This window comes from Nelumbo nucifera, chromosome 5, assembly GCF_055504915.1.
Source record: "Nelumbo nucifera cultivar China Antique chromosome 5, China Antique-T2T, whole genome shotgun sequence".
Classification (NCBI taxonomy): domain Eukaryota; kingdom Viridiplantae; phylum Streptophyta; class Magnoliopsida; order Proteales; family Nelumbonaceae; genus Nelumbo; species Nelumbo nucifera.
Window position 1 is genome coordinate 18,941,230 of NC_142653.1, and position 63,316 is coordinate 19,004,545.

Consider the following 63,316-nt stretch of genomic DNA (forward strand, 5'->3'; position numbering starts at 1 on the left):
AATTTGGATACTAAAGCGGCACTCGACTTAAAGTAGAGGATATCTATCCGAAATTTTCCTTTGGGCTCAATTTGGAAGGAATACAAATACAAATATATACAATATAAATACATACAAAATATAAAATTTTACACTCTACATATTTAGATTTGTATTCTTTCCAAACTGAGCCTAAATCTAACACGGGAGTCAATTTTGTTTTGAAAAGGGAAGGTTTTAGTATTTACGGGAAAACTCCCTTGCCCTAGAAAACAATCCTAGTTTTTAGCTTTCAAAGTAAAAGAAAAATCCTAATTTTTCGCGCACCGGGAAGAATTAAAGAAATCAGAAAGTTACGTATTACTGTATTAGTCTATTACTATTAGGAGTCTACATATATATAATAGGTTACTTATTCCTGTGTTATAATCACGTGGTGAGTGTGACACATATTCCGTTTGGATTCGATTTTCGAAGTCCAAATAAATTTAGAAAATATTATTTTGGAAGGGTTTTCTGTCGACTAGTTGCTAGTCAGCGCCCAAACCGCGATTGGTTAATTGATAACGAACGCTGTCGCTCAGTCTAATGCCTCCCGGGGGAAGGGGAAGAGGAAGAGGAGGGGGAAGGTGGGGTTACTTCTCCCCCAAATTACAGCTAACTCCTTATTATGTTCGCTGTCAAAGTTCGAATTTTATCATCGAGCTTCGCTCCAGTCGTCGCCCTCTTCTTAGTAAGTCTAATGTGGACGCTTTGCTTGCTCATTGTACTGTAACTCCCGACCGCTCCGAGGTTTTCCCCACGGATCTTGTTGCTGCCAAGTTGTATTTCCTGCAATGGAGCGATGCGTTAGAAGCGATGGTATTCTTCTGGGAGCGGCGCCTCGACGGTGCTCATCTTCTAGATCCTGTCCTCATATCCAATGTCATCGTCGCTTCTGATAAGGACGAGCAGAGGGACCGTATCAAATCCCTCTTTGTCGCTCGCGTTCACAGTCTTATGGAAGGGGAGGCCGTCCGGCGTTGTCAGAATAAGCTGCAGGTTACGTTGGATAACATTGCTGGACTCTCCAAAAGACTCCGGAAACAGCAAAAGCTCGCTACCTTCAATATGCTTGATGCGGAAAGGAAAGGCCTTCTTGCAGAGAGAGACCTTATCTCCAAGAGAATAAGAGAATTTAAATCTGCTATGCAATGCATTCTCGCTCACCTCGAAGGGAAGCGGTCCGGCGAATGTTGTGATGATGGAGTCGAGATATTTAAGTTCCATGGCGATTTTGACTGGAGTCGTATTCATCATTTGATGATACGGGAGCTCCGGAGGTTGGAAGATGGTTTGCCAGTGTATGCCTCGCGCCAGGAAATTCTTCGGGAAATACATTCCCATCAGGTAATCCTGATTCCTCACATCCATTCCTTTTGTTTAGTAGCTTCCTCATGGGATATAGAAGAATGATATATACTAGGATATGCTTGTGAAAATGCATACCCATAAGAAGTATAGTTCCATGGTCCATTCTTTCTTTCTTACCCAGAAGACTGAATTGTGGAAATCATGTCTTCTCTATCTGGTAGCGAAAGACGCTAATCCTCGCAAGCTCCTACCATTTGTTGTCACTCTGATCTCATCATCTCCTTGAAATCATTGTGCACAAGAACCCAACCTATAACGATGAACTTATGTTCTTGCCAATTCTTAGCAATGGCATATAGGATTTTCAATTACTCTTTTGCTGCACCTGCTTCGAGATGCACCAAAAGTCTACTAGAGGGGTAATCCTCCATAAAATAGCTCCTTTTATTATAAGGTAATCGAAGGCCATGACTGAAGGAGTTCAATTGATGTGCCTTATTATTCTGTAATCCACTTGGAAGATAGAGACAAAGAAGCGCTACATCTTTGTAGACATTTTGCAACTTGCATTATTCAAATAAGTGATCTGCGTTGTACCTAGCTTCCTCATATATTATACTTTTACTGCAAGTTGCAAGTTTGAAATTCCTGTCCCTGAGTTGATCTTAAGTATCTTGCCATCGGTTGCTGGCCAAGAAAAAACTTGCACTATAGGGGGAACTGGATTACTCTGACTCTTCATCAGAGCTGATGCAACTAGCCCTTCTCTTGCCAACACCCGTTCTCCTGCCAAAACTTCTTCTGTGGAGTTTGCTTATTTGTCACCCTTATCACCACCAACTGGAAAGCAAATAGATTCTCAACAATAGCATCTCTGATCAAGCAAGCTTTGTTCTTCACCTTTTTCCTTTTATATACTCTCTTGAATTTGCTACTTGGGCCTGCACTTATGAACCCATTTTTCAGCCTAGAGAAAACTTTGGTAATGTGAATTAGATGCCCTATGTTTGTGCTCTTCGTCTTCTTTGAAATTACTGATGTTTTCGGAAAGGATTTATGTTGTTTCAATAACCCAAGTTTTCTTGTTCCCTTCGTTTTCCTACCAAGATCTCTTCCTAATTTCCCCACTATGACTTTTGAGAAAACTACCTCTTCTTCCTTAAACTTATTACCAGCTTGAGAAACTACAATGGCTCCCTCAAAAGTTCTGGAGCTCTGCTCTGAGATCAAAGAAGAAACATCCGATAGAGAAGTAGCACCACTCTCTCGCGAGCACATTTCATCCGTAACAACTCGACGTTTTGGTGCTAAATCTTCCTCAACAATAGACAAAGGGGAACTAGGCTCTACCTCTCCACCGCAACCAGGCTGTGAATTCTCTTGCTCCACTCCTTCCAAACCTGTGAAAAAACTCTGAATTTTTTCTTTCCCACAGTTAATACCCACAAAAACCAGACTGGCAGAGGGAGCCAAACTCTCCATCGCTTTGGTCTCTCGAAGAGATCCATCTTTCAAAGGAGGACAATCTTGTCCAAGATCCATGCTGATCACACTATTTTCTTTGTTAAATTTTGTTACCACCCATTCCCAAAGCTTACTAGCCTTCCTATTTTTTGAATCGTTTTTTTCAATTTCCTCCTAGAGATTGAGGTTCTGCAGCCAAATGAATTCCTGGAACTCAACTGCAGAGTCCTCTTGTCCTTCTTGAAATGATGCATCTCCACTTTCTTTCCAATGGGCCCCTCATGATGAGAAGACGATAGACCATATAATGGGTCTATTGAAACATCAAGGCTTAAGCTGGTCACGTGCTTTTTAAAAAAGATATCTGGCCCAATCTCCAACAACTTCGGCCCAAACCTTACCAGCCTAGGATTTCTTTTATCTAAATGGGTCCTGGTTTTGGGCCCACCCCTTCTTACAACTCGAGCTTAAGCCGATTCTGCCCAACCCACTTGGGGAATAGTGGCTTAAATTGCTCGAATCTTGACCAAGTGTTGCCTTTTTGAACTCCTTTTCAACTCTTGCACCATTTTTAAAAACCCAATCAACTGTTCCCTCTTGACCTTTCAAGTTCCTGTTCCTCGAACCTAACGGAGGAGACATTAATGCTGTTTTCCTCCTATTGGTTGAAGCTACAGCAGGGGAACTGCCACATGCCAGCCCTTCCTCACGCGAGGAGGTTAGTATTTCTTCTTCCTGCTCCACTTCTTCTGAAAGCTTCAGATTTTGTTTAACACTTTAACCACTTTTGGGAATAGGGTTCCATCATTCATGATGTGCAGTTATTGTTGGCCATATAACACCATGTTCTCCATCTCTTCGTCTTCCCCCCCTGCGAGCATCCTTCCACAGAGTGGCTTCAATGGAGGCCGCTATCCATATGCTGTACGAAGTACTACCGGCCAGCAACTCAACATTTCTTGGAATGTCATCTAGTTTTACAGTGTTCAGCAGCACCGCAGCAAAGCGTAAATCCAAACTGAAAACTCCACCTAAGTGGCCATTGCAAGCTAAGGTGATTGACTCAAATAACTCCTGCTTCCAGAGATGAAATGGAAAACTGGAAACTCTAATGCTGCAATTTCAATCTAATCCTCCACCAGATGAAGTAATGTTTTTCTTTTCACAAAAGGGAGTTAAAATGACCATACCAGCACGCCTTTGATCTTCAATTCATTAATTAAGATATCAACTAACTTCTTCCAATCTGAAACAGCTTCTGTTATTTCAACCACTAGTTTGGTAGTCCAAATCTCCTTCCCAACATTCACTGTTATTTTGCAGTTACCATTAGGGTTCATAACCAAAAATCCATCCTGAGTCTGATCCTGAACTGTGTCACTGAAAACATCTCCCAACTTCTTTCTACAGCACCTTGGCTGTTGTGAATCATCAACCCGTAAGTTCAGAAACTCCCGTACTGTATCGTGAATCAACTCCCAGCCTTGAGCATTCTTACATCTTGGAAAACAGACCATCTGCATCCTTCCCAGGTCATAAAATTCTTGTAAAGTTATGAAGTGTCCTTTTGCGTTTCGTGTTTCCACAATATATTTTCTTTGTTCTTCCACCAACATACTTTTCAGATCTTTCTCCCTACTGGAAGAAACTCTTCTAGAAATTAGAAAACTTCCAAACCATTTCAAAGACTTGGTACCAACTAGCAACACCAACAGTAGCATTGCTTCTTTGATCTTCAAAGCCAATCTCCCATTGTATCTTAGCTCTTTAAACAGAAAATATTTTGCTTCAACCTTCACTGATTTTCTCCAAACACCCATCTGTTAGTGATGCACCAACCATGGCCTCCCCTTTGGACAGATCATTCACATGGATCCCAAGGTTGGTTAATTCTTTGGCAGATTATATATGGTAAAAGGACTAAATTGTGGGATTCAAGTTCTGCATTCCGTCTGTTTTGGGATGAAGGTTTTGTATTTGTATGTTATTTTGTGTTATGAGGCTTTTCCTATTATTTTCTTTTGATTTAGGTGCCATATTTGATTTCATATCTTTGGGATCTTTCCCCTTGTAGAGCCCACTTTTATTATGCCTGTAGTTTTTATTTCTATATTTTATCTTTAATATGGTATATGTTAATGGAGAAATATAAGTGTCAAAATCAATAGAAATTAGAACAAATTATGTTTTCTAGCCAAGCCCATATAGTTTGGATAAGGCTTGGATGATGATGATGAACAAATTATGTTTTCTATAATTTTGTTTTGATTCTATTTCAATTGTTTGAGACCTTCTTTTGAATTGAATTATGAGTTCTATATTTTCTTGCATTTACTCTTGTGTGTGAAAGCATGTAGTTTCTTGTGATTCTCCAAGAATCATATTCAGTTTCAATGCCTAAGGCAACATCTGTGGGTGAACTCAACAACCAAGACCAGTGACTAGGGCCACTGTATGGTTTAATGTATGTTGCAGAAAATGTATTGTGATTAAGCGCTAGTTTCATATGGAATGGTTTCTTTTTCATTAGTGGCATTCTTATTGGCTTTAATTGCTTGGATGGTTAGGTTGTATCCCATAACTGAAAGTGTAACAGTATGCCAATTTGGTTGTATCCCATTCTCCACACTGAATATGGTTACAAATATTAGTACTGTATTCAAATATTCTCTTTTTCTTTTTGATGACTAACTTCAAATTTTATTAAACGCAGGTAGTGAAACATTACCAGCCTCCCTTAGAGAGGCACAACATGCTACCTCTCTATATTAAAACAAAAGACAAATTACATTTGAGCCCAAAACAAATGAGTCGCATTCACCTTGCTCATTGTGTTGATCAAATATCTTGAAGCTCTACTCTTAATTTCCGAATTTTGATGTAGCATATTCAAGTGTAATTTTGAATTGCAGTACCTAACCAAGATTGAAACAGCTTTGCTGCCTATATCAATTTCTTTCCTTTTTATTTTCCCCCCTTTGTACTAACTCCCGTTACCACAGGTTATGGTATTGATTGGAGAAACTGGTTCTGGAAAGAGTACACAACTGGTTCAATTTCTTGCTGATTCAGGAATAGGTGCTGACAGGTCTATTATATGCACTCAACCACGCAAGATTGCTGCCATCTCTTTGGCACATAGGGTTTGGGAAGAGAGTAATGGGTGCTATGCAGATAATTCAGTTATTTGTTATCCAAATTACTCTTCCGTGCAGGGGTTTAATTCTAAGGTAATATTTATGACAGACCACTGTTTGTTACAGCACTACATGAATGATGAGAATTTGGCTAAGATTTCATGCATCATTATAGATGAGGCTCATGAAAGAAGTTTAAACACTGACCTCCTATTGGCCTTGGTTAAAAAGTTACTGGAACGGAGATTTGATTTAAGACTTATTATAATGTCTGCAACAGCTGACGCAAGCAAGCTTTCAGATTACTTCTTTGGTTGCAGAATGCTTCATGTGGTTGGGAGAAAATTTCCTGTTGAGCTCAAGCATGTTCCAGTTGCCCGTACAGAAACTTCTGCCATTTTGAAGCCCAATTCTGGTAATTATGCTTCATATGTTGCTGATACTGTGAAGATGGCTCTGGAGATCCATGCTAGAGAGGAGAAAGGGGCAATACTGGCCTTTTTGACTTCTCAAATGGAAGTAGAATGGGCTTGTGAAAATTTTCAAGCTCCCAATGCAGTTGCATTGGCTTTGCATGGAAAACTTTCTTATGAAGAGCAAGGCCGTGTTTTCCAGAACCATGCTGGGAAGAGAAAAGTTATTTTTGCAACAAATCTGGCAGAAACATCATTGACAATTCCTGGGGTTAAGTATGTAATTGATTCCGGCATGATTAAAGAGAGCAGATTTGAACCTACAACTGGTATGAATGTACTTAGAGTTTGCAGGGTTAGCCGGAGTTCTGCTGATCAACGAGCTGGCCGGGCTGGTCGAACAGAACCAGGCAAGTGTTACAGGTTATACTCTGAAAGTGATTTTGAGTCATTTTCTTCCCATCAAGAGCCAGAGATTCGTAGAGTTCACCTTGGGGTTGCAGTGCTGAGGATTCTTGCCTTGGGCATTAAGAATGTACAAGAATTTGATTTTGTTGACGCACCTAGTCCTAAGGCTATTGACATGGCCATTCAGAATCTTATTCAGTTGGGTGCTATCACATTAAAAAATGATGTTTTTGAATTTACAGACTGTGGTTGGAAATTGGTAAAGTTGGGTATTGAACCTCGGCTTGGTAAAATTATCCTTGATTGCAGTTACCATGGGTTGCATAAAGAGGGTGTTGTTCTTGCTGCAGTGATGGCCAACTCCAGTAGCATATTCTGCAGAGTTGGTGGTGATGAAGATAAATTAAGATCGGACTGTCATAAGGTGCAATTCTGCCATCCTGGGGGAGACCTCTTCACACTGCTCTCTGTTTACAAGGAGTGGGAAGAAGTCCCCGAGGAAAATAGAAATAAATGGTGCTGGAACAACAGCATAAATGCAAAATCCATGCGCAGATGTAAAGAGACAGTTCAGGAGTTAGAAAATTGCCTTCAAAATGAATTATACATTATTATCCCAAGTTACTGGCTTTGGAACCCCCATGTGCCCACTCAGCATGATAAAAAACTGAAGATGGTTATACTCTCAGCCCTTGCTGATAATGTGGCCATGTATTCTGGATACGATCGACTTGGTTATGAAGTGGCTTTAACTGGACGGCATGTCCCACTACATCCTTCCTGTTCATTGCTTGTATATGGTCAGAAGCCCAGTTGGGTTGTCTTTGGTGAAATCCTGTCAGTATCGAATCGATATTTGGTCTGTGTAACTGCACTTGATGATGAATGCATTTCTATGTCTTCTAGTCTGTTTGATATTTCACAGATGAAGAGCCGTAAGCTGCAGATGAGGTTGATGACCGGATTTGGCAGCATTTTGTTAAGAAGGTTCTGTGGGAAATTAAACACTAATGTGCTTCGTCTTGTCTCTCGTATTCAAACATACTGCAAGGATGAGCGGATTGGCATTGAAGTCAATGTTGATAAGAGAGAGATTCGACTATTTGCCACTTTAGGGGACATGGAAATTGCCACTGGCCTTGTTAATGATGCCTTGGAGTTAGAAAAAAAATGGTTAAGAGATGAGTGTATGGAAAAATGCTTGTACCGTGGTGGATCCGGTATTTCTCCCTCTTTTGCACTATTTGGATGTGGTGCTATGATTAGGCATCTGGAACTGGAAAAGCGATGTTTAACTGTGGACGTATATCATTCAGATGCAAGTGCAATTAATGATAAGGAACTTCTTATGTTTCTTGAGGATCATGTATCTGGAATTTCTGGTTATCATAAATATGCAGGTATTGTTCTCCTCTTTCTCTGTCTCTCTTAATAGGGCTGCCTAGAACTGCTAGGGCTGTTTGTAATGTTACATTTCCTTCAAGATTCTAATAAATTCCTTTTCAGTTACTCATGAAAAAAAAATATGCAGGTATTGGACAAGAAGGTGAGGGCACAGAAAAATGGGGCAGAATAACATTTCTAACTCCTGAAGATGCTGAAAAAGCTGTTGCAGAGCTTAGTGGTGTTGAATACTGTGGATCATTGCTGAAGATATCTCCTTCGAGGACAAGCTTTGCTGTTGATCACAGAATGTTTTCATTTCCGGCTGTACGAGCAAAAATTTTTTGGCCACGAAGGTATAGCAGGGGTTTTGCAGTTGTTAGGTGTGCAAAGCAGGATGTTGATTTTATTGTTGATGATTGCTCTGACTTGCTTATTGGAGGAAGATATGTCCATTGTGAAATTAGCAACAAATACATGGATTGTGTTGTTATATCTGGACTTGATAAAGAGGTTTCTGAATCAGAAATTTTCGATGTTCTGAGAACTGCAACACATGGGAGAATTCTGGATGTTTTTTTGTTGAGAGGCGATGCTGTGGAAAGCTTGTCATATACTGCTTGTGAAGAGGCACTTCTCAGAGAGATTGCTCCATTCATGCCTAGCAATATCCCCCTTAGTAGTTCTTGCCAGGTCCAAGTATTCCCTCCTGAGCCAAAAGATTGTTTAATGAAGGCTGTCATAACTTTTGATGGAAGATTACATTTGGAGGCAGCAAAGGCTTTGCAGCACATCCAAGGGAAAGCACTCAATGGTTGTTTTTCATGGCAGAAGATACAGTCCCAGCAGATGTTTCACAGTTCTGTCTCCTGCCCTGCTACTGTTTATTTTGTTATCAAGAGACAGCTGGATTCTTTATTGAGCAGTTTCAAGCATCGAAAAGGTAATTCCTATGGCTAGTTTAAGATGAAAAGTTCATTTCCTTTTAATTTTTCCCTTGCTATCCTCCACATCCCCTTCCCTGTGTGTGCATCCTAGGAATATAATCTTCTGGTGGTTCTATTTCCTGTACCCACTATTTATGGTCTCCATGGTTGCATAATGTCTTTTATACCTTTCTTACATTAGTTGCTTTTAGTTTCTGGAATGAAGGGTAACATATTTAAATGATTTATATACAAATAGCCAGTTTTCTTTCTTATACTTACAATGGTTGGGGATTTTTTTTAATTTGATTATGTTCCTGTATAAATAATTATCAGCCATTTGTTAAGAATGGCTTGGGCACTGGCTGAAACATTTTTTTCTTTATGCTACAGTAACTTTTCAAATATCTTTCTCATTGCACTTGTGTTCTTTTTTAGTGTGGCTGACTACATTCATATAGTACTTATACCAAGCAGATTATAGATGAACCATCATAAAAAATAGAGAACAGTTTATAGGATGGAAGAAGTAATTGAGTTTGGCTAATTGATATATAATTAATCTTAGTTCAACCTTTGCATTGGTTTTAAAAATATTGATTCCATAACCAAGACTATGTTAGGGAGGAGAGAGCTCTGGCATCTAGGGGAAGCCAGAACCTTTCACATCAGCAAGGAGATGGAAGAAATTTGTGAAAAGTGAAACGTAGGCAAAAATCTTCATTTTGGAAGAGGTGTGGATGAGAAGGGTTGCAGCACTGAAGATGGTAGAACTACGAAAAACTTCACTTATTCTCGTTGGAATAGCAGTAAGCTGGTTTCTGAAGGTTTTATAAGGAGCAAAGTTTCAGATTTCAAATAAGGTTGGAAAAGCTCACATTTGGAGGACAGGAGGAAATACTTAGCAGAGAGGAAAGAGAATATGAAAGGTTGCTTTATTGGAGTTTATGAGCACTACGGGGAAGGCCTTGAGCAGTACACCTGCTTCCCAGAGGACAAACGAGTAACAGGTTGGACAGCAGTTGGGAAGGCAATACATGATTACACACAGTTCTCAGAGATCAGGCTGGTGGCTTTGGCGGAAGCAACTGAAGTGAAGTCCTCGAGGAATAAAAGGACAGAGAGGGTATCAAAGACCTCAAAGTATGAAGAGAAGGTGGGCGAGCAGGCTGATCCCAGAAGGGAGTTACATCTGTCTTTGAACCTGCAACAACCAAAACTGTGGATTAATGCCTCTGAAGAGTACTGGAAAGAAGGGCTGGTGTTATCTACAAAAGGAAGAGTTAAAGATTGGAAAGCCTTGGGTGAAGAAATAAGAGGGGTGTTGAAGATAACTGATCAGTTGGAACTAATCCCTTTCGATGCCAGCAAGCCCCTGTTCTTTCCTCCAGTGACTATCGCAGTTTGCAGCGATTTCAGTGGAAACTAAACAGGGCCTGGCATTGGTTCAATGATGGTCTCCTTCTTGCAATGAAAAAGAGGTCAATCTGTCCACCCCTATAACTATTCAGATTCTGGGTTTGCCTTTTCACCTTTGGTAAGAGAATGTTTTCTCCATGATAGAAAAAAGTTAGTGGTGGAGAGTTGGAGAGCTTTGAAACCTCAGACTTGAAGGCAGCACATTTGAAGCTGGTTGCCGAAGCCAGAACAGATCCCAAGGTCGGTGGAAATCTTCTCTGATGGAGTAGTATACAGAGTCTGGATCACCTCCTCCGCTGAAGCTCAGTGGTGGCTGGAAGGTAGCTGCCTTGAGGAAGAAGGTGATGATGTGGATCGAGGTTAATGGTTGAGCAGAAGAGAGTCAGACCTTTCCTAAGAATGGAACAGCAATCGACTGGAAGCTTGAAAGTCGCAGGTCACGCTACCCGGACGGTCGAACCGTTGACCCGGAAACTGATGGCCAGAACGGTTCCGTTTCCGGATCGTTTTTTTAAAACGTTGGTGTAGATCATTCATAAATGTATATGAGTTACATGGAATCAAAAAGTGTGGTGTGGACTGGTCCACACCACGCCTACAGAACGCCACTGTAGGTGTGGACTGGTCCAGTCCACAGGGTGTAGTGTGGACCAGTCCACACCCACCAATTTCTCATCCACACTACAGAACACCCCCTGAATCCTACGGCTCCCTTCAAATCCTTTGCTCAGGTGGTTGCGTGTGATGCAAGGAAAACACCTGTACGATGTGTAGGGCTCTTAAGACAGGTAGATGGTGATCAATTATCTGTAAACTGAGTGGGCCATTCAGTGGAGCCAGCTAGCTTAAGGTCTGAAGTGGCCTGACTTTTCTCAAAGGACAAATCGAAAAACTATGGGCCTCAGTCACGTGAACTTTTAAATGAGCATGTGATCCCTCTTAAAAAATCTTGGACTATAGACCAAAAAACTGGTCTATGTTCTTCCTCCACGAACCAGAACAAAACTGTTGCAGGGGTCTGTCGCTCGAAGGGTCGAACAAGCTCTCTTCAATGGTAACCCTGCCTCCCATCAGGCAAAGTGGCGACAAACCACCCAAATCCTAGATACTCCAGGGCTAAGTCGGTTGATTCAGAAGGCACAGATGAGGGATGGGTTGACTACAACGCCTCAGACATTGAAGAAATTGACTCAGATGAAGAGTCTTGTATTGGAAGTATAGATGGGAAGCAGGGTCTAAGGGCTGAGGACTTGGAGGACCTAAACACAGAAATCTTATTTGATGAAGAAAACAAAAACATACCCCGTCAAGCTACCCTCGTTTACAAGAAGCTCAGGCTGCATAAAGAAGTGGGGACACTGGTTCCTAGGATAGAAACGGGAGAAAACTGAAAACTTGGATGAAGAAGTCTCCAGATCCACTAATTCACAAGAACAGGTTGAAAGTAAGAAGGGAGACAGAGTTCATCAGTTCTTAGATAGATCTGCCCCAAAAGCGGATGAACACCCTGTCTCTGAGAGTGGTCAAAGGTTGATTTCTCCAATGACAGTTCCCTTCAAGACAAATGAAACAGGGCTGGAGGGCCTTAACCATATAACTTTGCAGGATAATGCTTTTAAGACCAATGACCTGGCTCCCCCGAACCAACCCCCTCCTTTACCAGGTATGTTTGTCAATTCGTTTTTGGTTACTGATTCCTCTACTTTGCCTGTAGCAGGTGCTTCAGCGTCTGCTTCTCCCATTGTTCCAAGAACTTTAGATTGGGAGGTGAAAGGGGGTTAGAATAAATAGTGAAGAGGATGAGGTGGAGTGAGGGGAGAGAATTTGGGACCTCATTAGAGCTCTGTTTGAGGAGTTAAAAAATAAGGAATTGGAGAGCTCTAAAACATATTCAGGAGTGTTGGTTCAGCAGGAAAAGGAAACCGGAGGAGGTAGCATTCATCCAAATGAGAAGGATAAAAAAGGGAAGGGTAGAGCAGAATTTGAAGATTCAGTAGCTGTCTTTGTTGAAAGGTTAGGGTGTAAAGTCAGAAACCCCAATGATCTGAAAGTTTATAACAAGTCAGAAGTAAAGGTGCGTAAAAGGAAATTGTCTGAAGTGGAGAGGTTAAGACTAGACCTTGAAGGAAAGAGGGAGTTTAGTGGGAAAGGGGAGAGAAAAAGAGGGGGAAGGTAGAAACCTCTAAACAAAGGGGACAAAGACTTTGTGATAATGAGGATTATAAGCTGGAACGTAAGAGGTTTGGGGAGTGCCAGGAAAAGAGCAATAATAAAGGAGGTATTCAAAAGGGAGAAATCGGATATAGTGCTTCTGCAAGAGTCCAAGCTAACAGATTTTGACATTAGGTGGGCTAGAAGCCTTTGGAAAGCAAGGGGAATTAGTTGGGCTTATGCACCTTTTTGGGGTTCCTTAGGAGGCATAGTTACATTATGGAATAGCAAGGTGTTGGAAGGAGTTAGAAGAGTTGGTCGGCAAGTTCTTAGTATCTATCAAATTTCATCAGGTGGGGGATAGCTTCAAATGGGTGTTGACTAATATTTATGGCCTCAATGATACAGGGAGAGAAATGAAATGTGGGATGAACTTAGTGACATCGGAGGACTTTGGGAAGGGCTTTGGTGCATTGGAGGTGACTTTGATGTTGTTAGATTCACGAAGGAGACAAATAATCATAGGCAGAGAATCATGACTAGCATGAGGAAGTTTAATCAATTTATGATTCTTTTGAGCTTAAGGATTTACCCCTTCTCCGTAACAGTTTCACTTGGTCAAACCTTCATATTAACCTTATTTTCTCAAGGCTTGACATATTTCTTTTTTCTCTAGAATGAGAGGACCATTGGGGTAACCTAGTCTCTAAGGCTTTACCTAGAGTCACTTCAGATAACTGGCCAATTTCGTTAAGCAAGGAGGAGATGGCTGGTGCAGGACTGGCCCCTTTTAGATTTGAAAATATGTGGCCTTGCCACCCTGGGTTTATCCAAAAAGTGAAGGATTGGTGGTTTGAATTTAGACCCAGAACTAGGTGGAAAGGAATGAAGTTCCATAGGAAGTTACAACTCTTGAAGGAAAAAATTAAGACTTGGAATATGGAGCATTTTGGGAGACTAGAAGAAAGGAAGCATGAGGTGTTTGATCAGATTGAAGACCTAGACTTGAAGGAATCGCAAGGTTTGTTGGAGGAGAGAGATAAAGAGTTAAGATGGATTCTAAAGAAGCAATTGGAAGAATCCTATACATCGAGGAAGTTAGTTGGAGACAAAAGTCAAGGCACAAATGGATCAAAGAAGGGGATATGAATACAAAGTTTTTTCATGCAATGGCTAATGGGAGAAGGAGGAATTTTGTGACCAAATTGGAGATAGATGGAGAGGTTCTTACCCAACAGGGAGATATTTCCGTGGCCTTTGCGAATCATTTCAGATCCATATACAGGAAACCCCTTTGTGAAAGAGTATGGGTGAAAGAGTTTGGATTGGCCCTGCTTATCGGAAGATCTTAAGTTAAGGCCAGAGAGGAATTTTGACTTGGGGGAAATTAAGGAGGCAATATTCTCTATGGATAGATCCAATTCTCTAGGGCTAGATGGTTTCACTATGGCCTTCTACCAGGATTATTGGGATATTCTTAAAGAGAATTTGCTAGAGGTCTTTGTTGAGTTTCATGAGAGGGGTGTGATAAACCCAGGGTTAAATGCCACTTTCTTAGCTTTGGTCCCTAAAAAGTCTGGAGCCGCTCACCTGAAGGACTTTAGACCTATCAACTTGGTTAATAACCTCTATAAAATAATTGCTAAGGTCTTGTCCCATTGACTTAAAGAAGCTCCCCTATATCATCTCTCGAAATAAAGGAACTTTTGTTCAAAACAAGCAGATCAATGATCAGATATTGATTGCAAATGAATATGTAGAGGAATTAAAGAGATTAGGAAAAAAGGGTATCATTTGCAAACTGGATTTGGAGAAAGCCTATGATTTGGTTGATTGGTCTTTCCTATTAGAGGTGTTGAAACATTTCAGATTTGGGGAAAAATGGTATAAGTGGGTTTTGGGTTGACTCCAAATTGTCATTATTCAGTGATAGTTAATGGAGCTGTGATGGACTTCTTCCCTGCAAAACGTGGAATTAGGCAGGGAGACTCTCTATCCCCTTTTCTGTTTACTCTTTATTGCAGATTTTTTAAGTCAGTTGATTTTAAGGGCAAGCTCAAGACATTTAGTGAAAGAATGGAGAGTAGGAAGGAATAGGGTGCTGGTCTCCCATTTGCAATTTGCATATGATACCCTACTGTTTTGTGATGGGGAGGATTAGAAACCTGAAGATGACAATACAGCTCTTTGAGAGAATGTCAAACCTAAAGATGAATTTTGAAAATAGCTGCATAGCGGGTGTAAATATGGAAGCAGGGGAATTGCCAGAGTGTGCTTCAATCTTGGGGTGTAGTGTAATGCAATGGCCTCTCAACTACTTAGGTTTACCCCTAGGAGCCAACCCAAAGGATTCAAGCTTTTGGAACCCATTGTGGAAAGGTTTACTAAGAGACTTGCTTGCTGGAAAAAAGATACTTATCACTAGGGGGAAGGATTACATTGATTAAGTCGACCTTAGCAAACCTTCCAGATTACTTTATGTCAGTCTTCAAGATCCTAAAAGGTGTTGGTCAAAGTGGAAAAATTGATGAGAGATTTTTTTATGGGAGCCAGGGGAAGAAGAACAGGACCATTAGGTCAAGTGGGAAGTAGTTAAAAGAAGTAAAGCCTTAGGGAGATCAGGGCTAGGGAATGTACCGAGAAGGAACCTAGCTTTGTTGGGTAAGTGGTTGTGGAGGATGCCTTTAGAGAGGGGCAAATTGTGGTGTAAAGTAATTATTAGCATTCATGGGCTCTTGGACAATGGGTGGGATGTTGGAGTATCGGTTAGGGCAACTCGAGCATCTCCCTAGATAGCTATCAATGCAGTGCTGCCTTCTTATGTCCCCTTTGTCAGGTATGACCTTTGTTCTGGAGATCATATAAAATTCTGGCAACACGTTTGGGTTGGAAACTCCCTCTAAAAGATTAATTCCCTCGCTATTTGCTTTATCTGCTAAACATAATCTTCCTATCTCCAACTTTTTGGCTCCTTCAAACTCTAATAATGGCTTCAGTTGGGATTTGGGTTTTAGAAGGGGAGTAAGGGATTCTGACATGCCTAATTTGCTTAACCTATTTCACACCATGGAAGAAGTCTTCTTGGACCCTATTAATCCAGATGGTCGTATTTGGACCTGTTCTTCTTCGGGCCTGTTTTCTTGTGCCTCATTCATCAAAACTCTTTCTGAACCCTCCACTACCTCTTTCAGCTCTTTCCCTGCAAAAGAGATATGGTGCAAGCCTGTCCCACCCAAAATTGCAGCTTTTTGTTGGGAAGTTGTTCATAAGAGGATCAATTCCTATGACTTTCTCCAACGAAAGAGACCAAACTGGTGTTTACGTCCCAATTGGTGTGTTCTGTGTAAGACTAATGGTGAAACATGCTACCACTTACTGATTTCTTGTTCTTTTGTTGCATATTTGTGGGAATGGTTTCTTTCTTATTTGGGTGCAGGTGGAATCCACCGGCTGATGTTCCTAGCCTCTTTGCCCCTACAACCTTTGAATGGCCAAAGAAGAGGGGAAGAATCGAGTGAGATGGCTGAAGGAGGGAGATAATAACTCAAAGTTCTTTCATAGTTACGCTTCAGGGAGAAGAACGAAGAATTACATCTCAAAATTGAGGGTGGGGTAGAGAGAGGTAGAAGACAAGGGGGAAATTTCAGAAGTCATCGTGCAGTATTTCAAAGGGCTCTACTCAAAGGATGGTACTAGCAGAATTCTTCTGAATAGATGGGAGGGCCCAAGATTGTCTAAAGACAAAAGGGTGTGGCTAGAAAGAACTTTTGAAGAAAGAGATTAAAGAAGCAATATTTAAGATGAACGGTGATAGAGCTCCTGGACCAGATGGGTTCCCTATTCTTTTCTACCAACTATGCTGGGACACAATCAAGTCTGATCTAGTGGAGGTGTTTGCAGATTTCTACCTATCAGCCATTGTGAACAAAGGAAACAACTCAACTTTCATCACCCTAGTGCCAAATAAAGAGGGATCCTTAGAAGTTAAGGATTTCAGACCTATTAGTTTGGTGGGAAGCTTATACAAAATAGTAGCGAAAGTGTTGGCGACAAGGCTAAAGGTGGTGCTGAATGATCTAATTTCAAGCAACCAATTCGCTTTTGTGCAAGGAAGACAGATTATTGACAACATTCTAGTGGCCAATGAATTTGTAGAAGAAAGAAGACAAAGTGGCAAGCTAGGGGTGGTAATCAAGTTGGACCTTGAAAAGGCCTATGACAAAGTGGATTGAGATTGTTTGTTAGAGATTCTAAGTCTGAGAGGTTTCGGTAGAAGGTGGATGAGATGGATAAAAGGGTGCATAAGCTCTGCTTGGTTTTCAGTCCTGATTAATGGTGAACCTATTGGATACTTTAATGCAAACAGGGGCTTGAGACAAGGGTGCCCTCTCTCCCCACTACTCTTCACTTTGGTGGCGGATGTTCTTAGTTACTTGATACAAGAAGCGAGGGAGTTAAATTTGCTGAAAGGATTTGAGATAGGTAGGGAGACAGTCCCAGTTTCTCACTTGATGTTTGCAGATGACATCATACTTTTCTTGGAGGCGGATTGGGAGAAGATTTCCAACTTAAAAAGAGTGTTAAATAGTTTTGAGATGGTGACTGGACTCGGAATTAATTACTCTAAAAGCAGCATTGTGGGCCTAAATGTTGGTGACCCACTCTTGGATAGGTTTAGGGAGCTGTTGGGGTGTAAGTTGGAGAGTCTCCCCATTGCCTATTTAGGAATGCCTCTTGGTGGGAACCCGAGAAGTCAAAGTTTTTGGGACCTGGTAGTGGAAAAATGTGAAAAGATTGGCCATGTGGAAGAAAAGCTTTCTTTCAAAAGGTGGAAGACTTACACTAATTAAGGCTTCCCTTGCCAACCTACTTTTTGTCGATTTTTCGAATCCCAGGCAGAGTAAAAAGCAAGATTGAAAAACTACAACGGGATTTCCTATGGGAAGGGGGTGGTGAAAACAAGTGGCATCTAGTAGGCTAGAATCAGGTTTGCAAGCCAAAGGAAGTTGGTGGTTTGGGACTAGGTCATATCAAAGAAAGGAATTTGGTCATTCTTGGAAAATGGCTTTGGAGGTATCCCTTGGAGATGGAAGCGTTGTGGACAATCAAGAGCAAGTACGAGAGACATGCCAACGGTTGGGATAGCAAGGTCCACTTGAACCGGATCAAAGCTTCTAACCCTTGGAAAGGTATTACTTCTATCTATGACCTCTTTTTTGATTCTGTTAGATATCAGGTGGGGAACGGAAATAGAATCAAATTTTGGACCGACTTGTGGTGGGGAGAGGACACCCTTGCTAACTCCTATCCTAGAATCTTTAAGCTGTCCCAAGCAAAAGAAGCCACGGTAGCCTCTAGTCTCAACCCCTCACCCTTGGGAGTAACTTGGAACCTAAACCTCGGAAGGCCTTTAAGAGAAATAGAAATTGCTGATACAACTAGTTTGCTAAACTCTCTTAATGAGGTTTACATCTCTCTTGCTATCCCTGACCAGAGAATCTGGAAACTTAATCCTGCTAGCAAGTTCTCCACTAACTCCTTTTTCAAGGCTCTAGTGTCAGAAGATCAGAGGCCTCCTTTTCCGGCTAAGAAGTCTGGAGATCACACATCCCCCATAGAGTCTCTTTCTTTGTGTGGGAAGTTTGTTTAAAGAAAATAAACACCTGCAAATTGCTTCAGAAAAAGTTTAAAGGCAGATTATGCATCTCCCCTCATGTCTGTCCTCTTTGTCTTGGCAACGGGGAGACAACTGATCACATCCTTCTCCACTGCCCGATCACTAGAAAGATTTGGTACTTCTTCCTAAACCTAGTTGGTTATAGCTGGGTGTTCCCGGAGAGGGTGGTGGACATCTTGTGGCAATGGCAAGGCAGAGGGCTAGGAAAAGAGGAAGATTTTACTGGAATACAGTGACCCATGCAGTCTTGTGGGGCATTTGGGAAGAAAGGAACAATAGAACTTTTGAAAATGAAGCTAGAAATGTTGAAGATCTATCATCCTACATCACACATCTCTGTAACCTTTGGGTAATCAACTCTTAAGTGTTCAAAGGTCTCTCCCTAAATGACCTTCAGAGAATCCTTCCAGAAATTCTACACTCCTCTCCAAGACCTGAGTGGACTATGAGATAGGCTCGTAGAGAAGAAGGAGAAATGACTCTAAACTTTGATGGTAGCGCCCAAGGATCCACAGGTCAAACAGGAATTAGAGGTGTAATACGAGGGGAAAGGGGGAATATTTGCTGGGCTTACAGTGGTCCGATTGGGAGGGCTGATGCCACAAAGGCAGAGGTATTGGCTGCACTCACAGGGGTTCGCCTTGCCAAACGGCTAGGTTTATCCTTCTTAACCATTAAAGGGGATTCTGCAAATACTATAGCTTGGTTACAGGAGAAGGGAGGGCCCTGGAGACTAGCCTACTTCTTAGCTGAAGCCAGGGATATGTTAGGCTCTATGAATGTGAAGTTGGTCTGGATTCCTACAGAGCAAAATTCTGTTGCTGATATCCTAGCAAAATCAGGGGTCTCTAGAGATTTCTTGTTTAGTGACAGTTGTTTGCCTTTGTAATCCTGCCAAGCCATTCTTGGCTTCAGTACATCCTCTCATGTACTTCTGATTTTTCTTCTTCAATAAAAGTTACCTTTGCTCAAAAAAAAATCATGTGGAGATGTGGAAGGGTAGCTATATTGTGGACAGTTTGGGAGGAAAGAAACTCAAGAATTTTCTCAGGGAAGGAAAGAAGTAGGGAGGCTTTGATTGAATCTGTCACAATTAGAACTATACATTGGCTAAAATTATTGGAACTATTCTCTTCTATCACAACAGATGATCTACATAGGAACTGGAAGGAAGTTGCGGAATCTGCCCTCAGAAAGAACCCCACCAGTCCATTGTGGTCTCCACTGGATGCAACATTCGTCAAACTTAACTTTGATGGTAACAGTATAGGGAATCCTGGTTTGTCAGGAATTGGTGGGGTGTTCAGAGATGAGGAGGGGAAGATTAGAGCCTTGTTCTCAGGTCCAGCTGGCATGGGGGATTTTCTCAGGGCAGAGGTTATGGCTATGATAGAGGAAGTACAAAGGGCAAGACTGCTGAATATCAGAAAACAAATTATTGAAGGAGATTCAAAGCTGGTAGTGGGATGGTTAATGAGTAAAGAAATGAAGCTGTGGCACTACAACAGGGAAAAGAAAAAAGTTTAATTTGTTGACCAAAGAAATAGAAGTAAGAATACAATGGGTCAAGATAAATGCAAATTACTTCGCTGATGTATTGTCAAAGCAAGGGGTGGGAAGAGAAAATATGTTCTGGGCACAACTGTAATTTTGGGGGGAAATAAGAGAGTTTATCTCCCAATCCTTGTATTTTTCTGTACACATATTTCTTAATTCTAATGAATTTGCAGTTATTGATCAATATATATATGTATCACTGCCTCAATGGATTCAGACAAAGTTTGGCAAGCTTGGGTGTTCAGGTTATATGGATTCCTAGGGAGGTGAATACCATAATAGATTTTGCATACTGGCAGCTCCATCCCCTCATAGGTTTTTGTTGCCAGGGGAAGCTGCTTGCTATTGTGCACCATTTTGCATCCTCTCATATACCTCTTGCCTTTTCTTTCTGTTACCTTCTTTTAGGAAAAAGGTTAGTTGCCATACATTCTTGATAATTATGCCTGTTTTGACTAGAAAAGCAACCAAGAAAATGTGTTATCTTAGTACCTGTTGGCATTTTGTGAGAATGTAGCATGTAATATAGTAGGATTATGTGGTGCAGTTGGAATTTCAATGAGTGAACTGATTATGTCATAAATTTTAAAGGGATAAGCTGATTAAGGAGTTTAAGATTTCCAATGGACTAGTTGTGTTGGCTTAGGAATTCTGAAGGGGCATTATTGCATTTTTAGGGTTTCAATGTTTATACGGAAACAGATAACCCTTTTAACTCTATAAAGTATGAACTGGTCAGATAACAAAGTAGCTGTTACTCTTTCTAGATCTTTTTATTTTTTATTTTTTATATTTTTGGTGTGTGTGTGTGGGGGGCGGGGGATCTCTTGTATGGAGTTTGTTTCTGTTTCTTTTGAGAGTATAATTTATTTCTATTTATTGTCCGATCTGGCTTTTTTTAGTGTCTACTGCAGTCCTGGTATTGACGATTGCACAAGGGCAGGAATTCTAGACAGTTTCATTATGCGTTACTGATAAAAAAACATATTTAAAAGGGTTATTGTAGAAGAGGTTGAAGGACAGATTCTGGTAGATTTATCCTACTTGTAACATTTATCGCGTGGAGTCTTAGTTTGTCTGTTTTATTATATGAAGGTTGGCAGTTAATAAAGCTTGAAACTGACTTCATTTATTAATATTGGTTAGAACTCTTGGCATGATGCTGGCCACACCTTAATACTGTTCATGCAGCACCCAATCATACGAAAAGTTCTAATGTTTATTATTTGTATGTGCTTCTTAGCAAAATTTCTGCCATTTTACTGCATATCATAGTTTCCATGATATCTTCTTTTCTGATATTGCTTTGCTGGATCAAAATGATTATCTGTTTAGTGCCAGGCTAAATTTTGAAAATACAATTTGTTTAAAAACAGGCAATGAGTTTTGAAGCTTTTCGACTTCAGATGGAAACTTAACTTGGTGGCCCATGAAAATAAAAAGGGGATAACTCCATAATGTTCTCTTTATGAAACCTTAACTTGTTGGCGTCATGATTTGGAAGTTCTATCTTCTATGTTGACCATTAGCCTTAAAACCCTGAGTCGCATGCTGCAGACTAGATAGTTTTATTCTGATGTAATTATTATCTGAAAGAGCTTACTTGACTTTACGGACAGGTGCGACCTGTAATCTGGAAAAGAATGAAAACGGCTCCTATAGGGTGAAAATATCTGCCAATGCTACAAAGACTGTGGCTGAGTTGAGGAAGCCTCTGGAGCAGCTGATGAAAGGGAAGACCATAAATGATGCTACCCTCTCTCCAAGTATATTGCAGCTTCTTTTATCCCGTGATGGGATCATGCTCATCAAGTCACTGCAGCGAGAAACAGAGACACACATTCTGTATGATAGGCAGAACATGAATGTCAAAATATTTGGTTCAGAGGACAAAATTGCTGTTGCTGAGCAGAGATTGGTGCAATCCCTTTTGACTCTGCATGAAAACAAACAACTTGAAATCCACCTCCGAAGTGGAGACCTGCCACATGATCTGATGAAAGAAGTGGTTAGGAAATTTGGGCCAGACCTGCATGGACTCAAGGAGAAGGTGCCGGGGGTTGAGCTGACACTGAACACTCGTCGTCATGTCATCTCTGTCAAGGGAAAGAAAGATTTGAAGCAGAAAGTTGAAGAGATAATTTACGAGACTGCCCTACCTCTTAGAAGTGGTGGGCTGGGTCAGCAGCTCAGTGGAGAGGACACCTGTTCCATTTGCTTGTGTGAGGTGGAAGATTGCTTCCAGCTGGAAGCCTGTGCACATAGGTTCTGCAGGTTGTGCTTGGTGGATCAGTGTGAATCGGCCATCAAAAGCCATGATGGGTTCCCACTACTCTGTACTTACGAGGGGTGTAAAGCCCCTATCTTGATTGCAGACTTGAGGCATCTTCTGTCAAGTGAGAAGCTGGAAGAGCTATTCAGAGCTTCATTAGGAGCGTTTGTGGCGTCAAGTGGTGGAACTTACAGGTTTTGTCCATCTCCCGACTGTCCTGCAGTATATAAAGTTGCGGAACCTGGGACTTCTGGTGGGTTATTTTCCTGTGGAGCATGCCATGTAGAAACATGCACCAGATGTCACTTGGAATACCATCCCTATGTTTCATGCGAGATGTACAAGATGTTCAAAGAGGATCCAGATTTGTCACTGAAGGAGTGGGCCAAGGGGAAGGAGCAGGTAAAGCAGTGCCCCATCTGCGGGTACACGATAGAGAAGGTGGATGGGTGCAACCACATTGCATGCAGGTGTGGGGTTCACATCTGCTGGGTCTGTTTGGAGAGCTTCAACAGCAGCGATGACTGTTATGGACACTTGAGGTCTGTACACCTGGCTATATTTGATGTCTTAGATATGTAAATATATTTTTAGTCTGTGTATAAACCACATATCGACTACATCTAGTTAAATGTATATCAGTTGATAGTATACATGCATACTGGCAATTTCCTCAATTGGCTTTGCTAATCGTTTTCTATCATATCACTAACATCTTCGGACCATCTCAAAGTATGAGCATACATAAATAGCTTGCAACTATCTTCATTCTAATTCTCTCCTTGGTTAGCAACAAAAGTCGTTAGAGCTAACCTTGGGGAGAAAAGAAGAAATTTAAAGGAAAGCTAGTCCCAAACCTGAACTTTCAACAAGCTCAGGTTATCTTTTGTCTTCCCGAATGATCTTGCTGCAAAATAATCATGATGATTCATGACCCAGATTTTATATTGCCGATCAAATTATGCATCTTCAGAACCGAGCTTTTTGATTGATCTTTTTATTTTTGAAATCTCTGAAATGTAATGGAATAAGATACGTGAAGGTGACAGTTCTCTCGGTTCCATAAAAAAGACAAAACAGCTTACGAGGGTTGAGGGGGAGCATCTTTGCATGAGGTCGAGGTAGGGTCTCTGAGAAAGAAAGATGCCCCATCACCACCTCTTTTTAGGGCCTCGGATCTGTTCCTCCTTTTAGGGCCTCGGATCCGTTCATCATAGAGCGCATCTCACCCCGACCTCACAGCACGTTTTAACTGTGCATCTAAAACATCTGCCCATTAGTAAAAATTTACAATTACGGAGATGATTCAGATGCACGGCTGAAACTTGTTGTGAGGTTGGTGTGAGGAATAGATCCGATCTCCCATTATATGGGCTCGGAACGAAAGAAAACCTTCTTTCCCAGGTGCTCCCACGGAAATTTCTGGGCTGGAGCAGAAATAATCGACAAAGACGTTTGGTACTTTAAGTTGAAATAAGTATACATTATCTGTTTAGAGGTTGTCATGCACAAACCTGGACAAGATTTTGGTTCCGTTGACTGGATGGTTAAACCATTGATCCATTCATCAGGTTACTGTTTTTTCTAATAAAGTTTTTGAATTTTTTTTTTGTTATTACAATGCTACAGATTTACCCATCGACCTGGAATGTTAAACTGGTGATTCGTTCACTTGGAAGGAAAAGCAGTTCAAGCTTTGGTTTGGGGGTTTTAAAACATTCTCTTTGACGGTGTCCACCTTTATGGACAAAGAAAAAGAAAGAAAAAAAGAAAAGAGAAGTATTGTGAGTCATTATAATAAAACTCCAAATTAAGGGTTGAAATGTTGATATCTTAGTCTACCCAGAGGGTCAACCATCTATGAACAGCTCTCAAGAGGTATTGTCCAGTATGATTTGTTTTGCCTTCTATAACAAGAACAACCGCCATGCCATGTTAAGGCCACATCATCTCATGATTTTGTTTTCGGAAACAAAAACAATTGCTATCTCAGGAGGTGTTCAGAGAGCTATCATGTACTTTGGGGGTAGTGATACTTAGATCTCTAAACTTTCATTTGAGACAGTACTTTTAGATTCCAGCATTTTGCTTCCCACTATAAAAATTTAACACTCTGTTAGCTTTGAGCTTTTATGAGTTCGTTTTGCTCTCTTTTTCTTTGCATCTCCAAAGCCTAAGTTTTAAACTTTTCCTATCTTTTTTCCTCTCTCTCTCTCTCTCTATTTTTAAAAATTCAGGACTTACATTTTAGAGATGCAATAAGGAAAAGGCAAAATTGACGAAGATGGATGCAAACAATGGTTAAAATGGTGAGATTTTTTTAGGGCAGGTTAGGCATGGGAGAGGAGAAGAAGTTCAAGCTGGCGGGGAAATGGAGACTGGATTTGTCCATTGAAGCAAAATCTATCCTCTTTGAGCAGGGAAGGACAAAGGGGAAGGCTCTATTGAAAATCAGAGAAGGGAGCAGGGCATCGATTCTTCTAACAGAGGAGGCCTGTGTGTGGTTGAAAGGCTTTGTAGATGGAGCTGTAAATTCCTTTCGAGAAAAAGGTTGGAGAAACTCGTTGACCTGTGAGAACAAGAAGTTCGAAGCTGTGCTAAAAATGAATGGAAAAGGGTGGTTCATTATGGTCACCGAACTCTTTGGTTTTAACAAAAAGCAAGTGATGTGTATTCCAAAAGGTCTGAAGCGAAGAGGGTGGGCTTCTTTCGCTTCTAATCTTCCGCCCAAAGCTTCACCCTGAAGTTTTGGTGTCCAGCTCGTCTGTCATCCGACGAGTAGCAGTGGAAGAAGGGAGAGGGAGTTGGGAGAAGATGGTGGTTTTAGTGGCAGAAAGGGTGATAGAAGATTGGACGAAAGTTTTAGAAGTTTTAACAAAGAGGTTGGGATCAGAGGAAGATATTTTGTTGCTACCTTTTGCTGAAAAGAAAGCCCTACTAGATATTGGAAGTAAGACTTTGTTCTTCAATTCTTTCCTTGTAGAAGGAAGCCTGATTAAGGTCCAGAATTGGGCTCCAGATTGCAACGAAGTTGAACCCAGAGCCGGCAGCTTTTGGATTAAACTTCTTGGTCTTCCCTTCAACCTTTGGAATGACCTTATTCTGGGGAAAATTGCTAGAGCAATGGGTGGAGTTCTGTTGGAGGCTAACTTAAGCAACTTGAGAGCGGTGGAACTTAAGGTTGCTGGGATCAATCCGGACAACTTGCCGCGGATCTTCGAAGTCCTCTCAGAAGAAGCTTGGCACAAGGTCTGGCTAGTTTCAAAAGTTGAAGCTTTGCTTTGGGGAAGACGACCAGAGGTTGAAGATTCTGACAAGCTCGCAGGGGGTGTACACGTGGCCTTCAGGGGCTGGCGGGTAAGTCTGTTGAGTGTGGGCGTTTTACAGAGGAAGGGGAATAGTGGCAGGGGTGTTCCAAGACTCAAAGCCTTCCTATTTTGGCTTCTTTTTCAAAATTTTTTGAAGAAGGGTTGTGTAAAGAGGGTGGCTCGTCCTATGCTGACGTGGCTAAGTTGGGAAAGAGCGGTTCGCGCGCTAAATCTCTTCCCGAACTGGCTCTAAGAATGGTCGAGCTGGTCGGGCCAGTGGGTGAACTTCCTTGCGGATTTAAAAGCCCACATGACAACTTAAGTCATCACGTGGGGCGGGGCAGGCGTCTAAGTCTCGCCCTCTCGACTGTGGAGGGGCGAATTCTACGAACAAGGCTAGAGAGCGCCGGCCTCTGTGCTGGGTCCGACGAGCAGCCGACGATGAGAAAAATCACAACCTTTCTGATCGCCCGAACCCACGCTATTCGAGAGGCAGACCAGAAGAGAAAGAAGATGCTGATCAAGGCTGGTTGAGCTGCGGTTCAGATTCTGATCATGTTGATAGTTCAGACGACTGTGGGAGTTCAAGCAGTGCGGCAGTTGAAGCTCTACTTAAAGATCAGAACAACGATTCTTTTAGCTTGGACTGTTTGTTCTTAGGGGATTCGGTGGGAGAAGGAAAGGTGGAGGGGGAGGAGCGGGTGTTTGATTTTAACCCATTACTGGCTGAGCCCCCCCTCAATTCTAGTGCTTTGCAAGAGGCCGAAAAGGAGGTTGCTCGGGTCTTCTCAGAGCAGAACAAGGGTACTTCACAGAGAGGTACATACTTGGGTACATAAAGGGGTCTTTGTGTTGATACGGCGACAGGGATTTCCCTCCCCCATCTCTGGGAGACAGAGTGCTATGTTTTCCCAAAAAAGAAAGTGACTACCTCAGGTAAATCCCTCAACTCTGTCAATTCAGTTTTGGATATTGATGAGCGCTCTGTATCTCTTGTACCAGATTCTCTTCCCAACCAAGAGTCGGAAGCCCCTAGTCTGAAAGCCACATTGAGTCTACAAGGGGGGGGGGGGAGTGGGTGAGGAATCATGCAGAGAGACAATAATTAGGGAAATCTTAGAAAGCCTCTTGGGCGAAGTGGAAAGGAAGAATTTGCAGAGAGGGAGCTTGGAGGGGACAGACATGGTTGTGGTCGGAGGTAAAGTGAGAAGGAACAAGAAGCTTCCTAGGAGTGAGGAGAGTGCTTCTTTAGGGAAAGAGGAAACTTTTGGGGAAGAGTCTATTGCAGAGTTTGTGAAAAAGTTGGGGTGCAAGCTAAAGAACCCGAATGACCTAAAAGCCTACATGCAAAATAAAGAGGATAGCAAGATGAAGTTCAGAAGGCTGAGTGAAGTGGAGAGATTAAAAAAATATATTGAGGGGGACAAGAAGTTCAAAGTGAAAGGGATTAGAAGAAAATGGTCTAAATAGTTCTTGGAGGACTTAGGGTTAAAGCCTTTAGTTTTCAATGAGAATCCTAAGTTGGAATGTGAGGGGGTTGGGCAGCTTTAGGAAGAGAGCAACAATCAAAGAGGTAATTAAGAAGTTCAATCCGGACGTGGTTATGCTTCAGGAGTCCAAAAGAATGGATTTTGATTGCAGCTGGGCAAGGAATGTGTGGAGTTCTAGAGGTATTAAATGGGTGGCTGCTCTTTCGTGGGGTTCCTCGGGAAGAATTGTGACCTTATGGAAAGAAGAGATTCTCTTAGGTGTGGAGGAGCTAATTGTTGATCACTCTGTCTCCCTGAAGTTCAAACAGGTGGCCGATGGGTATGAGTGGGTTCTAACAAATGTGTATGGCCCCAATGACTATAGGCAAAGGGAGAAATTATGGGAAGAATTGAGTGACATTAGAGACCTTTGGGATGGACCCTGGTGTGTGGGAGGGGACTTTAATGTAGTGAGATTTGTGGAGGAAACCAACAACCCCAGACAGAGAGTGACAACAAGTATGAGGAAGTTCAACCAATTTGTGGACTCTTTTAATCTCAAAGAACTTCCCTTCCTAAATAATAACTTCACTTGGTCCAACCTTCAATCTCAGTCAATTTGCTCTAAGTTGGACAGATTTTTGTTCTCAATTGATTGGGAGGATCATTGGGGCAACATTTCTTCTAGGGCTCTCCCTAGACTCACTTCAGACCACTGGCCAATAGTTTTGGTCAAGGAGGAATTAAGAGGAGCAGGGCCTACCCCTTTCAAGTTTGAAAATATGTGGTTGTCTCATCCGGGTTTCACTGAGAAAATCAGAGAGTGGTGGAAGCAAGCGAATCCGGTAGTTGATTGGGAGGGAATAAGGTTTCACAAGAAACTCCAATACCTAAAATCTCAATTAAAGGAGTAGAATAGGCTGAAATTTGGAAGATTAGAAGATACAAAGCAAGTTCTGGTGGAGCAAATTGAGGATTTGGACTTGAAGGAAGAGAGAGACCCATTTGGAGAGGAAGAAAGGAAGTTGAGATGGGGTTTAAGGAGGAAGTTGGAGGACATCCTGATCAAGGAGAAAATCAGTTGGAGGCAAAAATCTAGGTGTAAGTGGCTAAGGGAGGGAGACAGAAACACAAGGTTTTTCCATTCAGTGGCAAATGGAAGGAGAAAGAAGAATTACATCTCTAACTTGGAAGTTGATGGAGCAGTCTTGTCTCACCCGGCTGAAATTGCAGAGGCCCTAGTAAATCACTTCAAATCTATTTTTAGAAGGCCTATGAATGAGAGAGTGTGGTTGGAGGGTTTGGAGTGGCCAACTCTTAGTGCAGAGAAGAGAGAGTGGCTAGAAAAAAGATTCGATATGAAAGCTTGGAGAGCTTTAGAAAGTCAAAGAAGAAGGGAGTGGTCTGCAAATTGGATATGGAGAAGGCTTTCGACTTGGTTGATTGGTCATTCTTGATGGAGGTGTTGAGGAGTTTTGGTTTTGGTGATACGTGGTGCAAGTGGATCTGGGGCTATGTTAGGACTTGCCATTATTCTATCCTCTTTCCCCTTTTCTTTTCACCCTTATTGTTGATGTGTTTGGGCGATTGATCCATAGAGCAGACTCGAGGAATCTGATAAGAGGGTGGAGAGTAGGAAGGGAGGAGGTTCCCTTAACTCTTCTTCAGTTTGCAGATGATACTATCTTTTTCTGTGAAGGAGGGAACCTCAGTTGGATCCGGAATCTAAAGTTGACAATACAATTTTTTGAGCAGATTTCTAACCTCAAGGTAAACTTCGACAAGATTTGTGTGACGGGAGTGAATGTGAACGAAAGAGACCTAAGGGAATCTGCAGATGAGCTAGGTTGTGCTATTACGGATTGGCCCCTGACTTACTTGGGCCTCCCTTTAGGAGATAATCCTAAGAGTGTTAGCTTTTGGGCTCCGGTAGTGGAGAGGTTTGAGAAGAGGCTAGCGGCTTGGAAGAGGAATTATCTTTCTTTAGGTGAAAGAGTCTCTCTCATTAAATCTACCCTAACTAACATTCCTGTTTACTTTCTGTCAGTGCTTAAGATCCCCTGAAAGGTTTCAAACATTTTGGAAAAATTAATAAGGAACTTTCTCTGGGAGCCTGGAGAGGAGAAGAGAGATCATAGGGTGAGTTGGGAGGTGGTCTCTAGGTGTAAAACAATAGGAGGTCTAGGGATTGGTAATTTCAAGAAAAGGAACATGGCTCTTCTGGGGAAGTGGTTGTGGAGGTTTTCTTTGGAAATGGATAAATTGTGGACTAAGATTGTGGCTAGCATTCATGGGTTGGAAGACAATGGCTGGGATCCTCGAACCTTGGCAAGGGCTTCAGTAGCTTCTCCTTGGAAATCCATCCACGATCTGCTTCCAGTTTTCTTCCCTTGGATCAGGTATGGTCTAAACTCTGGAAACCGAATAAATTTTTGGAAACATCTTTGGGTCGGGGATTCTCCTTTGAAAGACAAGTTTCCTTCCTTGTATGCTCTTTCGGACTTGAAAAATGAACCCATTTCTTCTTTCTTAGTCCCTTCAACTTCCACTTCGGGCTTTGGTTGGAACTTTGGCCTGTGTAGGGCAATTAGGATACGAACTTGGATAGCCTGGTAGCTCTGCTAGCCTCCCTTGAGGGTGTCTTCCTAAACCCTGCTAAGAAAGACACCAGATTTTGGACCCTTTCTAGCTCTGGTACCTTTTCTTGTGCTTCTTTCTTTGAAACTTTAACTCATCCTCCTACCCTCCTGGGGTTGTCCTTTCCAGTTAAGGAAATTTGGAGTAGACCTATTCCTCCTCGGGTGGGGTTTTTTTGTTGGGAAATTTTCCTGGAAAGAATCAACACTTTAGACTTACTCCAAAGAAAGAGACCCAACTATTGTTTACTTCCTAATAGATGTGCTCTTTGTAAAGCTGATGGGGAATCTGGCTACCACCTCATGGTCTCTTGTAAGGTTGCTAAATCTGTTTGGGAGTGAGTTTTCTCCCGTTTTGGGTGTTCTTGGTATCCTCCGGAGACTGTCCAAGGTTTGTTTTCCCCATCTCTTTTCAGTTGGCCTAAGAAGCGAGGGAAGACTATGTGGAGGTGTATTAGGGCAGCAGTTTGCTTGTTAGACTGAATCTTTATAAGAGCGGTCCACTGGCTAAAATCTTTGGAGTTGTTTTCAGATTGTCCTATGGATGACTTGCTAAGAAACTGGAAATAGATTGCTTCCACTGCAAGATTCAAGAGGACTCTTTGTCCGTTTTGGTCCCCTCCCTCCTCAGGCTTTATAAAGCTAAATTTTGATGGCAGCAGTGTAAGGAATCCAGGGCCCTCTGGGATTGGAGGAGTCTTCAGGAATGAGGAAGGGATTGTTACTGCTTTATTCTCTGGCCCTATTGGAGAAGGTGACTCTCTTAGGACTGAGATCCTTGCAGCGCTTGAAGGAATTCGAAGAGCAAAAGATCTAAATATTAGCCGTTTGATTCTGGAAGGTGACTCGAAGGTGGTGGTTAATTGGTTGAAGACAGAGGACAGTGGTTTGTGGAACTTTAACAATGAGAAAAAATAGTTCTTATGGCTGGGTAGGGACATAGAGATTCAGTACAGCTGGGTGAAGAGGAGTGCCAACTCATTTGCGGATGGGTTGGCCAAGCAAGGAGTGACTAGGGAGGCTGTTTTCTGGGCTAGTTTTTAATTTTCTTTGCTTTCCCTGAGTTTTCTGTTTTTTGGGGAGCTAAGTTATTTTATCTCCCTCTGTTCCTTTCCCTCTATTCTCTTAATTTAATGAAATTGATGTTATTGATCAAAAAAAAAAGGAAAAGGCAAAATGGTCTTACAAAAGTTCAAAACTAACATAATACTAATACATGGAAGAGTGTTGGAATATTTGAAACCAAGGTTCAAAGTATTGATACATATCAGCCCGTATCGGCCGATACGTATCGTTTCGGGAGCTCCCCGATACGCCCCTACAGAGGGTGTATCGGGGTTCTGACCGGTTCAAGGGTGGAGGAGCCTTAAACTGCCCCCCCTGAATCGGTTTTGAAAAAAAAAAACACTACAGATATTGCCCGATCGGGCATATCGATATTTAGAACCTTGTCACAAAATAGCCATTTGCCACAAATGAAAGTTTGGAGAACTAAGGCTCCGTTTGTGGGAAGATTTGGGTGGGATGGGATGGGATGGGAAAATGTAAAAAGGGTGAGAAGTTTACGAAGGAATCCACTATTCATCCTCATCCTCCTCTCGATCGAACAGAGCGGCGACTAGGAAGAGAAGCGACGGATCTGAACCTATCTTTGGCCTTCCTCTCCCACTCTCTCTCCCTGATCTTCTTCTTCTCTCTTCTCCTTCTTCCCCTCTTCCCCCATTTTCTCTCTTGCTCCGTTTCGTCACTACTGTTGCAAGTTGCAGCGGTGGTAGATTTGCGCGTCCCCTCTCTAATCTCTCTCTCTCTCTCTCTCTCTCTCTTTCTCTCTTCTTCTTCTTCTTCTTCTTCTTCTTCTTCTTCGTTTTTCATCTCCACTACTCTGTCACCACCGAACCAGAAATGACGAGAGCGGCGACGACATACCAGTGGATTCTTTCGTAAGTTTCCATTCAGCATCGATTTCTTCTATCTGAATGGGGAAGTTGCTTTGGATTTTTGCCGTTGCGAGGGATTTTTTCCGTTGTGGCAATTCCCCTATGCTGGCGGTGGCATGGTGCCGAACACCTGCGCTGGTGCCATTGAATAGGACTGTGTTGCTGGGTTTCTCTGTTAATGCGCGTGGGACCTTCGGCATGGTCGTTTTACAGGAGAAGGGAGATGGAAACTTGAGTTTTCTCGAGTTTTCTTACTAGAGTCGCACTGTTTTGGTGCGACCTTGAATCCGCGATTTTGGGATCTCACATCCCACTTTTTTCTCATCCCATCCCCTCTTTTCCTCAAAACAAATATGAGGAATATTCCCTTTTCTCATCTCCATCCCACAAACCAAATGGAGCCTAAGTATCAATACCCAAAATACCGGGATAGTAAAAAAAATCACATGTGTGCATGAAGGCGTATGTATATATATCATCATGAAACCAAACTTTTGGGTTGGGCTGGGTTATTAGGCCATCGGACTGGGCGAGTGGTGCAAAATATATTTTGGGCTTGGGCAAGAGCAACATAAACCCACATATGTTTTTCATTTTTTTAAGGAAAATTCCCGATCAGTACCCTGTACTTTGGCTCGAGTGACAATTTGGTCCCTGAACTTTTAAATGCAACAATCCAATACCCGAACTTTCAAAATGTGACAATCTAGTACCCAAACTTTTAAAATGTGATAATCTAGTACCTGCCATTAACCTGTCCGTTAATCTACCGTCAAGTGTCATTTGAAAAGTAAAAAATGCCCTTTAAATGCCATCTAATTCTCTTTACCAACCATCCAAATGTTGACAAAAAACTGAACAGTCCCACATCCTAGCCTCTTCTACTCAAAAAAGTTGGTGACTGTTTAGAAGAATCTAAAATTTGGGACTGTTCATTTTATTGTCAATGTTTGGATGGTTGATAAAGAGAATTAGATGGCATTCTTAGGACATTTTTGACTTTTCAAATGTCACTTAACGGTTGATTAACGACAGGTACTAGATTGTCACATTTTGAAAATTCGGGTACTGGATTGTTGCATTTTAAAGTTAGGAGTCTAAATTGTCACTCGAGCCAAAGTATAGGGTACTGATCGGGAATTTTCCCATTTTTTTTAGCATAGATCAAGCTTAGCGGTGCAAATCTCCATCGAGTAAAAGATGCTGCAATGCCTGAAAGTAGCAATTTAAGTTGGAGAATTTGGTGTGAATTATCGTCTCTGGACTAGGGCTTGACCCAGCACAGTCTAAGCCCCATGTGCAGCCTAGCCTCTGCGGCCAATAATAACGCAAACGGTTCCAGGCACTCCAATCGCATTTAAAGCCATTTACTGTACTTAGCAAATGCAACATTTTGAGTTAAGTGAACTTACCACCTTCACATTATCATGGAATTGATTTAATTTCATTGCAAACTAATTCATTCCTACACTCTCTCTCTATACAATATACAACTGTTAATAGAAGGTGAAGGGGTTGATTATGCAGTTAATTGATCCCTGGTAGATTGTTAAGATGATGTGAACATATATATTGAGCATCTGTGTATGCTTTCTTTGCAGTTATTTTGCAGGACAGACACAGACATCCATACAGATGTGAGGTCTGTCCTCTACTGAATCGAGCTACCACCACTTTTCAGGAATTTCGAAATATTCTAAAACAGTTATCCTTTTCTTCACCACTCCAAAGGAGATGAGACTGCATGGAATATATTCATGACTTCCATTCAGCTATCTATCTATGGGCTGAGAGTGCAGTTGATCCAATTAAGCACAAGAATGGATCCAGAAGTCATAGTAAGGAGAGGAATATGTTTGACCATATGCACCAGGCTATGGCCCATGAACCAAGATGATCACCAACACAGAATGAAGAAGAAAATTATAATTCTTTCGTATTTTTTGTTTCAAGTGAGCCAGCACAGCTTAATTATATGAGATTCTTATGTCATTCCACGTAAAGTTGAATGGAATCTTGATTCTCAATCTTGTGGCGATTGAAATTTATTTGATCTTCACACAAAGTGGAACATTGCAGGTTCTGCACTATCTTCTTTTCTCCATAGTGGAACTCGGAATTAGCTTCTTACCAGATTTATTCTAAATCAACTTATGAATATTCCCCATAAAGAGGGAGTGCACAAAGCCATATAAAAACCTTTATCACTCCTCTTCTCCGCACTAAGTAGTCCCAAAGATCATCAGCGACACATCACATTTCGTCCAAGCAACTGCCCTTACAATCAATCTCTAAAATGGTAATTTAGTTTTGTTTCTTTTTTTATACTCCGTAACTGATGTATTTGCATTGTTTATAGTTTAACGAAGATGTACAATATTGAACCATTGTTTACATCAGAGTGATGAAGGAAGCAAGAACTACGTATCAGTAGGTCCTTGGGGAGGCCAAGATGGAGCTAGGTGGGATGATGGGGTTTATTCTACTGTTAGACAATTAATCGTAAACCATGGAGCCGGAATCGATTCCATTCAGATCGAATATGACAAGAAAGGGTGTTCGGTGTGGTCTGACAAGCATGGCGGAACTGGAGGCTATAAAACTGATAAGGTTAGTCCATAACTAAACAGGGTTCTGTAACCTCTACGAATAGTCGAATAGGTTTCTGCTTCAGACCTTCCAGCTTTCTTATTCCTAAAATTTGCCCGTTATTTCTTGCGTTTTGAAACAGTGTGAGTACTTGAATTCTGGTAAGATTTAAAGAACGAGTTGTGACTTACTCCAAGAATGGAGATGAGAGTAACTACAATCTTCTGGTTGAGTTTTATCACACTGATACAAACTACTATACTGATTGTAAGTGCTTTTATGGGAGATTGTCCTATTTACATTTGAGAGTCAGAATACTACCAGATTAGGATTTTATGTGTTGAGAATCCATTCTCTACATGGTATTTTTGGTCTACCCACTTTAGATTGAACAAGGTTTTGTTGGGTTTGAGTTGAATTTAGTGGTTTTTTGGCCGATGCTGTTTATTTAACCTTACTGATCTTTTCTCAACCATCCATCTGTTGTAGATCAAGCTTGATTTTCCAAATGAATTCCTCATCTCAATTAGTGGCTACTACGGTCGCATGGATCAATGGAACTCTGTCATTGTTCGCTCCCTTACATTCAAGAGCAATAGAAAAATATATGGTCCATTTGGTATTGAAGAGGGAAACCATTTCTCATTCCCAGTGACAGGCGGCAAGATCATCGGATTTCACGGGCAGTCCGGTTGGTATCTTGACTCAATTGGAGTATATATGAAGCCTCTCAAGCAAAAGATTCCATCTGAAAACTTTCTAGTCCAGAGTTATGGCGAAATGGTGGTTTCTGTAAAAGCAAGTGCCACCAATAATAAGAAGGTTCTGCCAACCTCAATCTTGAACCAACAATTATACTCAGGTTTTTAGCTATTCAACAATGCAAATTTAGTTTCATGACATTAATTTATGTTGCAGGTTTCTTTTCCAGATCAAGCTGAGATCAATGGAACCCCAAACACCAGACGAGTCGTGTCATATGGACCCTGGGGTGGCAATGGTGGGACGATTTTCGATGATGGGGTGAATACAGGAGTCCGAGAAATTCATTTAACACGTAATGGAGGTGTTACTTCCATTAAAGTTTGTTATGATCGGAATGGGCAAGCTGTATGGGGCAATAAGAACGGGGGAAGTGGAGGGATTAGACTGGACAAGGTGATTCAACAACTGGGATTTGCTTGAATTAATTTTCATTTCTCAGTTCTCATTCAGTAATTCAAACATGCTTGCAGTTGCAGCATGCATCACAGAAGTTTTTGCTGCATTTGTTGTGCAGATTGTTTTGGACTATCCATCCGAAATCTTGACACATATCACAGGCTATTATGGATCTACAATCTTCAGGGGGCCTACAGTGGTCAAATCCCTCACATTTCACACTAACAAAAGGACATATGGACCATTTGGAGATGAACAAGGGATCTCCTTCTCCTCTGGCTCTAAGGAAGGGATGATTGTGGGATTCCACGGGAGGAAGGGATGGTTCGTTGACAGTATTGGAGTTCATGTTCTGGAAGGGAAGTTGTTGCCACTATCTCCTAATGAGGCATTCAACATGATGGGTGACATGAGAATTGCAGAGGTTGGTAATCTTCATGAGTTTGATAATCTGATCCTCCTTCTCATCCCCTACACTACACCCAAAACCAGCACCATCAGATTATTTGATCTGAAACTTGTTTCTGTGAGCATTTCAGAAGCTTAGTAGACTGTCTAGAAACTATATAGCTGTATATATATATTTATATATCAAATTGAAATTGCAGGTAATGTATGGAATGGTAAAAGAACCAGCTCCAATTGGACCTGGGCCATGGGGAGGGGATGGAGGTAGGCCATGGGATGATGGAGTATTTTCAGGGGTTAAGCAGATTTATTTGATAAGGGGAGAAGCAATTTGCTCGATACAGATCGAATATGATCGAAATGGCCAATCTGTTTGGTCTACAAGGCATGGAGGTGGGGGTGGAGACAGCACCTATAAGGTAGTAATTAATTAATTGCTTTACTTTCTCTCTTTTCTTTAATTTCTTTCACAAGTCACAAGTATCAAATGGAAACCAATAATGGTGACATTTTTTCTTAACATGAAAATGATGTTCAGATCAAGTTTGAGTATCCAGTTGAAGTCCTTACTGGTATCAGTGGTTATTATGGATCCATCCTTGGTGATGAGACAACAAAAGCTATCGGATCTCTGACATTTTATACCAACAGGGGGAGGTATGGTCCCTATGGGAAGGAGGTGGGCACCTTCTTCAGTTCAATGACAGAGGGGAAGGTGGTTGGCTTCCATGGTAGGAGTGGCTGTTATTTGGATGCAATTGGAGTGCACATGGAGCATGGTCCGGGTTCGGGTGAGAGAGGATTCGTCAAGGCAGTACTCAACAAGTTATTTGGTTGATCAATCTCACATTCACATCCAACAAACATAATACAAAGAAACCATTATTCCTTAAAAGGTTGTTACCCTTTTAATTTGTTGTTACCCTTTTCCTTAATGACCCAAGACTGGAATATATGGTGCAGTATCCTTTGTTTGTATGAACTATTGCAGCTTATCAATACATATTTGAGCTTGCCGGGTTGTGGGATTTGTGAATCCCTACCGGACTTGTGCTGATGATGTTATGTTAATTAGATTGGACCAATCCAGACTTATTGGTCTAAATAATTTAATTATTTATTTTTGATATTTTCCTAAGGGCTACACATCAGGGGTAGCCCATCCACCAACGCAGGTGTAGGTGGGATTCGATCCCAAGTCTCCGTTATGACCAGCAAGAGACCTTACCAATCTGCTGGTTGACATGTTCCTTGCAAAGAATTTATTGGATTGGAATGGGCCTAGTCCATCCATAATGGATTTATATGGGATTGAGTTGGATTGAACCAATATCTGGTCCATTGATAGAAGACAAGAATACAAGTGTCAATAAACCAGGTATGAGTTGGAACTAATCTAAATTAAAACCATTTTGAACAGATTGGCGGTTTAGACGTTGAATTGGACTGGTCCAAAATGATTAACTCCTAAGTATTCATTAGATTGGACTGAACCTGGTCCATCTATAATGGATTCATATTGGACTGGACCAGATTGGACCAAATCCGGTCCAATTAACACCCCTAGCCAATGGCCATCTGGTCTCTGCCCCAACTTGGGCTGGCTTAGCCATTAATTACAAGCAGTCTATCAAAGACATATAGCTAGAATGCTTCCGTCAACCATGCTAAAATGGTATTTTAGGCAAATGAAAATGCAACCTATCTATGTTTTGGTTGGAATGGAATATGAAAAATGGGATGGAAAAAGAAAAGCAAACCCGCTTGGGCTACGTTTGTTTGCGGTGTAAACACATATTTACATAGTTGGCTAGATCAGGCTCCGGTTCACTGAATAATAATGCAAAATGGAACCGATGCCTTGTTGGGATTTACTCTGTTTGGCACTCACAGCGTAAACACATGGAGATGAGAAAACACCATTAACCATAGGGGCAGAGCCAGGGGGGACCCAGGAGAGCCATGGCCCCCCTATGGTTCAGAAATCCCTACTTGTGATTGTAAATTTCCCTCCTCCCCCCACTCCCCACCCACACCAATAGTTGGCCCCCCCTATGGCCATCCATATTTATTTATCCCCCCAAACCCATTTTAGGTTTTGGCCCCCCATGAAAAATTTCTCGCTTCTCCCCTGATTAATCAGCTCGCAACAAAGTAAAAATAGGTGATAAAACACCATTATCAGCTCACAACAAATCAACTAAGAGAACACCATTACCAGCTCGCAACAAAGAGAAAATGGTGAGAAACGAAACTGAGAGAACACGGTTAACCAGAAAACACCGTTTTGGAGCTGGAACTAGTTTTAGAGTTTTACAACCCATACAGGTATGTGCCATTAGGCTAAATCCAACCCATATATTGAATTTATTAAAATACCCCTGATTTTTATTATTGATAGTTTGTGTTTTTTATATGTTCCAATCAAATAATTGGAAATTCTAATGTTTGTTCGTTCTATTTTGCTTATTTATTGTTTATATATAATATGAAATAACAAGAAATTAGATACAGGTATTGAACCCGACCCACCCCACCCTCAAATGTGGGGAGAGCAAGGTTAGGGAGGGTTTGAATTCTAAATCCAACACATTGTACATTCCCCTAGAATTTACAAAACACTTCCTAAAGTCCCGAACCTGTCCTATTGCTATCCCTAACTGAAATCCACCTCCACGTTTCATCAACCTTTTTGGGAATTAATTACTTTTTCGTCCATTGAATTTGTATATAAGCTTTTGCTTCATGGTACAGTTTCTATATCATAGATCTTGCTTAAAAATCAGACCATTACGGTGCAAAAATAAATATTTGTGATATACCCGTTTGGCAAGTTTTTCCACGTCATCTTCCATCTGTTTAGAAGTCCCGAAGACCACTTTTCAGTCTATTCCCGTTTATTTTGCGGAAGATCTAGCCGCCGAAAGCTAGAGCACCAAAAAGAGAAGCCCATTTTAGGTTGATTTCGGGAAGCTCCAAATGGAGCTTTTCGCATCTTTTTCACTTTATTCTCATACGGAAAGACATTGAAAGATGCACACTAACCAAACTAGCTTTGAACTGCTCAGATCTTCAACCAAAAGCTTAATGCATCTTTTGACTGTCAAAGCTACTACAAAATCTTCCCAAAAAAACTTACCAAAATGCCCCTAAATTTTAGAAAAATCTATATTATTAGGAAGACATAAAACTTTGACCAATCAACCCCCTCCAATTCACCTAATTATTTACCACTTTTGTGACAATTTTGATTGGTCACAAGTTTTTTCGGTATCATTGTCAAACCCTAAATTTAGATATCAACCAATCACATTTAAAACGTCACATGGCCATTTATATCTTTTTATTGGTTTACATTTTAGAAAGCGTACTCAACAATCATGCAAAAGATCTTTAATAATGTTAAACGGTGTCGATTGGAACACCTAATTACTTTATTAGTGGTTTACAAACCATTATTTGCTTCACACTCATAAAACTTTCCTAAAATTTATTCCAAGTTGTTTCCCTATTGGGACCCAAGAGCAGAAAGTTTAGATGGGTTCTGATGCTAAGGCCATTGTGGCCCATTGGGCATCGAGACTCGGACCAAGACATTATGAAACAGGGCGCTGTGAAGCCTAAACTATAGACTAGTTTGTGGGTTGCGATTCTATGCTGTCTTTACAAAATAAAATCTAACAATGAGCTGATAAGAATCGGAATTTCTTTGGAGAGGAAGGATTAGCTGAATGCAATAGCTATTCAGCGGGCTGTAGAATCAACGATAATGTTCTATACCAGTAATAAAATATATAAAACTCTGCACCTTTTAAGGTGGAACCCATAAATTTATTATTAGCATAAACCATTACCATTGATTCTACATAACCGTCACATTTAGCTAATCCAAATTGCTCCTTGGAAGCTACCGTACCAGATTTTTGCTAAAATAAGTAATCAGGGTTCAGATTTCAGTGCAAAATGAGGAAATACAGCGATTAGTAAAAGGTGGCGTAATTAACCATGAGGAATTCTGAATTCCTGCATATAATAAGAAATAAATAAAAAGGAGGAATTAGAATTACTGTTTCTTTTTCTTTACCGCTATATTTGGTTTGAAGGAAAGAGTAGAAAAAGAAAAGGAAATACAGGAAAACCCATATAAGATTTGTAAAAATTTTCCTTCCTTTTTCATTCCTTTTCCTACTTTTTCCTTCAAACCGAACATAACCTACGTGTATATATTAACCAAGGGGATTACGATTACTGTTCAGCAAGGAACAATGCAACGGGATTCCTATAGCCAAAGCTGATGTTTATGATGGCGATTGTGACAGCAGGACAATGACAATGGAATTCTTTGAAGTTTGAACAACCAAATTTTTTTTTTTTTTTTGCTGCATGATGGATCTGATTCTCTCTCTTTTTGGTGATGGTGGACCAAAGAATAATCCTCCTCCACTTCAACAAATAATTATCAAGATGTAGTCATTTCACCTTGGGCTGGCTATCTTTGCCATCCGTCAATGTTTCATTTCTTTGCATTGAAATGAATTCATCCACTGCTACTGTTTTTCTCCTCTTTTGGTTTGATAGAAAATAAAAGAGAAACAGAACAAAATCCCTTATGTTATGTTTGGTTGCAGATTAATTTTATTTGCATTAGTATAAATGCATGACAGTGTAAATGAAAAGAATGCAAATTCTGGTTTAATTTTGTCTTTGATTTTATATATTATTTTAATTCATCTGTACTTCAACCAAATCCAAACAGAATAAAATAAATTTTGAAATAAAAATAAATCATAATTTGTATAAAATCATTTGCACTACCATGATTTTGCATCAGTGCAAATAACTTAAAATATTTCCTTCACATGGATTCGGCCTTGAGGGTCAGAGTGTATACGACGGGAAGTCAAGTGATGGCAGCCCACGGATGGATAATAGGCTCCATCCAGGTCGAGTACTGTGACAATTCATGGTATTATATTATAGGAGCCCACTGTATTCAGTGATAAATAGTGGAACTAGTGGTACCATATTCGGGTACCAGGCCCATTAATCTAGGTGTTATGGGCTAGGCCTGGCCGAGAAAACTAATAATGGACCATGCTCCACCCGACAGAATTTGTGGCCCATTAGGACATAACAAACACATGTAAGCCCATTTGGAGTCCATATCTCTCTCTTGATATACTTTTGTTTGAATGATTCGATCTTCTGTTTTGCTTTGTTTTGATAGAACGTAGATTCTATCTGAGTGCACCAAAGTAAGTAACTATACTAGTAGTAGTATACATTGGACGTGGAACAAGATGTGAGATGACTAGCTCGATGGATCAACTTTCATGTTGCAGAAAAGCTGTCATGCACCACAATTCACAAATCCAAAAGCAAAATCAGAAAAGTAGGACGACCCACACATTCCACCAGGATTTCTTAACATTCTATATATTAATTGGGACCTGTCCTCACTCCTCAGTCATCCATGCATCCACATTCTGTATATGCACCCTCTAACGGTAAACATACATACCGCAATGTCTACCATCCTCTCCTCTCGAATCTTGATAACAAAACTAGACATGTCAATTTCAGTACTACTGCAGAAACCAACTATCGGGTCCGGATGTAATAGGCATGTTAGGTAATTATAATGAATGAACACGTAATAGCTGTATGACACATGTCCTAATTAATGTGTTTTTCATCCAAATGTTTTTATTCCATTAGATAGAAATTATCCATTATTTTATTATCTTTCGGCATATACTTGGTATCCAATTTTTCCAGTTGCGTGCAATCTGTAAATCCATTGTGCTTTATATAAAGCCGATTCCCCATTTGGCATCTCTTGGAAAAAATAATGCATGCAGGAAATCTCTCTCTCTCTTGCTTTGTTCATTGTCATTAATTTTGAACTTGTTATAATTTAATTACTATTAGAAAGAAATATTACTCTAACTGATCCAAGTTAATATTATCAATTAAGAAAATAACATGGGTTATGGGTAGTCTCAGTCTGCCATTTCATCGATCCCTCCATGCAGAAGAAAAGCCAGTATATATAGTATAACTGTATAAGCTTCAAAGCCCACAACATCAACACAGTCATTGTTAATGGGTGGAATTTTTCTTGTAATAATAAAAGAAACCCACCAACTTTGTGCTGGTTGTACTGTTTCTTGTTCATGTATAACGGATCCGATTCTCTCTTCTTTTTTTTTCTTGGTAGTGGAAACTCGAATAAGCTTCCTTCACTAGACACTTCCAAAGCACGAACGCAGTTTAAAATAATCTCCGCAGTGTGACTGTGACACATAATTCCTTCATAAGAATCCCTCACACGATCCATCCCCCAAATCGTTGCCATTTCTTGCAGAGAAGAGACTCCATCAGTATTACTGCTTAATAGCGCAAAAATGGTAATTAAATTGTTGATTGTTGTTCTTTCCTTTGGTCTTCAATGAATTGAACAAGAGAATATTCAGAGAGAAACCCATGACCCATCCATCTGGGTTAACTTTCTAATTTGTAGATTGTTTCTTTTCATGTTTAATATATATAAGAATTTTGGTACTATATATGTGGTAACAGAGGAGCGATGTATATGGAAAGAGCCCCATCTCAGTTGGGCCTTGGGGAGGCCAAGGAGGATTGCAGTGGGACGATGGAGTTTATTCAAGTGTAAGGCAATTGATTATCACCCACGGAACGGGAATCGACTCCATCCAGATTGAGTATGACAAGAAAGGGAGCTCTGTGTGGTCGGAGAAGCATGGTGGCAGTGGTGGCATCAAAACCGATAGGGTTAGTGTTGGTTTGGTGCCACTAAATTACTTTATTTTTCTCTGTGAATTTTGACTACTTGATGATGAATTCAACATATATGGCATGTTGGCATGGCATTGAGAAAACATGGATTCAATTAGGATGCATTTAGAAAACAGTACTCTATATATTATTAACCATTAAAAAGCCCATATCTCTATTATACTGTCTGTAAACTCAAGAATTATAATTAGGGGTGTCAATGGACCGGTTTTGGATTGGACCCCATCCAGTCTAAAATGAATTTGGTGGATTGAACGGACTGGTAATACATATTGGATTGGATCTGTCCCATTCATAATAAATTTATATTGGATTGGATTGGATTAAACTAATATCTGGTTCATTGATATAAGATAAGAATATAGGTGTTAATGAACCGGGTTTAGGTCGAAACCAATCTAAATCAAAATGAATTTAAATAGATTGGACAGTCCAGACATTGAATTGGACAGTTCCAAAATGATCCAAAATATTCACTGAATTGGATTGGATCCGGTCCATTTATAATAGACTCATATTGGACTGAACCGGATTGGACCAAATCCAGTCCAATTGACACCCCTACTTATAACGTGTCAGACCTGGTTCATTCATATATCTGAATCTGATAATTAATATGTTTCTAAAAATTATGTCTCTAGTGAGGGAGAATATTATATATATATATATATCTGCATTGTCACCGTGCTGGCTTATTGGTAAGCTTCTCAGCTGGTTCTATCCCTGCTCAAACACAACCTGGGACCTAACTGGGGGCCCAAGTGGTGATCTGAGAACTCCGACAAGTCCAAGAGTAGTCACGGCCCATGGCCTATTTATTTTGTGGTCATTGGCATTGAGTTAAAGACCATGGCCAATCTGGTGGAGTTACTTGTGGTAACAATTCGATTAAGCCGGCCTGAACCCACCGGGGTTGGACCAAGAAGGCTTGTGCGCTAGACTCTCTCGTTAACAGTTTAACACCCCACTCCGGTTTTGATAGTTCAGGTTCAGGAGAACTGAGCATTTCTCCTGTGTGTGTGTAGTAACACAGATGATTACAATACGTGATTAGAGTCCCTCGTAGAGTGAAAAATCAGAAAAGTCTTTGCATTGTCAAATAATTAATTTCCTTTATATTAGTACTTTTATATTATACAAAACTAAGGCTCTACTTCGGTATAGTGCAAATTTTGCACGCTCTGAACATATTTGTATTTGCACTCTTTCCAATCTGATCCTAAACTGCAAAACTACATTTTTTTTATCTTCTACAGTTATCTAAAGATTTCAAATAACAAGATTCTTAATTAGATGCCATTTTCAATCAAAATAACACATGGAAACGAATATAAAAACATCTTAATTCTTACTAATAAAAATATCGAGTAACCCAAAATGGGGTTTGTGCTAGATTTAACTTAATTAAGACTCAATTAGCATGACTTATTAAATTAATGCAAAGAGTTTAATTTATTGCACTATCCCATGTTAGCCTGGAGAATTAAAATCAATAAGTCATACTGCTTGGTGATTTGTCTTAAAAACCGTCTTCTCTCACTCTTTGGCCCTAAAGTAGAGACATTTACTTATTAGAAATTCACTTATATACTACCTAAAAAAAATTCTCTTATTTCAGGTCAAGCTTGATTTCCCAGATGAGTTTCTGACATCAATCCATGGGCACTACGGTAGTATACAAGAACGGGGACCCACCTTTGTTCGATCTCTTACGTTCGAAAGCAACAGAAAAACATATGGACCATTTGGAACTGAACAAGGTGCCCAATTCTCGTTTCCGATGACCGGCGGCAAGATTGTTGGATTCCATGGCAAGTCGGGATGGTATCTTGATTCCATTGGAGTATACTTGAAGTCTCTCCAGAAACCGAATTCATCTAAAGCTCTGGTAACTTCGCAAAACTTGGTCACTGATCATAAAGTTGGTTACACTGTAGTCCAAGGAAATATAGGCAAAGACTACGACATAGTTCTTGCTGTAAGGCAAAGGGACGACAGCATCAGCAAGCTATCAAACAACTTCTCAACTCAAACTACTATCTATCGAGAGGTTAACGGAGGACTGGATCAATCAAAAGAAAAGGTGAGATAACCCTACATATAGCAATTATCAACTCATCATCGCTTTAATTTTACAGTTTATTAATTATTTGCTTGAATTATATTATTATATATTATTGATATGCAATATCCTAGCAGCTAATTAATAGAGCTTCCTTTCAGCTAGTTGAGAGAAGATCAGCCACAATCACAGAGGGACCTGTTACATATGGACCTTGGGGTGGTAATGGCGGGATTATATTCGACGATGGAATGTATACAGGCGTCAGACAAATTAACTTATCACGTAATGCAGCTATAACTTCAATCAAAGTTCTCTATGATCAAAATGGGCAAGCCATATGGGGAAGCAAGAATGGTGGAAGTGGAGTAGGGATTAGATCAGATAAGGTGCTGTGTTGCTCCAGCTGATCTTGAAATATTAAATCTGATCATCAATTTCCTTTTTTTATTTATTTTTTTTATACGACAACAGTTCTAATTAATTAGAGAATTTAACCACCATAAATGCTATTAATGCAGATAATCTTTGATTATCCATATGAAATCCTGACGCACATTACTGGATACTATGGGGCTGTGATGTTCATGGGACCTACTGTGATCAAGTCATTGACATTCCACACAACAAAAGGAAAGTATGGACCCTTTGGAGATGAACAAGGAACTTTCTTCTCAACCAACTTGAAGGAAGGGATGGTTGTAGGATTTCATGGGAGGAAAGGGTGGTTCATAGACGCTCTCGGAGTTCATGTACTAGAAGGGAAACTCTCACTGCCTCAACCACCTACTTCTACCATCTCCTTCAGCAGAACTAATGTGCCAATTTCTGAGTTTGATAATCCTCAGTGGTCTAATAAACTGGTATTAACCAATAAGCAAGTGCCAAGAGAAGAGGTATATATATATATATATATAGATTCACGATCATAATTATATATATCATGCATGGTTATATACATTCATATCCATGTATCTATCTAAATTTGTGAAATTAACCCTAATTTAGGTTGCATATGGGGTGATAAAAGAACCAGCTCCATGTGGACCGGGTCCATGGGGTGGGGATGGAGGTAAGCCATGGGATGATGGAGTGTTTTCAGGTATTAAGCAGATCTTTTTGACAAGAGGGGAAGCGATTTGCTCCATACAAATTGAGTATGATCGGAATGGACAATCTGTTTGGTCTGTCAGACATGGAGGCAGTGGAGGAGAAGCTACTAATAGGGTAAATTATTGTTTTTAAGTGCTAAAATTAATTTTCATGTTCCCTAGCTGCAGCTTAATTAATATCTGTTGGCCGAGTTTTCCTCTGATGTTGGTTCTTCTTCTTCTTATTTTTTCCTGTAAAATTTAGATCAAATTCGAGTATCCACATGAAGTTCTCACTTGCGTCAGTGGCTTCTATGGCTCCACTAGCACAGACCAGAGGCTGAAAGTTATCAGGTCTCTCACATTTTATACCAGCAGAGGGAAGTATGGTCCTTATGGGGAAGAGATTGGAACATTTTTCACTTCGACGACAACCGAAGGGAAGGTAGTGGGATTCCATGGTAGGAGTAGCATATATTTGGACGCCATTGGAGTCCACATGCAGCACTGGTTAGGGGAAAGAAGATCTGCCAAGCCAACGCTTTTCAAAATCTTTAGTTGATGGATGCATGCTTTGTCCCACCAAATTAAATAACAATGCTAAACTATGTTTGTGAAGAATCTATATCCTAAGTAGTGCAGTCAATACTAGCTAATACATATTATGGTGAAGACTTGTGGGGAGGAATTCTAAGTAGTGTTTGTTTATGAATAATAATAATCCTGCAGCCTGCTGATATGATGCCTCAGCAGTTGCAACACTTGAGATTTTCATTGCCAAATCTGTACTTTAATTGGGAGTCAATTTTATATAGTTTGGAGGGAGAACAATATTCTTGGTTAATTATCCTTTGAATCAAACATGAGAATTTGATCCAAATAAAATGGATTCAACCCAGATCCCTATATTTCTTATATAATGAAATGATCTTTTACAAGTTGAAAGGAGACTAGAAGAGCTAGGGGCATGCAGACTGAAAAGGACTAGGATAGAAGAAGAAGAAAAAGAAAGGATTTAACACCCATAAATAGACAATGGACATGCCACTGAACAGAATGGAATATTGGCCAAACAGGATTTAATTTACATATATAAATAAAATTAAAGGTTGCAAGGCCTCACACACAATATATAGATGAATATGTCCCATATGCCGTCCCTACTCCTCATTCTAATGTAAGGCAGCCCATGCATGAGGCTCCCACTGATGTGGGGTCTGGGAAGGGACACCATGTACCCAAATTTATCCCGGCAGATACATCAAAATAGACTGTTTCCCAGATATAAACCCAGGTCACAAATGGACCAATCCAACTGTTAAGCTAAGATCCACCCTCAGCCCTAAGGCTGCGTTTGGAAATGATGCAAATAAGTGTGAATGTAAATATGTAGTATAAAACGGTTCATATAAATTATAAAATTGGATTAATTTTATGCTGACAAAATTACCTTCTTACCAAACAGACTTTTAGCTGTAATGAATGCAAACATGAATTCCAATAAAACATACTTAAATGTATTATTGCCATTTGTCAATAAATAAATGTAATATTGTCAAACACAGGCAAAAATGAACTAGAATATAAATTTACCCTGAACCGAGATTTATACTCCATTTGCATCTTTTTCAAACCCAGTCCAAATTCTAATGTTGAGTTTCAAAAGATGGTCGCTATAATAGTATAGGATTAGAACCCTCCTCGCTGGTTCAATAAGAGTCAGGTGAAGTTATTATTATGTCATTAATGAAGGCTTCACGCCAAATGAGAGAGTTCAGAGGCTTGTCAAGGACTTAAAAACAGTCTCCCCTCTTGCCCTGGGCCCCTGGCATATGGCATTCCATGAGTAATGACCCAGCTGACTCGTTTGTGTAAAGGTATTGACCAACCACATTAAAAGTGTGGGCCTAAAGCCCGACCCAACCCATCAATCGGACTACTAAAAAGAAATTCTTTTCAAATATAATAGAATAGTCAGGATGGTCCTAAAAGGCCCAGGCCCAGGCCCTACGGGTGCAAGTGATTGGGCCTCTGTTGAGCTTTCGCTAGGGAAATTGTCTAAAACTCATCATGAGTTTCAGCATTTCTCTTCAATTTACCAGAATTTTTCAAAACGTCTACAACTCACCATGTCATTGACTTGACGTTAAACAGACTAATGGGAGTTAATGTATTACCATTTTCCTCTTTATAGAAAAATATTTTTTTTGTGCATAAATTTGTAGAACCTTTGATGGGGATTTACATTCTAGATTCAAAAGAATATACTGCAAATGTTTCAAAACATCAAAAATCTTTGAAATTTCTAATTATCTTCTTTCAAATCTTCGGACTAGTAGATCTTCAAATAGTAGATTTGTGTGGCAGCAACCTTCAAACAAGAGAGAGAGAGAGAGAGAGAATTTAGGTCTAATCCTAACCACCTAACTCGCCGTTCAAGGGCAATTTGGTCATAAAAATTATTATTTATGCTGACATGGTCATTTCTGTTAAGAAACATTAACGGTGCACTAACGAATGGTGAGTTTTAGAAAATAAAACTCATTGACATGGGGTTCCCTGGACGTTTCGAAAGTTGTGGTGAATTTAATAGAAATACTGAAAACTCTTGATGAGTTATAGACAATTTCCCTTTGCTAAACTTTGGTTGGGCGGGTACCAGACTCTGCAGCCCCACTGAAAGGATTTTGCCATTGAGAAAAGCTTGTGCCACCTCAGTATTTCTAGCATGTCAAAAGAAAGAAAGAAAACCCCAAATAGATGAGATTAGATTGAACCCAATTCCCATATATCTTATAGCATCAGCTACTAAGACAATAAGCTGTCAAACCACAACTTTAGTGTTGAATGCAGAATTAAGCAGATGAACTTCATGTGCCTCTTGTGTACAACATATACTGGTGCATTTTTCCAGCAAATGCCACAAAGTGAAGCTTTATTCGATCCTCCACCAGTATCAAGCTCAACCCACCTCCTCCTCTTTTCGTCAATTAAGAAGCAAATGAGAAGAGTGAAACTCAAAAGAAATATGTGGTCGATAGTAAACTGGCCAACCATGCAAAAAAGGTTCTTAGTTATCTCATGTACATAAAGCACATTTCCAAGAATCAAAGCATGAGATTTAGATTGATTACGAGAAAACTTAGAAACTGTTCATCTCATATTCAAACCTGCTGCACCGCCAATGGGTTCTACTCTATTAATTTCTTTATTCTTTAATAAGTGTAATCTTATGTTGGCCAAGTGAACTCTAGGTTTGAAATTTTCTTAAAACCTGCTTTGGAGAAAAAAAAAAGAAGAGATCATATCTAAGCATGTCACGACAGAGGTGTAAAATGGCTCATACTGTGTGCATCAAAGAGAGGTTGCCATGGAATTTGTCTGAATTTGTTTGATCTTGAAATGTGTACTACGTACTTGTGCTAAGAGTGCTAGCTCCTAGTTCAAATTAACCGATGATGACTTAAGCTTTTGTCAGTTCTACATGTAAAGATATTAGCCAACTAAGTAGTAGTTGATCTCGAACTTTCCAGGTTGTGAAGACTGGGTTCACATGGCTGAACTGAAGAAGCATTATCCACAGAGACAGGTACTTGGTGTACAGGGAAAAATGATCCTTAATGTTAATTGTAAAGAATGATTTGATTCTCTGTCAAGATAGATATCAAGTGTTCCTTCCGTAGGAGGTACTTGTTTTATGTACAATTGATGGGAATCAGCTGAGAGAAATATTTCAATCCAACAAATAATCCATTTGTCTTGAAGGAATTTTATGTTGAAGGCCAGGGTTTAAATCATTTTCCCTATCAACTATATGGTTAAAGTTGGGTAATACATATACTTGTGTAAGAGCATATATACTTGTGGATATGCATGTGTAATGCAAGTAATATTAATCATATATAATATATGGTATTTGAATTTAACTTTTATGACCTAAAATTTGTATTAAAGGATTTCAATTCATTTGTCCGGTTGAAATATATATATATATATATATATATCGGGAACCGGTCAGGTGCGGTTGATTTAGTTAGTAAACTATTGACTCGGACGGTCGAATCATTCAAACCATTCAACGGTTTGGCCGATTTTTATTTTTTTTGTTAAAACGGGCCGTCTGTTCAGTTTGAACTGTCGAATTGTTCGACTTGGGAACCGGATCCCTGATCGGTTCATTGTCCTGGTCGGTTTTAAAAACCTTGTATATATATATATATATAAGAACTTTCAATATTATGTATATAAGTATTAACTATATATATGATATATGATATTTGGATTTAATTTTTATGACCTTCACAAAAGTCAAGGCAAATATCCCCATAAGCTAACAAATTAAATGGTTTCACATGCATCCATGTGACACCTCAGCACTGAGTAAACATATTGCCTCAGCAAAGCGGCTAACAACACCTCATCTAGGGTTGACTTATAGTACCCCGACTTAGCCGACCTACGGGACCCCAACGCTTAGAGCGACCTCTACCAAATGCCGACTGAGCTAACCGAGGTATAGGTAGTGACCTACAAGACGTGCTCGCCGACCAACTCTTTACCTAGACTAGATTCTCTGTGATAATAATGCTTGACTGTTAAGCTCGTCTTCTACCCACATCTTCTACATCAGTGTTGATCAAATGAATCTTAGCCCTTAGCACGAACCATGTAACCAACAGATCAAGATATTATCTTTGAGCATAGCGGGAGTGGCTCTCCAAGAATCTCGGGCTCGTTACAAGGAGCCTCTAGCCCCACGCACATATATAAAGGCATCGCTCCCCTAAAGGAAGGTACACACGATTAAGCTCTCGCATACTCTCATCCTCTAAGCACTCTAATTCTCTAGAAACTACTCACTGACTTAAGCATCGAAATACTCACGAAAAACCCGGACATTCTGATATTATTTTCTCACAAGTCTTTGTAGAGAACTGCACAGCTCGCCCATATTCAGCTTGGCACCCAAATATCTCCTAGCTCGGCCTCCGAAAGTCTTTTCAACAGGAAATTCTCCATCTTGTCATCCGAGTCACTTGCCAAGTGGGAACAAACTACCAAATTGCACATCATCTATAATATATAAAGAATTTCAAATTATTTTAACCTTATTCTCAAAATAAAAAAATGGAAACTATCATCTCAATTATTCAATGGTCATGACATGGGACCCATCATCCTCGATTTAGATGATGATGCGGCCACCAATAACATCTGTCACAACCAATATTTGTCCCCTAATAATTGATGAAGAAATTTAGTATATGTGTACCCCATTAGCGTATGGTATGTCCAAATAAAACAAAATAATAACATGTTATGTCTGTTTTTTATATGGAAGGGAGAAGATGGGCATGCATACGAGATTTCGTCATTTAGGAAATTTGTGAGGTCAGGGTCTATCATCATCCTATATACACAATGTTTGAATGAATTGGAGCTTGGAATCAGCTTGCTTAGCTTCTTCGAGGGGTTGTGCAATTGTTTGAAAGGGTCATGAGATCATTTCAGACCATTCATGATCATCAGAGATTGACATCATGTATTCATGTACGATGCCATTCAATCAAACTGGATATTCGCATATGCGTGCATGGTAAATATTACGTACATAGGTAGGTATCTATACATGCGTGCACGAATATAATTCATATATGACCACATGCATGCATTTAAATGGCCGTAATGTGTTTATATAAACTATATGAAATTTGCCACACATCATTTTCTATACATAGTGTTAACATGATGAGTGAAATTATCAAAGTGTACTACTACCCACCAATGTTTTAAAAATCGATTTGGAATTGGAATCGTTCTGACCACTGGTTTTTGGATTGATGGTTCAATTATTCGTTCTAAAAGAATAGTCTATTTTGATAAAAAACTAAAATAAAAATAGTCAAAACTATTAAACGGGTCAATAGCTTGACTGTCCAGATCAATGGTTTGGCCAAAAACTAGATTTGAAATAAAACGAAAATGATTGTCTAAAGAATTCTCAGTTTGAATGGTCCGACCATCTGGATCAACCACGATTCGAAAACTACCCACAATTAAACTATTTTTGTGTTTTTAGATTGAAGGAGAGTTGGGGATGAAGGATTAGTGGTATGGTGGCAATGAAAATGTTAATATATAGAGAAAATTATTTAAGGATGGAGTAAGTAAAAGCCACAAGTGAGGACAAAGTTGGTGGTGGGGACGATGGCTAATTAAATGTACGGGCTATATATAATGGATAGGGTAGAAAAAGGAATGATCATCATGGAGAAGATGGGTGAAGAAAGGGTGGTGATTCTGATATATATATAAAACAAGTGGTATAGTCTACGGGCAATAATGGAGGAGGTGAAGAGCTGAGGGTGGTGGTGGTGATATTGGGGACAATGGTGGTTGAGGTGGTGATGGCTGATTTCTACATCGTTTAGATGGCTGAAATCAATTGATTGATCGTAGCTAAGAAGATGTTTAATTTAATTGCTGATGTTGGAGGTAGTGAAAGCAATTGAACTAACGGCTGATTGAACCATGGCACTATTGAGATAATGGAGGTTGATGTTTGAATTTGGATGTGACGATGAACCAGATCATTGGTTTAACGTGGTGCACCATTTGGATAGGCAATAGTACTAATCTGTTGCTCTAAAATACCACTTTGATGGCTTTTAATTGTGGGGTTGATTCATTGTTTGGATGGTCAAAATTAATCGGAATTGAATGGTTTTAAGTTCACTGATCTTAGGATTATCACGTCACTGTTAAATATATAGCTTGTAATATACCAAATCCAATCAGCCTCCCAACTTAAATTAATAAATAAAAACCAACACATGCAGAAGCTTTCAATATATTAGTGTAAATCACATTCTTTCATATAAAGTGGATGACTAATTGCTTATCAAACCTAATTATTCTAATTAAATCAAATAAAAAAACCCAACCTAAGTTTAGTATGGAATGGTCATTAACTAGTGCTTAATTACTTGAAACTTTTGGTTGATGAGCTAAAGTTGATTCATGCAACTCTTGGAGTTGATGGGTCTAATGACGTCTGTTCTGTTGAGCGAAATTTCTAAAGAGTCGCACAAACTCTTTGTTTACTACTGTTTTCCTATACGCGCAATGAAGGTCAAACTCTTCATTCAATCTAAAAGTTGCACAAAAAGTCATGTATGAGCATTTTGATTGAAGCACCCAATAATAGTTATAGGGTTCGTAGTTGGAATAGCCTATTCGAATTCCGATTTCATACCCCTATTCCCACGAACCGAATGGAGCCTTAGCTATCTACGCTAGTCTTTAAAGGTATCTCGTGGTTGCTCAAGAGGAGAACCTGAAAAAGCAAATAAAGCTAGCTAGCAGTCTTTAATTAATTTTCTTCGATCTGTCTGAAAATCTAATCACCATCGTCCCACTTTCAATCCTACAAAACCCTAAAAAAATCTAGGGTTTCTAAATCCTCTCGATCTTGATCTGTTTGCTGAAAGGAAGACTGATCTTGATAGAATTATGATAGAAGAAAAAGAGGCTGATTCTTTCTCCCTCGGAGACTGACACAAAAGAAATCCCATCTCTTCTTCAGTGGCTTTGTCCACAACATGGCAGTTGTGTAGGGCCGTATTGAACTCGAAAAAGAAAGGACCAACGACATGGGTTTTTAACTTTTATCTAAACAAAGACCAAAAAACACATCGCAGATAAGCAAAAGATAAAGCAAAACAATATCAGCAGAGAGAGAGAGAGAGATTACTTTGTTAATCGGAGAAATGAGACACCGATCAGAAGCAAAATTCTTGGTGATTTTAGAGAGAAAGATGAGGGCACAACCAATCTCACCTCCTATCATTCAAAGCATTCAAAGTATATATATACCCTCTTTTAATGCATTTATTCGTTTGGTAGTTCATTTATTTGAGTTGAATAAAGAAGGAAATGACAACACAAGCATATGATGCCAACTTACTTGATTATCTCACAACTATAACACCAACTTTTTTTCTACTAATTAATTTAGCTCACCACACCAAATGCTTTGTCTTTCCAATCTTCATTTTTGCTGCTGATTCTTGATGGGTTTGCATCAGCTACTTGCCCAGCAACCTGTCAATCAGTTTGACCAGCTGAGACACTAATATTTAGGGTAAGTAGATTACATCTCCTCTCAAAACCTATTCATTTATTCTGAAGTCTGATATCTGAAAGTATAATAATTATATTAAGGAGTGAATTTTTCTTTTTTTCAAATTTTGAATGTGGAAAATGTTATTCTGAATTCTGAAAATTATCAAATATCAATTTTAATGTTATATATCAGAATTTTTATTTATCTTTTTGGAGGTATTATTGAAAAACAAAAAATTGTATAATTACATTTTAAGAGATAAGAGGAAACAAATAACTATTTTTTTTCTTAAATTTAAAAAAATTCTCTTAAAATATAAGAATTAAGAATTAAAAAACTAATATATCCTTAATCTACTAGGATAAACCACAGTCGTCTCTTAACGTGACTCGTTGATATATCCAATTAATAGATCCGTGGGCGCTAGCTAGCTTCAATAGATATACAGCCAAAAATGCGAATCCAATTTGATTATCCTCACTCTTTAGATCTGTGGCTAACCATTCCCTGACTTTAGTGGTCAATCCAATGTACGACAGTATGCATGAGAGAGAGTGTGTCTAGGTTCATATGCATGTCTTATTGTACATCTGTAGGTTCTCTGTTATGAGACTACGAGCAGCTAAGAGAATTCTATCCATCATCATGTCTAGCCATGGCAACCAGTTGTTTATTAAAGGAACATTGTTTACTCAAGGCAAGTGGCTCACTGGCCCTCACAAACCCGATGAAATTATATTAGTGGGTGTTTGGTTGGAGGATTTAATTGATTTGTCAAAATCTTTTTTTTTTTTCCAATAATTAGTGATTGTGATTTTGAGGGGTTTGGAGTATCTCCACTTTCTTCGATATATTATCATGTCAGAAATCAATTCAAAAATCACCCCCCAAACCCCGGTTTCTTGAAGCTATCTCTTGGAGTTCTAAGCATCGATCCAGTTTCACTAATCAATATTAGGGTTGTTTATAAGAAGGCCCAATCTGATCAAACCGACCAACCTAGATCGACCCAACCTGAATCAGATGGGTTTTCATTAACATCGGTCGATTTCGGGTTGGGCAAATTTATAAACCAAAATATCGGGTCGGTTTCGATTTTCTTAAAAATCGAAACCGATCCGAAACAGAACCGAACTAGTCTTCTACTAGAACTAGAAGAGCCCTATCTTCTAGTTCCTACTTAACTAAATTATATCTATCCTAGTTTCTAGTCTTTTACACCAAATAGACAATTACAGTTAGAATTAGGTGTCCTCTTTTACTTATATTAGAATTTAGAAAGTTTCTTTAAATATAAATGTTTTAGCTTTCTTTCTATAAAACAGTTTGACTTTCTATTTTATTGTCTTATTGGATATTGATAACTTTTATCTTTTGTCTTCTAACTTTTGTCTTATTAAATATTGAATATGGATAACTTTTGTCTTCTAAAAAACAGTTTTGTCTTTTGTCTTATTGAATAAAAAAGTTTTTTGAGTGGAATAGGAGTTAGTAAGGTTGACACTGGACCAAAGGTGAGACAAGTTTCAGAAACAAGGTTTGACTATAGGAGCAAAATCGAAACCGACCCAACCCGACTCAAACCGACCAGGTCGGTTTTGCCTATCAGTGGATCGGTTTCGGTTTCCACCTCAGGTAACCCGACCAAGTCGGGTCGGTAGGGAAAACCCTAGTAAATCGACCCAACCCGACCCGTGTACAGCCCTAATCAATATTGCATTTTATATATCAGTCTTATTGTCAAATGGGATACAAATTGGAACCAAAAACTCAATTTCTCCAACCAAACACTTCCTTAATTAATTACCAAACAAAAACAGGTCAAAATTAGGTGCAGCTATGCATGACATCATTTAGGAACATGTTCAGTAATATGAATTATATATAACACAGCGGTCACTTCAGGTCACTTCAAGTTAATCAATCAAAATAAATCAGTTATAGTCATCAGTCATCAATCTATAAAATATTGCCAAAAAATAATAACATGTTAGAGACCCATCAAGTGAGATATGTAGAATATTCTTAGAGGGTGTTCTTTTTTTTTATTTTTAGAGGGGAAAAAGTCGGTTAATAGGATTATGGTTTCTATTGACAAAAAAAATTACATGTTCTTTTTTCACTTTATACGTGAATAACAGGGAAAATTTATTTTTTTAGGTATTACTTACACAGGAAATTGATACATTTCTCTTAGGTGGGTAAATAACATTCCTATGTAAAGGAAAAATTGTCAATACTTGAATGAGGCAAAAATGCCCCTTTTAATAATGGATTTCTATGGTTAAAATGGTCATTGCCTTATTTACCTAAGAAATAAAAGAACATAAATAAATGCACTTATCCCGATAAATATTTCCCAAATAATTACATTTACCCAAGTAAATAACTTACCAAAAAAACAAATAGGGCCTAATTATAGTTATTTGTTTTTTACAAACTAATGAAAACAAAAAATGGATATTCTTAACTTAGAATAAAATAACTAAAAAAAGAGAAATGTTCTTAATGAAAATAATGTTCTGATCTCCATAACAACTTTGAATTTATATCTGTTATACACACATTATGTACAAGATACTACAGTCACACATGAAGAACATCACATGGCAAATCTATGCGCGCTCAACAGCTTTATGTATAGAAAATATATAATATTTTCTAATGAAGTCATGTATATACCAAGAAATCCAATGAGAACCCAACAAGAGAGACAATGGATTTAGAAATCACGTCGCTATGTACTCTGTCTGGCATATAATATGTTAGTGAGGATTTCATCTAATCGATCCAGCCAAGAATAGGCATTAATTAATATGGTATATCAACAAACAATGTAACGGGTGACATAATCGGACTATGTGTTAAACTTATGCTTTCAAGCTTCGATTATATATAGATATTTAATTGGTCGAAATTATATATATATATATATTTAGTTAGTTTTGTTTCCCTACAATGATAGAACCGGGTGGACCAGCCAATTAAAAGAACCGGGTGGGTGGACCAGCCAGCCATGTAATAATAAAGACATGGGGAAAAGTTAAGTAGATTTGGGGATCTAGTTCAAGCAAACAAACAAGAAAGGTACAGAGGGAAATGGTGACTGTCACAAAAGTTCATTTATTATACAGAACGTAGGACACCCCATATAGTGCACGCATGAGGAAAATGTTGCGTAGTCACTACAAGAAATTGAACTTTTACCTACCAAATATTAGTGATTAGCTAGCCTAAAAACCCACCGTTTTAAGACACAAATTACATCGAAATTTATGCAGAAATAAAATATTAAAATAAGGTGGGCATTTTTGGCGCCAGATCCATCCACCCTCTCAAACTGGCAAACACCCTTGATGATAATATCACTCTCGATCATCGGAAGATGTTTCTAATACACGGCGTGGATGTGATATGGGGCGGAGATGTGAAGTAAAAAGAAAAAGCTGAGGAAAAATTATTCACTCTCTTTCAAACACCCTACTTCCCACCTCTCTATTCTCTTTTATCCTTCACCGAACCTAAAACCAGAATAAACCTCTTTCCACCTCTATTATCTCTCACACTTCCGCCACCGAACCCTAAAAAAATAGGAAAGCCTTTCCCTTCTTACTCACAGATCAAATGGCTCATTTTCTCTCCAACGATTAAGTGGAATTGATAACCAAAGGATGCAGGGTGTCTTTTGTTTTTTTTTTTTTTATTGGGAACTGATTGAGTGGCCTTGTCTTCCCTTTTTTTATTTCTATTTTTGTTTTCAAAATTAAAGTCAGTATTTAGTTGTTGTTTGGAGCTCTGATTTTGTGTTTGGAATTTGCAAGTTGCTTCAATTTACAAGTTTGCTTTCACTAATTTTGATTTGCTTGTAACTAAAATATCAATTTTGATTTATTATATCGATATTTGCTTTCCTTTATGCATTTGATATATTCTAAATTTGATTTTGTATGAAAAAGTCCCTGAATGATGTTTGTTGGGATTGAGAGAGAGAGAGAGCAAGTAAAGTTTTGATTTCAGATTAGTATAAATGCAAATATGTACAATACAAATAAGGATTTGCACTCTATACTCCTTCCAAACTGAGCCTATAAATTTCCGATTTTAATCAAATATTAATGTGGATAGGTCTGAATTAAAGTCGTTATTTGTCTGTAGGTGTCGTGCTTCTATGTTGTGTGATTTTGATCAAATGGCAGTATTTCCATTTGATCAAATGGATATTTTACATTAAGAGTTGACTTGTCTTAGGATAGGTTCCATTTCTCTAGTTCATTTTTGTTGTCCGAATTGAATACTTAGCACATACGAACCATTTTCTAGAGATTTGATTACTAGCATTGAAATTTGCATTTTTATTTCTTTGGTTGGTACTGATCCATGATTGAAATTTGTCTTTATTGCTTGGTGGGTGGATGTCAATTCGCATGACTTTAATCATCCGGATGGGTCGGTTGAAATCTTTAACGGTTCATGTTTCACCATTGTAGTTTGGGATGTTTTAGTTTTTGACTTAGGAATTATATTGTTAAGGGTTTAAATAAGAACGGGATTGTTAATTCTAGTCCTTAAAAGTTAAATTTGGATTAGGCTTGAAAATAACCTAAAAGTTCATTTTCTCTGAATTGGGAATTATAATAAGTGGTATTTTCATTTTGGTTTTCAATCTGATTTTCCTTCATGAACAGTTGTTTTTCTCACTTGTCGAGAACTTAATTTTAGTATTTTTGAATGATTTTGGCTTGGACTTTACAACTTAAAAGCATGAAAGCACCATTTATCAAATTCCCATTCTAAATATAAAATCTGATTCCAATCCTTAAACGAGATTTCAGATTTGATTCTTAAAATTCTTTCTCAAAAACGAAAGCATGAAAGCACCATTTATCAAAAATTCTTAAAATCTGAATGTAAAGGGTTGCATGTCTATAAAAAGGTTTTGGCATTCCTATTCAACCCCCAGTCACATATTATCATTATCATGGGAAGGAAAACCTGACATAGATATAGATCTTAGAGATTTTAAAATGAAAACTTCAGATCTAGATTGGGTCTATATTTTGAACATTTCGAAAGCAAGAGTCTCACACTGTTATTTAAGGAATTCTTTGCAAGAAAATTATCCAAGATTGGATTAATACAAGTATTCATTTGACCCTTTGTGTAATTATTTGACAAAACTATGATATGTTATGTTTTTCTTTGGTGCATATTGGTTTTACTATTGTTTCCTCATATCACCTTAGAATATGGTTCATTGTTTCATTAAAACAAATTAATATGGAGGTTTCATTGTTAAAGGCTATGACTCTAACCTTTTTGTTTCCCAATTTGAACCAAAATATGATGGTTCCTCAAGGTGAGGTACTGTACTGCTTGTTGATCTTGTGCAAGATATAGACAGGTAATCCCCACCTAAATTAAATCCACTCAGGCATGGTGCTATCACTATACAAAAAGAAACATCAATTCTTGATTTTGCAAACATATCAACTTATGAAAGAAAACTCTCTTGGGATCCACCTTGCCTAGACAATGATCATAGCCAAGTTCTCTTATTAAATTAAGGCAGTGTACCAGCTTCCATGGATTGCTGCCCACATTTTGTTGAGACTTGACTACATTTTTGGAATCACCCTCAATTATTAAGTGGGATATATGGAGTCACCTACCTATTTGAAGTACCAAACTTCTCTTCAGGTGGAGAAGCCATGGAACTCTCAAAGAAGATATTAGTGATGAACCCAAGTAGAAAAAGATAATTCAAAAAACAGTTTACACAATTTATGAAAGTTTAACTGGATGGTTGAAGAGATCTTCAACTTCAATTACTAATTTACTACCCTTGTCTTTGCCAACTAATATCAGTCATTTAATCTTCTATTAGAAGGCTACAATAACTACAACTATTTTGGCAAGAAAATATGGAACAAACATTATAGGAGTTAGTATGCTTACCACTTTTCTATACTTTTCATGTTTTGTAGTTCTCAAAATCTCAAACATAAGTTGTAGAGGTACCTCTTGTTTAGGTTATAGACCTTTTGAGAATAGGATTTCATAAAATATAGAAATTTGGTGTTTCTTGAAGTTGTTGACAAAAAGATTAAAGAGTGGTTCCTAGAGCATAACACCCAACTTTCTAGCATCAGATGACATCTCTCTAAAGGTTGTGAATTAATAACCATGTAGAGTAGATCAAGCAATGGATTTGATGGGAATTAAATTGGATGACCTTTGATTTATGAGCCTATAGAATTTAAGGTTGTGACTTAGCTCTCTTTTAAGTAAATAACATGGGATTTATAATTTAGGTAAATAAGTATAAATTAGGTTTTCTTTATTGAAGTGTATAGACACAGAATGTGTTGAATTTTTTCTCATTACTAACTTTATTTTCTTCTTGTCTTGCATATAGTTTGTGTACATGATACTTTATGTGGGGGATTTGAGGAATTGGTTTGTTGAAGCAAATGTTGGATTTGATACAACCTAAAGGTATATGATCAATTCTAATTTTTTGTTTTTGAACTTGTACATACACTAAGTAGACATGAAGGCATGAAGTTTAATGGTCAGAACAATTGGCAATAATTACATTTGATGCCCTTGGTTTTTTTTTTTTTTTTTGCATTTTTAGAATTGCTTTCCTAATATGTATGTTGTTTATTTCTCCTTTGTGCAGGTAATTGAAGATGAAGCGTTTAGACCAAGAAGATTATTTCATCCATCTATCCATTTTGAAGAACACAACAAAGTTTCTTTTTCTAGATAGCATATGAATTATGAGTTCAAGTTAATTTTATAACAACATATTGTACTTGTTGAGATGATGGAGATTTGTTTATTTAGAAATTTGTATTAAGTGAATCTTCTTGTTATGATTATTAATGAAAAATTATTTTATTAATATAAATATTATGGATTTTCATTTTACTAATTTTGTACTTATTTGGGTAAAGTATATGGTTATTTAATATCACAATGAAATGTAAGGAATTTCAACTATTAATATATTGGTTATGTATTGTCTTAATGGATTCATTTAATCGATGATGGTATAAAGTGGTCATTATTGTTATTTGGATTAAAAATGAAATCAATAAATCAATAGCGACGGTATGCATTGGTTATTATTAGTTTTAAACTTATTAGTGATAATATTTTTAGTCGTTATGATGTATTTAGTAGGGACAACATGAACCGTCGTTAATAATTTTGAATTAATAGTGACTAGATTTGTTTATAGTTATTGTGATATTTTTAACAACAGGTGGAATCTTTGTCATTAATAAGTTTTAGCGATCGAAATTTTCAACTCGTCACTTAGGTTTTTAACGGCAAACGGTGACGGTATATACTCTCATCGTTAAAAGATTTGAACGACAAAATTTAGACTTTTAACTATGGTTTTTCTGGTTGCTAAAAACCTCTATATTCTTGTAGTGAGTGATCCACAACTTCAGAAATGTAAAAAAAAAAAAAAAAGTTACATGGATTCATTTATTAGCTACACTAAACAGAAAGAATCTCTCCACCATATAAAAACTGTTTTAGGGTCCAAAACCTTAGAGCGCAGGTGGGTCCAGCTCCAGTCAGTCTCGACTCTCGAGTTCAAGAAACGTAGGTCACCCACACCCACCATTACCAAAGCTGCTGGGGAAGGGGAAAGGTTTTGCACTTTTACTTTACCCTTGTTGCTTTTGTTTTTGACAAATTTATTATTAACTAAAGAAACTGTAATTAAGCAAATTTACTGCAAAAGCCTGTTTGAAAAATTGGCTTTTCCTTTGTTTGTTTTCAGAAGAAACCCAAGTTTGAACTAGTGACGTTAATCAGTTAGTCTGCTTTGGGTCTTAAATTGCCAAGTTGCTTTATCACCTCACTCAGCTGCTCGGCATGCAGCAGCATCCTCTTCAGGGGCGTTGGCACATCGAACACATGCGAATGAATGAACCATGCATGGATCTATATATTATCATGGACCAGGGTTTTATAGGGTATCAACAGTATTAAGGCCTGACAAGGTGCCGGGCTGGACATCCGGGTTGGTCCATATAAATTAAAATTTAATCTGATATTCATAATTACATAAAAACATATTTAAAAAGTTATTCTCTATATAATAATAAATGCCACATACATACTATTTAGTAAAATGTTATACCACAACAAATATACATAACCCGGATCTGGGTAAGATGTATCATAAATGATCACCAATAATCGTACCACCACCGAAATATGAATATTAGAATATATCCCTAATTAATCCCTTATAATTAATTCATAGGTTAAAGAAAATTAAATGATTAAGTAGAATTGGAGCTAATAATTAAGCGATGACGGGCACGGGCTGAGTTGCTGATCCATGACCATGAGAGATAAATAAAAGTGAATGGAGGAGTCTGCAGTGCAAAGTGCATTGGTTGGGCTTTTGCCCAAACACCGTCGCCTTCTCTGCACCCACGTGAACGTTCACAAGCCCTCGTCCCCACACAGATCCTCCGTATCCCCCTGGTGGTCCCCACTCTGTACCACCTTCATCTCCACTCTTTCTCTTCACACGTGTCGTCCCATCATTTTACAACGCAGGGCTCCACGTGTCATCATGCCTCCCGTTCTTGTCCTATAAATTGATGGCCTGTATCTTAAACCCTTGACACAGAGAGAAACGGAGATAGAGAAAGATAGCAGCCCGCCAGCCCCTTCCCACCCCAGTGCCCTCCTTACTCCTTACTTTTCTCTCTCTCTCTCTCTCTCTCTCTCTCTCTATATATATAAATATTCACTTCGTTCTTCGCCCTGCTGCAAACATTGTAATAAAGCGAGTATGAGAATGAGATGGAGAGAGAAAGAGCGCGAATCTGTGCTTGTTGCGTAGAAAATCTTTAAAGCGCAATCCGGCTTACGTTAGCACCACGGCTCCCCACGCTGCTGCACAAGATTTTGTTCCATATCCATTATCCCCGAAGTTTCAGCCAGACCCAGCCCAGCCCAGTAGATCCATCCCCTCACTCACTCATTCCTTCGCTTCGCCGGGTTGCACTCGTAGTTTTTGCTATCCTATATTCCTATCCTCCAGTCCTCCTCCACCACGCCACCACGGGACGGGCCACGGCTAGTCGGCTACCCCCCGCTTCTCTTCTATAAATTAAAAGCCCAACACACTGACAGCACAGATATGCCAACCACCAAGCCTCTCATTCTATCATTCGTCATCTATCATTTACTCTCCACCGTCGGATTAACGGTGGACCCCAACGGCCTCCTCGGCCTGGGTTTCGACGGCCAGCTTAGCGTCGACGCCGCCGACGTGGAAACCGTCTCCCTTGATTTCGGTAGAATGACCCAAGTTAAGCCGTTAGCCGTATTACACCCGGCCTCGGCTGACGACATCGCCGGGTTGGTTCGCACCGCTTACCAGTCGGCTCAGGGCTTCACTGTCTCGGCCAGAGGACACGGGCATTCCATCAACGGCCAGGCCCATGCAACCGATGGGGTTGTGATTGCCATGAGCAGCTCCACCTCCAAGCGAAACCGGATCAGTCTGCAGGGAAACCCAGCAGCTCGCC

The 63,316-nt window shown here is 39.4% G+C and overlaps 3 protein-coding genes across 4 annotated transcripts in view; all 3 read left to right on the top strand.

The window, feature by feature from the left end:
* The first annotated feature begins 518 nt into the window (after nt 1-518).
* LOC104595589 (ATP-dependent RNA helicase DEAH11, chloroplastic-like) lies at nt 519-22,842 on the top strand. Its single transcript, XM_010256372.3, has 4 exons — nt 519-1,368; nt 5,799-8,154; nt 8,286-9,080; nt 21,487-22,842. The coding sequence occupies exons 1-4, from the start codon at nt 568-570 to the stop codon at nt 22,719-22,721; spliced, it is 5,187 nt and encodes a 1,728-aa protein (XP_010254674.1). The 5' UTR covers nt 519-567; the 3' UTR covers nt 22,722-22,842.
* A 12,137-nt stretch (nt 22,843-34,979) lies between these two features.
* LOC104595923 (Mannose-binding lectin superfamily protein) lies at nt 34,980-46,459 on the top strand. Its single transcript, XM_088888139.1, has 11 exons — nt 34,980-35,236; nt 35,358-35,663; nt 35,848-36,066; nt 36,186-36,480; nt 41,969-42,057; nt 42,230-42,442; nt 44,085-44,549; nt 44,690-44,917; nt 45,050-45,424; nt 45,537-45,755; nt 45,885-46,459. The coding sequence occupies exons 1-11, from the start codon at nt 34,988-34,990 to the stop codon at nt 46,179-46,181; spliced, it is 2,955 nt and encodes a 984-aa protein (XP_088744265.1). The 5' UTR covers nt 34,980-34,987; the 3' UTR covers nt 46,182-46,459.
* Nucleotides 46,460-62,402: 15,943 nt separating this feature from the next.
* The window catches only part of LOC104595590 (cytokinin dehydrogenase 5-like), a 4,741-nt gene continuing 3,827 nt past the window's right edge, over nt 62,403-63,316 (top strand). The window contains exon 1 of one of the 2 annotated variants that reach the window (XM_010256374.3): nt 62,403-63,316. This exon is cut by the window's right edge and continues 231 nt beyond it. In XM_010256374.3, coding sequence (XP_010254676.1) covers nt 62,926-63,316 — 391 coding nt within the window. In that variant the 5' untranslated portion in view covers nt 62,403-62,925. The other variant, XM_088889082.1, reaches the window with a different exon arrangement.

Excerpts from the sequence above, each read along its gene's own strand:
- LOC104595589 (XM_010256372.3), top strand. The coding sequence starts at position 568 with ATGCCTCCCGGGGGAAGGGGAAGAGGAAGAGGAGGGGGAAGGTGGGGT. Across the intron at positions 1,369-5,798 it reads GGGAAATACATTCCCATCAG|GTTATGGTATTGATTGGAGA; the intron begins GTAATCCTGATT and ends CCGTTACCACAG. Across the intron at positions 8,155-8,285 it reads TGGTTATCATAAATATGCAG|GTATTGGACAAGAAGGTGAG; the intron begins GTATTGTTCTCC and ends AAAAATATGCAG.
- LOC104595923 (XM_088888139.1), top strand. The coding sequence starts at position 34,988 with ATGTTGCAGGTTTCTTTTCCAGATCAAGCTGAGATCAATGGAACCCCA. Across the intron at positions 42,443-44,084 it reads GTGGCATCAAAACCGATAGG|GTCAAGCTTGATTTCCCAGA; the intron begins GTTAGTGTTGGT and ends CTCTTATTTCAG. Across the intron at positions 44,550-44,689 it reads TGGATCAATCAAAAGAAAAG|CTAGTTGAGAGAAGATCAGC; the intron begins GTGAGATAACCC and ends GCTTCCTTTCAG.